At 53.6% G+C, this 68199-nt stretch overlaps 4 protein-coding genes across 10 annotated transcripts; all 4 read left to right on the forward strand.

Annotated features, from left to right (window-relative positions):
• Positions 1 to 2134: 2134 nt before the first annotated feature.
• Positions 2135 to 23446, forward strand: LOC138076972 (probable hydrolase PNKD). Its single transcript, XM_068969324.1, has 9 exons — positions 2135 to 2295; positions 17294 to 17409; positions 17528 to 17640; positions 18240 to 18298; positions 18905 to 18997; positions 19361 to 19524; positions 20209 to 20295; positions 21168 to 21283; positions 21509 to 23446. The coding sequence occupies exons 1-9, from the start codon at positions 2135 to 2137 to the stop codon at positions 21680 to 21682; spliced, it is 1083 nt and encodes a 360-aa protein (XP_068825425.1). The 3' UTR covers positions 21683 to 23446.
• A 7489-nt stretch (positions 23447 to 30935) lies between these two features.
• On the forward strand, positions 30936 to 36760 carry CATIP (ciliogenesis associated TTC17 interacting protein). Its single transcript, XM_068966893.1, has 10 exons — positions 30936 to 30961; positions 31103 to 31227; positions 31640 to 31840; positions 32126 to 32181; positions 32326 to 32412; positions 32601 to 32768; positions 34375 to 34499; positions 35405 to 35481; positions 36212 to 36300; positions 36530 to 36760. Exons 1-10 carry the CDS (start codon positions 30936 to 30938, stop codon positions 36758 to 36760), a joined length of 1185 nt encoding a protein of 394 aa, XP_068822994.1.
• An 8677-nt stretch (positions 36761 to 45437) lies between these two features.
• SLC11A1 (solute carrier family 11 member 1) lies at positions 45438 to 56454 on the forward strand. 2 transcript variants are annotated; one of them, XM_068966871.1, is made up of 15 exons: positions 45438 to 45641; positions 46183 to 46316; positions 47334 to 47456; positions 47768 to 47887; positions 48973 to 49079; positions 49483 to 49553; positions 49891 to 49958; positions 50357 to 50512; positions 51132 to 51290; positions 52633 to 52722; positions 52830 to 52949; positions 53361 to 53510; positions 55241 to 55314; positions 55666 to 55819; positions 55951 to 56454. In XM_068966871.1, the coding sequence occupies exons 1-15, from the start codon at positions 45566 to 45568 to the stop codon at positions 56062 to 56064; spliced, it is 1716 nt and encodes a 571-aa protein (XP_068822972.1). In that variant the 5' UTR covers positions 45438 to 45565; the 3' UTR covers positions 56065 to 56454. The 2 variants fall into 2 exon arrangements, with proteins under 2 accessions (XP_068822972.1, XP_068822973.1); XM_068966872.1 differs by lacking the exon at positions 46183 to 46316 and having other exon boundaries at positions 45564 to 45641.
• A 4769-nt stretch (positions 56455 to 61223) lies between these two features.
• CTDSP1 (CTD small phosphatase 1) lies at positions 61224 to 67173 on the forward strand. Of its 6 annotated transcripts, none has more exons than XM_068967228.1 (7): positions 61224 to 61336; positions 62724 to 62872; positions 63306 to 63410; positions 63601 to 63657; positions 64286 to 64402; positions 64540 to 64725; positions 65412 to 67173. In XM_068967228.1, exons 1-7 carry the CDS (start codon positions 61270 to 61272, stop codon positions 65538 to 65540), a joined length of 810 nt encoding a protein of 269 aa, XP_068823329.1. In that variant the 5' UTR covers positions 61224 to 61269; the 3' UTR covers positions 65541 to 67173. The 6 variants fall into 6 exon arrangements, with proteins under 6 accessions (XP_068823329.1, XP_068823331.1, XP_068823330.1 ...); XM_068967230.1 differs by having other exon boundaries at positions 63309 to 63410; positions 64310 to 64402; positions 65412 to 67171; XM_068967229.1 differs by having other exon boundaries at positions 64310 to 64402; positions 65412 to 67170.
• Positions 67174 to 68199: the final 1026 nt, after the last annotated feature.

Genomic DNA, 68199 nt, shown 5'->3' on the forward strand with positions numbered 1-68199 from the left:
ACCCAGAGAGTGAACCCATGTCTTTAGTCTCCTGCATTAGCAGGTGGGTTCTTTACCCTAGTGCCACCTGAGGTGAAACCAAAGCGGATTTGGAGTGAATATTGAACATCTTCCAGAATAGTTCAAGAGGGGAGGATAGTTTCCTGGCCCTGTGTGAATTCTCCAAAACACCCACTCTCACTCCTTATCCCCACCCTTGTCCAGCTCCCTTCATTTCATAAAATGTATGTTGGATGATTAGCTATAATCTTGTAAATGTGTGTGTAGCATGAGATTAGATTTAGCCTTCAATCATTTCCATATCTGCAAGCTCATGTTTGAGCCTGCATTTCCTGTTTCAGATGTCAGGGACTGTGTTTTGATTTCTCAATATCATGCCTGGCACAGCCATACCTGGAGAAAGGTGTGTTCACAGTGACTTTTGACCAGGCTCCATAATTCTTCACTTTGCATGTATAGACACGGACTTAGAGACATACAAGTTCCCTTGGCCCAGAAGGGCCTTCTACAAACTAGCTTGTTAGTGTTCTCAGCCCTGCCTCTTTTGCAGCATACACAGGGGTTTAATTCATTTCTATCTGATTCTTGTTTATTGGGAGCCCTTAATGTGCCAGGCACTGAGAAGAAGCTGAATTGTGGGTATGGAGACAGGAAGGGAGCAGGCTATAGTTCTGACCTTTAAGATAAGAGAAACTTCACTGTCTGGAGTTACAGAATGAAACCCAGGATTGGGTGTTGGGATTACAATTCAGTTTGGGGATAATTTAACATGTATCTTGGCTTTTTCTTCAGAGGTGGGTGAGGAGTGAGGCCTCCAATTCATTGTGCATAATGAGCCTATACCTGGATGCTCTCCACTCTGAGAACTCAATCTTTAGATCCAATGATCTACTCAGAGTACATCAGAGGGAAAGAGAAAATGTGTGGTTTGGGGGTCAGGTTATTCAGCCTCTCTCAGGCCAGAGCACAGGCGGAAGCAAAGAAACAGAAGAAAACAAGAGTCATGCCTCCCTCGCTCCCCTCCCCAACCATCTTCCTGCAGGAGAGATCACTGCCTTCACTGTTTGCAGATTTCCTTCCCTCCCTGTGCAGGGCTAAGGCTAGGGTTGCAGCCGGAAGGAGCCCAGCCCCAGTTCCAGTTTGCCCAAATTTATAGAGATCACCATGCCTGTCTTTACATTTTCTTCCAACCCACTGATCTTAACCTCTGGAAGGCAATTTGGTGGGGGTGGACGGGTCAGTGATGTGGAAATCCCACCGGCTTGGGCTATTTTGGGTCCTATTCCTGTTTCTGCCATCATTTTTGTATAATCTTGGTGGAATCACTCCCTCTCAGCCCCTGTGACTTCTTATCATTCGGGGCATGGCTTACATTTCACTTGCTCAGGGAGGCCCTCCCACATCTAAATTGGTCCTCTCTGACCTCCATAGAACCACAATGTTATAATCACACAGCAGGTAGGTATGTATGTGTATATATACACACATGTGTATATGTTAAGTATAGTAAGTGCATAGATAATTGTTCGCTTATTTGGTTTGTTTCTCCGAGAGATTCTAGGCTCCAGGAATGCTGAGAATGTATGTCTTTGACCCTTGCATCCTCAGATCCTGGCACGGAGCCTGGCACAAAGGAGGACACAGAAAATTCATTTAGTTAATGAATAAATGAATGAATGGCAGCTGACCTACGTTATCTCCCAGGTTCCTTCCAGCTGAAAATGTTTATGAGGCAAGGTTTCCCGCCAAGAAGACCTTCTCCCAGAGCTCCCTAATGGGGCAAGGTGGGGTGTAGGGCCGAGCCTGGGCTCTGGCAATTGTACACCGGGATTAGCGAAGGTCGGATGCGGTCTCCGGCCAGGCCCCGCCTCCCGGCCGGCCAGCCGGGGGCGGGGCCAGGCCGCCTCCAGCCGGGTGGCATTCGGGGCGTCGACAGTACCCAGGGTGGCGAGTGGGCGGGTTCGAACGCGAGTCAATGGCGGGGCGGGGCCAGAACGCCCCCAGTCTCCCCGCTGGCTGGTGCAGGGGGCGGGGCCCCAAGCCCTCAGGTTCCCCACGTGGGGGCCTGGGCTGAGCTGTCGCCTAGCAACGCCGCGCCCCGCCCCCTGAACCGCCGCGGGCGCCTGCCCCCAGCATGGCCTGGCGAGGCTGGCCTGCGTCGTGGCTGTGGGTCGCCAGCTGCGGGTTGCTGCTCCTCGTCTTCGTCCTGCTCTTGAGCCCCCGCAGCTGCCGAGCGCGGCGGACCCTCCGGGGCCTGTTCATGGCGCGTAGCAAGCAGCTGCTCTTCCGAATCGGGTTCGTGCCGGGCTCCGGCGGGCTGCGGGGATCGGGAAAGCTGGCCTGCTGGAAAGGGGACTAGAGGAGGGGTGCCGGGGCAGGGCTTAGGGGTTCTGACAGGGCTAGGGCTGGGAGATTTAGGGCCGGAGCTAAGAACGATCGAAGAAGCATGCTAGAGAAGCTACTGATTTGGGGGGTGGGGGAGCGTGGGCTGACGAAGTGAAGAAATTGGGGGTGGGTGGAAAATTGGGTTGGGCTGGGGAAAGCGGTTTGCTGGGGGGAGCAAGCCAGGGTAGCCAGAGAAGGGGCCTTTGAGAGGACCTCTAGAGAAAAGAGCCAGATGAGGGGTTGGAGACAAGGGAGCTGGAAAAAGAGGACGGGTGCAGGATCCCGGGTTCCTCCGGTGGGCAGGTGCTGGAGAGAAGGAATGTCAGACGACTGAGCCTCACCTGAAACCTCTAACTCTTTACGTGTGTCCCTGGTCCTCTCCCCATCACTCGGCTTCCCACCGCTCAATGCAAGCACTGCTGTCCCAAGTGGGGTTTCCCACTCCCCACTCTGTAGGTCAGTCTGTTCCTTTCCTTCGACATCCCTGTCTCCCCCACCGCCCTTGTCATAAGCCCCAGGCTGTGAAATCCGACTCTAATCACTCAGCCTGACTTGTTGAAGGTTCACTGACCTCCAATGACTTTTTCCTTTCTGACCCCCCCTTACCCCAGTCTTCATTCTTCTCTTACCCCCACTTCTCCTGACAGGACGGAGTAAGGATGGTAAGCAGCCCTGTTCTGCCTTATAGGCAGGAAGAGTCAGGATAGGAGTCACAAGAGGAAGGCTTCCTAGGGCCTCTATCCCCCTCCCAGGACCAGCAGGGCCAGGGGGCAGGCCCTCAGGCCACACTTGGAGGCCAGTGATGTTGGCCTGGGAACTTTGGGAGCCCTGGCCCAAGGCCAGGTTCAGGCGAGGGCCGAAGCTATGGAATTTCCTGAGTTTCAGAGAAGAGGTTGTACAGTTCACCCCTCCTCTCGTGATCACCCCAGATAGCCCAGAAACTTTATCCATAGGATTATCCTCACCCAGTCTCACAGAGATGTAAGGGACTGAAAAAACAAGGGGTGAGGAGGAATCCTGGGCATGTGCCTTATGGGGGCATTCCCATCTCTGATAACCCACACAATGGTCACATTCTCAATAATGCTCCAGCTAAGTCACCATTGCTCTTCAAACAGCATTAAAATAATAAAATTCACAAATATTTAAATATCTCCATATGTGAGGTTAAAAAAATATATTGCTCCTCACAAAATTTCTGAGAATTTTATAGCTCTATTTGGGGAAAGATTTTTAAATCTACTTCTAGCTTTCAACATCGGTAAAATTGAAGTCATACAAATAGCCTGAGGAAGTGAAAAAGTCTCCACAAGGGACTGGAATCAGAAGTCCTGAGGTCAAAATTTCCAAGATTGCCCACTCAGAATCCGGAAAGTTTGGGTATTCCTAGAACTTGGGATCTGGGTGTTTCCAAATCCTCAAACCTGGAATTGTCTGAGAGCTTCTCAGGAATCCAGTAATCCATGAGCTTTCCTGTGGCTGAACTTCAAAGTTGCCTTGGAATCAGCTCCCCAAATTTGCAGAGCAGGAGGGCGTGCCTGGAATCAGAGTCCCAGGTCCTGCCTGTCCAGGATCTGGGAAACAATCAGTCCAGTCCCTCGGGGGAGAGGCTGCTGGCTGCTGGGAGGGACTGGGGGTGTCAGCAGGAAACTGGTCTGAGGGAAGTGGGCAGGTGTTGATACTGGGAGGGTGCCTCCAGAAAGGATGGAGAGGGAGGGGCCGGGATGGGGCCTGACGTGAGGGGAGGGGCAGAGCAGAGCGCATGGACACACTCCACCCTGAACGTGTGGCTGAGAGGACCACAAGTAGAGGGCTGTACCGGGGGGCTGGAAAGTAGACAGTGGAGATGGGAAGCTGTCCTGGGAGAGGAGTCCTTGTTGATATTATCAGTAATAACAGTACTCACTGGTATTTGACAGTGTTATAAAGGGCTTTCTTCAAACATAACCACTATTGTCTTGGGATGGCGATAACGGCACAGCAGAGGGTCGATCTGGGCTAACCTGAGGTGGACACACGCATTCACGACTCTGCAGGGCCTGGGAAGCAATGTGTGGTAGTTAAGCACGTGGCATTGGGGTCAGATAAATCTGCTTTTGAATCCCAGCTTTATTGCTCAGTGGCCATGTGACCTTGGACAAATAAGTCAGCCTCTCTGTGCCTCAGTTGTTGGCATCTGTAAAATGGGCCTGGTGATCGTGCCTACCTCAGAGGGCTCCTGTGGAGATCAAATGAAATTGTACACAGGGTCTGGCTTGTAGTAAGTGCTTAGGAAATGTTAGCAATTATTCTTTCTATAGTATGGGGAATGTGGGGAGGGAAGATACATGGCGTTAGGCCAGCCGTGGCTCCTTCTAGAGTTTCCTTTATTTTTTGGCCACACCACGCGGCATGTGGGATCTTAGTTCTCTGAGCAGGGCTTGAACCCATGCCCTCCTGCAGTGGAGGCACAGTCTTAATCACTGGACTGAGGAAGTCCCTCAACCCTTTTTTTTTTTTTTGAAGCTTCCTTACGTGCTTCTTCCCAGGTGGCTCAGTGATAAAGAATCCACCTGCCAACGCAGGAGATGCAAGTTCAATCCCTGGGTCGGGAAGATCCCCTAGAGGTGGAAATGGCAACCCACTCCAGGATTCTTCCCCAGAAAATCCCATGGAGAGGGGGTTCCAAAGAGTCGGATACAACCGAGTGACTGAGCGCACATACATGCTTCTATTGTCTTCCAAGTGTATCCTGCTCACTTACTCTCAGGAAACCCCACATCCCTTCATTCATTCAGTGACCCCCACTCCTCCTTACTGCCCTGGGTCAGGATTGCGGGGTCACTGATAGGAGCTGTTCTCAAGGAGTCAGTGAGAGGAACAGGGACCCTAACTGGCAGGAGGCACAGGGCATGATAGATTCCTAGATTCCCCAAGAGTGACAGAGTGTGCCTGCGGAGGCTAGGATTGGGAGTGTGTGCTCCCCTCTGCGTGCCCCCTGCCTCAGTTTCCCTTTTGCCCCTTTGCCTTCTCAGTGGTAGTTGAGGAGGTTTGCTTAGAGAACAGGACCCTGAACAGGGCCTGTCTGCAGAGGGAGCAGTGAATGGGAAATTAAGCTGGGTTCCTGCGTGCAGGGATGGGAACCGTCTTTCAGAGCTGAGAAAGTGGAAGGCAGCCAGCCTCTGCAAATGGACAGTCCGGAAGACAAAACCCTCCCACCCTTCCTGACCAAGTCCCCTCTTCATTCCTAGGCATAGAGGATCTTTCTTGAATCTCCTGACCCAAGTGAAACCAGCTGTCCCAGGACAAACCTTGCTTGCTCCTCTTCTGCAAGAGAAAAGCCCTTCTCTGGGGCCAGTGAAGACCAATGGCTTGCTTGATTTCAAAGAGGGGGCAGGAGTCCTGAGCTGAGGACCCTAGAGTGAATGGCCCACCTGCTTGTGGCCGGAGTAAAAGCCACACAGAGGCAGTGGACTGGGCCATCCACAACACAGCCTTCAGGAGGGAAGCAGGGAGGGCCCTTTTCTTTTCTGCAGGCCTTAGAACCCTGGAGAGCCACAGCAACAGCACCCACAGTGTCTCCTCTGCTGTGTGTCCCCGTAGGTGTGCCCTTCCCCAGGCCGTGCTGCCTACAGAATGGAGTCCACACCCCTCACCCAGGCCTTTGGGGCCCTCTCACACCCGCTCCTGGAGAAGGCAATGGCACCCCACTCCAGTACTCTTGCCTGGAGAATCCCAGGGACGGGGGAGCCTGGTGGGCTGCCTGCCGTCTATGGGGTCGCCCAGAGTCAGACACGACTGAAGTGACAGAGCAGCACACCCCCTCCAGAGCTGCCCAATCCCATCTTCCCCAGGCCCTGTGCTCTTGCCATACTTCTCTCTGGGGTCTGCCAGACCTTCCTACATCAAGTACTATCTCCTCAAACTATGCCCAAAATCTGAACACTCACCCCATTTCCACTGCTACGACCCTGGGCCAACCCCAGGTCGCCTCTCACCAGATCTCCTAAATTGACAGCTCCCTTCAGGCTTTGTTCCCACAAGAGCACTCTCAGCAAGGCAACCAGAATCAAACCTTTAAGATTTAAGTCAGAAACGTGCCACTCCTCTGCTTAGAACTCTCCAGAATGGCTCCCTCTGGACCTGCCCATCCCCCACCTCACTTTGGTGGTTTTTTGTATGCCCTTCACCTTGCTCGTTGGATTTCGGCCACAGGCCACTTTGCGGTTCCTCAAGCACTCTAAGATAGTCTCACTTCCAAGCTCTTTTGTCGCTGTTCTCTCTCACTAGACCCTTCTTCCCCCAGATGGCCACGTGGCTGTGCCTGGCTTCCTTTAGGTCTCTGCTCAGATTTCACTGTATTAAAGAGGCCTACCCTGACCACCCTGTGAAAAACAACAGGGCCCCAGTGCCTGCAGTCTTACTCCATGGTGAGCTCGTGTGTGAGCTCACTTGCTCAGTCACGTCTGATTCTTTGCAATCCCGTGGACTGCAGCCTGCCAGGCTCCTCCGTCCATGGGATTCTCTAGGCAAGAACACTGGAGTGGGTTGCTGTTCCTCCTCCAGGATCTTCCCGACCCAGGGATTGAACCTGGGTCTCCTGCATTTCCTGCACTGGTGGGCAGATTCTTTATCTCTGAACCACCTGGGAAGCCCATTCTCCACAGTACATATCACCATATGACATCCTATATATCGACTTGCCTGTTGTTTACTGGCTTTCTCCCTCAACCAGAATATGAGCCATATGAGGGAAGGAACTTCTTTCACTACTGTATCCCAGCTTCCAGAACAGTGGCTGGCACAGAGCTGGTCCTCATTAAAGGGCTTTGGAATTAATAAAAAGCTTGGCCCAAATGTTATCTCCTCCACAAGGCTTGTCCAGCCTGTCCAGTCAAAATTCATCTCTGCCTCCAGACTGACCCCTGGCACTGTCTCCCCTCCTAGAGCTTTCATTGTGTATTCTTGCTTGTTCCTGCATCAAGTGTTCATGGGTGTGATTTCCTCACTGGACTCCCACAGGCCAAGCCCAGGGAACAGGGCTGAATCAGGAGCGCCTGGCATTGGGGTGAGGAGGGGAGGGATGGAGGCGGGAGGGAGGGCCAAGAAACAGACCCACACCAAATAAAACCCTAGGGCCTTGGCTGGGCAGGTGGCCTGGGATTTCAGGCAAGGAGACGCAAATAGTCCAGGCCTCCTGCCCAGGACTGAGATTTGACTGTACCTCTGGTCCTCCCTAGGATCCCTTAGGAGCCATTCATCCTCCTCTTGGGAAAGATGCTGAAGGCTGGAGAGGGCTGCAAAGTCAGCAGAGGACCAAACCGGATGAGGGGATGGGTGCGGAGACGGGGTCTGTGGTCTCCCAGCCGGGCCTGTGTCTTGACCTGTTGCAGGCACTGCCCCTCTTCTAGTCATGGAGAAGTTGTGCCCCGACCCCTCAAGGCCTTGCTGGCAGCTTCAGGAAACTCTTCAACCTCTAGGGCCTTTTTCACTGTCTCGTTATCTTCTTCAGTTTCCTCAATTTGGGGAAAGTGCAAAACATCTCGTGGCTCAGTTTGTTCCTGAGGGGCCTCCGAGCAGGCTGTGCTCCAGCAGGACTCTGTGTCCTGGTGGAGTCCAGGTCCCTAGGCCCTCAGACAGGCATTTCCGGTTTGCTTTCATAAAGATTGCCTGTTGCTGGTCAGATGAAAAGCCTGGGAAAAGCTGGGGCCCGGGTGAAGGCGGGTAGGGGAGGCGGGCAGGAGAGGAGTAGCCAAAAGCACCCCCGAACCAGAGTCCTCTCAGCCTGAGCTTGTTGTCCAGCTGGTAGAGTCTGGGGCCAGGGCCAAGCTGGGACAGGCAGCCCCCAGGCCTGTCTCAGGGCTGCCCAGGATGGCGAGACTGCTCGCGGGAGGAGGCGGGGAGAAGAAGAGTTTCATTGTGTGTTCTCCACTGCGAGCCAAGAGAAGGGGGTGGGGGGAGGGCTGTGTGTCACTGTCCCCAGCTGTCCCATGGGGCCTCCCATGGGGCCGGAGGCTCAAACTCAGATACCAGAGAAGCCACGCTCTGGTTCAGTGAGGCGAGGAGTGAAAGGTATGCCTGTGGCCCCCCAACCGGGGATGGCAGGTGCTTCATCCTGCAACCCTGACCCCAGGGGGAGGGCCCCTCAGGCCCCTACAAGGCTGCCCCCACCCTAGCCCCACCGGGTGGAGTGGTTTTTCTGTCTCCCACCTGGGTCCCAGAGGACCAATTAGGAAACTTGCTTTTCTTTTTGGTGAGGTGATGGTGGGTAGTTCCGGGCCCCAGAACTGCTGAATCAGAGTCCACGAGTGGGTGGTAAACAGAAGAGGAGAAGGTCAGCATCTTTGGGTTTCACCAGCACCCTCAGATCATACTGGTGCATTCTGGCACATTCTCACGCTGCAGGGAGTTTGAATCCAACATCAGGCCCTGCAGAGGTCCACATCATTGTGTAAGTCACCTGAACTTTCGGGGCTCAACTGCTCATTCAGAGAGGAAGGGCACTTGGTTTTACAGAGCGGGAAACTGAGGCTTGGGGAGTGAGTTTCTGCTTCTTACCTCGGGCAACAGAAGAAAGGGAGCTGTGAGCCCCATTACAGGGGACGGCGACATCCCAGCAAGATGGGGGACTAGGAGATGGGAGGCAGGTTCTTCCCAGGGACTCATTCACTTTTGCATCTTCCCATCTTTTTTCCCTAAATTCTCTTGTCCATCTGCTTGTGCTGCTCCTGGTGGAACCATCCACCCAGTCATGGTTCAGGGAAGAGAGCGGCAGAGCCTGGACTGAAAGAAGTCTCCAGGATTCTCCACTCAAGGCACCTTCTCCTGAGAGCTGCTGGGGTCTTGGACCCTCTGCGGTCCTCAGGAAAACTGCGCGTGTGAGGAGGTGGTCTGGGGAGAGAGTTCACAGGGTTCAAAGGCTTGTGTCTCATAGAGACTGGAGGTTCCAGGGGCCAGATGCCCGGCTATGTCTGGAACACTGTAATTACCCCGACAAATGTTTTCCCAGCAAAGGCCCTCAAAGGAATTGAGGCTGACCCCAAATAGTTCAGGCCCACTCATCTCATCCTACCTGCTTATTAGGGGTTTGCAACGGTTAAAAGTGTGAATGAACTCCAGGGACTTACCTGGCCATCCAGTGATGAAAACTCCATGCTTTCACTGCAGAGGGCATGGGTTTGATCCCTGGTCAGGGAACCACATGCCATTAAAAAAAAAAAAAAAAAAAGGAAGAGTGTGGACTCTGGGGTCAGGCTGCCAGGGTGAGTCTCTGCCCAACCACTCACTGCTCTGTGATCTTGAGCAAATCCCTTTCCACCTCTCTGGGCTCCGTCAGCTTTGTCTGTAAAATGGAGGAAATAATGATACCTGACTCGGGATTGCTTGGAAGGATGATAGGAGATAACCAATGGGAGGCATTGAGCCCACTGGTGGGGTCTGGGAAAGCTGAGGGAGAGGTCATTCTTATTAAAGATGAGGCCAGTGGGCTCCGGAGAGATGTTCTAACCTGTGGGGCAAAGTCAGGACTGCGGACCCTTCTTCAGACCCCCTTTCCTCTGCTCCCCATCTCCTCCACTTTAGAGGCCCGGGGTCCAGACCCCAGGCCGGGGAAGTTGAGATTTTGTGCCCCAGTGATACAGCCTCACCCAGGCCCTTGGGTCTAGATGACCTGCTTATCAGAGCACCCTGCTCCACCTTTTGGGTCCCACCAGGAGAGGCGAGGGACTTGGAACCAGGTGGGTGAGGTGGGAAGGGAAGAGCCAGGGCAGGGGTGGCTGTAATTTGGGCCTCCGATACCCTCACGGGGCATCACAGCCTGGCCTGGGGCCAGCTAGGTGGAGCCCCAGTCAATGCTGACAGTCGCTTTCTATGCCCATCACTTTTATACTTACATGCCTAGCCCTGCGCTGCCTTTCCTGGTCACTTAGCCAGCGTTTTGTGAGTCCCGGTTCTGTGCTGGGCCAGTGCTAGGGGGCTGCAGAGGAGCCACGAGAAACAGACTGGTGACTGCCCACCCCCTGCATGGCGCTGATTAGGGCACCAGGTAGAAGCTGATAAGGCCCAGCTGCTGCCCCGGGGCTCAGCTGCTTCTGAGTGCCCCAGATGGAGCAGAGGAAGGCGGCTTTCTGCCAGGATAATCAGGTCCTGGGGTTGAGCCCAGCCCTGAAAAATGCTTGTATGTGTGTGTTAGTCACTCAGTCATGTCCAACTCTTGGTGTCTGCATGGACTGTAGCCCTCCAGGCTCCTCTGTTCATGGAATTTCCCAGGCAAGAATATTGGAGTGGGGTGTCATTCCCTTCTCCAGGGCATTTTCCCAACTCAGGGATAGAACCTGTGTCTCCTGCTTGGCAGGCAGATTCTTTACCCTCTGAGCCACCAGGGAAGCCGTGAAGGATGCTTGGGGTTTCTGCCTGGCGCTGATTAGGGACTGGGTAGGGTTCCAGTAAGTTAGAAAGGCCTGGAGGCTATTCCAGCCTGAGACCTGTGGGAGCCAGGCAGGACTGTAGTTCTGAAATTTTAATGAACTATTTCAGGCATTCAGAAGACAGATAAAATAATAATCCTCCCAGCTTAAGAAAGACAATGTTACAGACCCTGTGAAGCTCGGCGCCCACCTCCCCAGCCCACCTTCCCCCTCTCCCAGAGGAAACCCTACTAACCATGCTGACCATGCCTTCCCCTCGGCTGCCTTTATTCTTTTACTATTTACGTCTGCATAATGATGGTTTTGCTTGCTTTGGCCTTTTTTTTTCTCCTAGCCACACCACGCGACATGTGGGATCTTGGTTCCCTCACCAGGGGTTGACCTGCACCCACTCCTTTGGAAGTGCAGTGTCTTAACCACTGAACCACCAGGAAGTCCTTCTTTGGCATGTTAGGGAAATATTGTCAGGTTGTCTGTTCTCTGTGGCCCGTCTGTTAGCTCAGTGTTACGTTTGAGCTCTGTGCAGGCTGAGAGCTAGTACCCTAAATCATTCACTCCCAATGTGTAGTTTCCCATGGTCGGAACACGTTGTCTGTCATTTATTTGTCTATTGTTCTGTCGATGGACATTTGGGGATGTCCACTTGTTCACTCCTGGGACACGGGGTTTCCACGGGGCCGTATTGGGGAGAGGACAGAGGCTTGCCTCCTCCCAGTCCATGGAGGGCCTGCCTGCGGGTTGGACACTCTCCCACCAGCCCTGGGGAGCCACTGAAGGCTGTTGAGCAAGAACAGGATGCAGTCGGAAGTGGTGCTTTGGGAGCATGAGCTCTGCCAGTGGTTTGCAGTTTGGTTCAGGGAGTCAGAGAGCTGACTAGAGGAGGCTTTCGTTAGGGCCTCTCCAGCAGTTTCTCTTTGCAGAGGTGAGCCCATGAAGGGAAATGAGAAATGGAGAGGAATTCTGTCTGAGTCACCGGGGGAAAGGGTTAAACGGATGTTCGAGTTGTGAAACTAGGAGGGTGACAGGGCCTTTCCCAGAAAGAGAGGCAGCTAGGGGAAGAGCTGACAGGCACCATTACAGACCCTGGTGATGCAGCCAGCCCGCCAGTGGAGGGGGAACTGAGCGCAGGGACTGGAGAGAAGCACGAGGAATCCTTTGTCTGCAAAGAACCAGGCCCCATGCAACCCAGTCCTCAGGCCCCTTCCCCCTGCTCTGTGCAGCGATCCAGACCTCAGGGCCACAGGGGCCACCCTGGCCAGCACAGATCTTGAGTCTGACAGCCACCCCCCTACCACCTTTCTCCATCTGCAGCACCTCCTCTAGTCCAGGCCCTCGTCGTGTCCCTCACTGCGTGACTCCCCAGCCCCCTTCCCCTCCACTCCAGTTCATTCTACCCTCCACACAGCAGCTGAGCAAGCTCTTATAAAGGAAGTTAGAACATACGCTTCCCCACTTTCAAACCCACCAGCAGTTTTCCACCCCCTCTCCATGGCCTGACCCCTGCGCACCTCGCTGACCCTTTCTCTGCCTACAGACTTCGAGGCCTCTTGGCAGCTCCTCGAATGTGCCCCATTTGTGCCTGTATAGGGGCGTTGGTGCTGCGCCCCCCACAGTCAGCACTGCTGGCTCCCCCAACTGTCCGTTCCCTGCACAAGGGTCGCCCTCAGAGAAGGGGCCTTTCCTGACCACCCAGTCTACCGGGAAACCATCTTCCTTTCCCACCACAGTTAACCGGTTGCTTGTTGATTGTTTTGTTTTCCGGTTCAGTGTCTGTTGGCTGCTCCTCTCATTATGTTGGCAGGGAGCCATCTGCCTTGTTCTCTGCCTTCTGTTCTGTACCCGGTCCAGCACGTGCAGTAAATATTTGCTGGTTAAAGCCAGTGGAAGAGCAGAGCCTTGTTTACTGCAGCTTCTTACTGCATAGCCCCTGCCCTTGTACATCTTGATCTTTGTTGAAGGACAAAGTACGTGTACTAAGTATCCAATAAGGGAAGACGGGGAATGTTTACCAGTCCCTCCCAGATTGTGCACGGCCTTGTTCTTGCAGCTGTGAAGGCTGTCCGGCTGAATTTGGGAGGGAAAAAGCAGTTGCTAAACACCTTCCACCCTTCAGGCCCTGGAGAATGTTAACATTTGTCATCTTGTTTTATGTCACTTAATCCTTACACAGTCCTGCCAGGGGTAAGTCGTGGTATCGCCATTTTATAGATGAGAAGTCTGATCTGTGAGCCCATTGACTAGCTCACGGTCTCAGACCAAGGATGGCCCAAGCCATGATGAGAACCCAGAGCTTCCTGTTGCCAGAGGTCCTGCACTTCCCGTAAGCCTAAATAGGAAGAAATGAAGTCAGGAACAGGGCCTAGATGCCAGGAGGCATCTGGGCACAGAGGCAAGGGTGATTTTCTTTTCTTCTTTATTATTTTTAAATTTTTCATTTTACAATCATCTCAGATTTGCAAAATTTGTGCAAAGAATTCCCATATACCCCCTCACCCAGTTCCCCGGAATATTAACATCTTCCATAACCATGGTATAGTCATCAAAACCAAGAAGTTAACATCCATCCAAACCGTTACCACTCTCCAGACTCCAGTGAAATTCCGTGCATTGTCTCCCTAGCATTCCTTTTCTGGTCTACAGTCCAGTCCAGGATATTTAGCTTGATCCAGCCAGTCCCATCTGTGCTGTGCTGAGTATTGTCCCAACGGCACAGCAGGGAGAAAGGCAAGAATCAGCAGCTCCCGCTAGCGCTCACCCAGGCTTGGTGCGCCTTCCCCAGATTCTCACATGTCCTGTCCCCTTTCCTTCTTGGAAACGTCACCTCCTCAAAGAGGCCTTCCATGACTGACCATCAGATCTAGAATAGCAGCTCTTGTCCTCATTCTCTGTCCTTTTGCCTTGTTCATTTTGTCATCTTCTCTTGACAGTGAAAGTGAAAATGAAAGTTGCTCAGTCAAGTCCAACTCTTTGCAACCCCATGGATTATACAGTCCATGGAATTCTCCAGGCCAGAATACTGAAATGGGTAGCCTTTCCCTTTTCCAGGGGATCTTCCCAACCCAGGGATCGAACCCAGGTCTCCTGCATTGCAGGCAGATTCTTTACCAGCTGAGCCACAAGGGAAGCCCCAAGAATACTGGAGTGGGTAGCCTATCCCTTCTCTAGCAGGTCTTCCCGACCCAGAAATTGAACCAGGGTCTCCTGCATTGCAGGTGGATTCTTTACCAGCTGAGCTACCAGGGAACAATATGTTTATTTGTTTATTTATTTGGCTGCCTTGGGTCTTAGTTGTGTTGCACGAGGGCTTCATTGTATCTTGTGGGATCTTTCACTGCCGTGCAAGGGCTCAGTGGTTGTGGCCCGAGGGCTCAGTGGCTGTGGCCCATGGGCCTAGTTGCTCCATAGCCTGTGGGATCTTAGTTCCCCAACCAGGGATCAAACCAGAGTCCCCTGCTTTGCAAGGCGGATTCTTAACCACTGGACCACAGGGAAGTCCCTTGACAGTGTGTTTACTGTCTCGTCTGTCCCACTAGAGTAGAAGCTGCAAGAAGGCCAGGACTCTGCCTTACCCTCTGGGTGCCCGGAGCAGGCTAATAGCAAGGCCTCACTAAACATTGTGGAATGAGGGGAAATAGGGAGTGGTCGAAATTAATTTTAAAATAAAACAAAAACAGGACCCATAAAAAATAGTCATGAAGACTCCTAAAGGATGGTAGAACCCCTCCACAGCGCATCCAATTTCCCAACTGAAACAAGTGCTCAGGCACACAGAGCTAGGACAGCAGTGATTCACCTTCACCAAATTGTTATGGAAACATGCTTGCTGCTGCTGCTAAGTCGCTTCAGTCGTGTCCAACTCTGTGCGATCCCATAGACGGCAGCCCACCAGGCTCCCCCGTCCCTGGGATTCTCCAGGCAAGAACACTGGAGTGGGTTGCCATTTCCTTCTCCAATGCAGGAAAGTGAAAAGTGAAAGTGAAGTCGCTCAGTTGTGTCCGACTCTTAGTGACCCCAAGGACCGCAGCCTACCAGGCTCCTCCGTCCATGGGGTTTTCCAGGCAAGAGTACTGGAATGGGGTGCTATTGCCTTCTCTGTGGAAACATGCTTGGTTTTGATCAAATTGCTTGCAGACACATCAGCTTGCCCTTCCCAAAGGGCCCTCCCCCTGCCCCCCACAGACACAGTAAACCTCTGTAGGGATTTGAGGTCCTTCATCCAGCATCCCAACTTCAACTTTTCTGTCTCAGACTTGATCAGCCAGAATCCCACCCCCATTACCGCCTGCCTTGCTGTGTAAACCTAAACACTGACCAAACCCACCCACAGCCTAGCCTGTCACTTTCCTGTGAGCCCAGGGCCTGAGATGGCTCATTCTTCACAGGGCCCAGTATAAAATGGCATTTGGAGCCTCTTGCTCAAAAAGCAAGAAAGAGGTGCCACATCCAATATGAAATTATGAAGCCTTTCCTTTGTTCTACAATCTCTCTCTCTTGACTTGCCGTGATGTTTTTAATTTGCTACTTAATGTCATTTGAGTAGGGGAATATTTAAAATGTTAATTATTAGCATGGATTGTGCCATTCATTATATATCATGCAATGTCAATTTTAAATGCAAATAGAAGAACACTTGGGGCTTCCCAGGTGGCTCAGTGGCAAATGAATCCACCTGCCACGCAGGAGACGAGAGTTCAATCCCTGGGTCAGGAAGATCCCCTGAAGGAAATGGCTACCCACTCCAGTATTCTTGCCTGGGAGATCCCATGGACAGAGGAACCTGGCGGGCTACAGTCCATGGGATCACAAAAGAGCTGGACCTGGCTTAGTGACTAAACAACACCAACAGCAACAATAAGAACATTTAACTTATACGTGGGATCACTGAAACTACATAACTCACATTTCTTAGCTTGTACACAGAAATGTGTTATGTTCTTACCAGAACAGTGGGAGTGTGGCAACAGACCTAACTCAGCTGTTTTTGTTTCACTTCTTGATGCATAGCACACTCTACCAGCTCTCTCTGCTTTCAGCTTTCTGATGAATGAGGAAGAGCTGGAAGGAAAAGCACAGATCCATCGCCTCTTTCCCTTCCTTTCTGAAACAGCATCATCTGCAGCCTTAATGGTGGGATTATACATAAGAAAGGATGTGGTAGGGTTCCTTGTGTCTCTTAGAACACCATTGCCTCTTGATGCATTTTAAGCAAATTCCTTTTTTTTATAAGATTTTTTTTTAATGTGGACCATTTTAAAAGTCTTTATTGAGTTTGTTACAATATTGCTTCTATTTTGTGATTTGATATTTTGGCCATGAGGTGCATGGGATCTTTGCTTCCCAACCAGGAATTGAACTCACAACCCCTGCATTAGAAAGCAAAAATTTAACCACTGGACCACCAGGGACATCCCACAAGCAAATTCTAGTTTGAACCCAAAGTGTGGCTCACAGGTCAGCTAGTACCCTCCGGCCCTTTACTCATAGAGGTACACTCACTGGTCTTCACCTTGGGGCTTGAATTCCCACACAAAGAGGGTCCACCAGAATTCTGTGCTCATGGCCATGGCGAACACGGTGTGTGTGGCAGGGTCAGGGCAGCAGGGACCGAGCGGACACATGTGATATGACATGATGATATGTGCATCACCTCTGCTCACGTGCATGTTCCGTTGTCCCATCAGACTTCACTTACAAGACACAAGTTCAAAGAGAAAATCATTAAGGGTTTCAGGATGGTGACAGCAGAGCGTCATGCTCAGTGTGGGGCCCTATGCGACTGCCGGGTTGCACACCTGTGAAGCCGCCCTGTGTGCCAGAATCCTGTGTTGGGGACTCTGTCACTCACGAGTCCCCTCTGTTCCACGTGCCCCCTTTTCACTGTGTAGCCTGGAATGTGGCAGGTGGGAGGGAGTGTGGTCAAACCATCCAGCCTCACTTCTGCTGGCTTCCTCCATCAAAGAGCCAAGCAGAGCTTTCTACAATTTCCCTAAGTGAACCCTGCTGTCTGCTGTCTCTGGGCCTGCGCCTCTTGTTTCCTCTACCCTAGGGGTTCTCAGTCTTATTGTCTCTGGGCCAGTAACATCAACATCACTCAGAGCTTCTTAGAAATGCAGATTCCTGGGCCCCACTCAAACTGTCTAAGACTCAAAACGCTGGGATGGGGCTGAGGAATCTGGCCTTCAGTAGGTCCCATGCGTGACTGCGACGCGCCACTGCTCTGCCTGAAATAGGGTTCCCACCTCCTTCCGGCTTCCTAACTCCTGTACTGCCTTCACTGAATAAGGCCCTCATCCTCAGATCTCTTCTGTGAATTCCTCAGTTCACATCTGGCCTGATCAGCTTTGAGCTTGGGGTCTGTCTGTTTCATTTTGCATCTTGTCCTGAGTCCCGAGCAAGGCAGACAGTCAGCACGTGACAAGTGGCGGTCGAGTTGCACTGGCGCAGGGGGTGACCGAGGGAGCGGAGACGTGGGGCCTGGGCTGAGCAGACGTCCCGCCCCGCAGGTACAGCCTCTACACGCGCACCCGGCTCGGGTACCTCTTCTACCGCCAGCAGCTGCGCAGGGCTCGGAATCGCTACCCCAAAGGCCACTCCAGAACCCAGCCCCGCCTCTTCAACGGTGAGCTCTGGCCGCCCCAGGCCAGCAACCGCCCCAGGCTGTGCCCACCCACCCCATCTCTCTCCCCCAGTGGATGGGCTCCCTGCCCTGCTCCCCCACCCGCATCTCTATTCCCCAGGAGTGAAGGTGCTCCCCATCCCCGTCCTCTCGGACAACTACAGCTACCTCATCATTGACACCCAGGCCCGGCTGGCTGTGGCTGTGGACCCGTCAGACCCTCAGGCTGTCCAGGTGAGGGGAGGACGAGGGCAGTGGGACCTGGGCTCACTTTGGGGGCTGGCAGCTTCTCGCTAGAGAGGCTGACCCTGCTCTCTGCCCATGGGAGGTGCCCCCTCCATGTGCACTCACACAGCACACCCGGGCGCTGCAAACACACGTGACCCACTGGGGAAGGGTCAGTGTGCCGGGTGTGGCCGGGGGAGGAGGGGAGGAGGACAGAGGGAGAATCAGAGCTGGAGGAAGAGCAGTGCTGACCCAGGGCTGTGACCCAGGGCTGTGGGTCTAGCCGGCTTCCTTCTGCCTCTTCCTCTCTGTAGCCCCCTCTCTGAGCCTTGCTTTTTTCACCTCTGTCTGTTGTGTTTGGGTCTCTTCATCATTCTCTCCATTTCTTACGTCTCTGTGTACATGCACCTGTGTGTCCACCTGCTCTGCCAGTCTCCCTCCACCCTGTGCCCGTGCTGGGGCTCAGGTGCCCCCCTTTAGCCAACCCCCTCTTCCCTACCCCCTTCCCATTCTCTGCCTCCATCGCCTCCCTCCCCCCCCATCTCTCCCTGCTCTCCTCTCCACCCAGCATCCCAATCCCCAGTCTGACTGCCTCCTTTCTCCCCCAGGCTTCCATTGAAAAGGAAGGTGTTAACTTGGTTGCCATTCTCTGCACCCACAAACACTGGTAAGGGGCTGAGGTGGGAGGTCTGAGCGCAGATCATCTTCTGTTGGCCGGCCCTGGCTCCGCTGGGCTTTCCAGGACTGGGACCCGTGAGAACAGACTGGGCTGCGGGTCAGGGATCAGGCTTGGGGGGGGCACCATCCTCATGAAGTCACTAGGGCACCAGGGGAGAGGGGAAGAGGGAGGGACAGGTCTCCCCCTCTTCTACTTACCACGCTCCTGAACCACCAGGGGAGGGCAGGGCAGGCATTTATCTTTCATTCCATGGGCATGTCCGCTGGGCAAACGTGATCTCTTTCATCCAGGGAGGTTTTAGTCCAATAGGGGACACAGCCCTGTGTGAAAGTATACAAACAATAACAACTGTGGCAGCCAGCGCGGGGTTTGGGGGGCAGGGGCAGCGGGTGGGTATGATCAGATCCACGTGGAGGAATTAGAGGGCAGGACGACAGGTTGAACAAAGGTCTGAAGCAGAGCGGATGGCTTAGTTCAGTCCAGAAGCCAGGAGTCGCAGGGCTCAAAGCCCTGGAGATGCTTTGGGAAGAAGGAGGCTAGGAGGCCCAGTGCAGTTGCCCCTTAAAGCCCCTGCCTGTCTGTGCCATCCTACAGGGACCACAGCGGAGGGAACCGCGACCTCAGTCGGCGGCACCAGGACTGTCGGGTGTACGGGAGCCCTCAGGACAACATTCCCTACCTCACCCAGTAAGTCCCTGACCCGGGGGTAGGATGGCCCTGTCCTTCACACTCATCCTTCAGTTACGTGTTTCAGGGCTATCAGCAGTTGGATCTTTGCTGACACCCTTCCTGGCCCTTCGAGGGCAGATCACAGCTCATCTGAAGCCTAGCACTGTCCACCCCGCAACTGATCCAGCCATAGTCCCCCAAAGAGGAAGCAGGAGGGCTTGAATCTGAAGCCCTGGGCACTGAGGGGGCCTGTCTGTCTCTGGTGGGGAAGCCCTGCTCCTGCACATCACCCATCCCCTTGGGCCTGGGCGGGGTGGGGGAGGGAGGAGGAGCGTGGCCCAAGCTCTAGTGCCTTCTCTCCACTGTTGCCTCCCTCCTCAGTCCCCTGTGTCATCAAGATGTGGTTAGCGTGGGACGACTTCAGATCCGGGCTCTGGCCACCCCGGGCCACACACAAGGCCATCTGGTCTACCTGCTGGACGGGGAGCCCTATGAGGGTCCCTCCTGCCTCTTCTCAGGGGATCTACTCTTCCTCTCTGGCTGTGGTGAGTCCCTCAAAAGGGAAGGGAGGATGCGGGGATGAGAGGGAGGGAGAGAGGCCAGGGCAGGGGCCCGAGGACAGCCGCAGCCCCACGCAATGCACGGAAACGTTGGTTTCAGCAAACATGTTGCCTCAGCAGTTACTCACACCTCTGTTACCTTGATTTTTCTTTCATATCCTCATGACATCCTAAAGGGGATGGATGGAATGAGGCGAACCCTATAACTGAGCACCGACCTCAAAGAGCATTTGTTTCCGTTGGGTGGAGCCAGGTTCTTTGATAGAGTGACTGGCAAGACCAGTTACAAAAACCTGAGAACCCCTGAGTGATAGGGTGATCCTGTAGGTGGGGGATCACCGGTCCCAGGCTGCATGGAGTCCCAGAGGCAGTGCAGGCAAAGAAGGAGGTGCTGTGTGGAAAAGCACAACCCTGCCTGGAGCGGGCCTGGGGTCACAGAACTCAGCCTGAAGGTTCCATACCCCTTCTCCCACCACGTGTCAGTCTGTGCCTTCAGACGGGCCCAGCTAGGGCTGAATGGGTCCAGCTCCCAGGGGGAGGGAGGGAGTCGATGCCAGGTGAGTGGGCATGGCAGGGGCATGGGTGAGGGCTGGTGGCCAGCCCCAGCTATACAGGGGGGTCCCTGCTGTGTGATCCTTGTTCCTCGCACATACCCGCTGACCCTACCAGGACGGACCTTTGAGGGTACTGCCGAGACCATGCTGAGCTCACTGGACACCGTGCTCGGGCTGGGAGACGACACTCTTCTGTGGCCTGGTGAGGTTCCCCTCCCTCTCTTCCCAGCCCCTCACACATCCAGTTCCTGGCCCAGAGGTGACGCAGCTCCACCTCCAGTGGCTCCTGGGAGCCATCTCCAGCAGTGGGGGCAGACTCCCTTCTTTCTGGAGCACTGGCTGTATAAGGCCTCTTATGTCAGCTGCCCCTGGCAGCCAACCCACAGCCCCTGGGGAGCCCTGTAAGCCCCAGAGTGTCCCTGTGGGATGGCTGATTTCTCATAGCCAGAGCCTAGAACAGAAAATAGCCTTTACTTAATGAGGCGCCTTAAATCCACTCTGCATGGATCATTACCTGCGTCCATCACACCCACACTGCCCACCCATCATCCATATGCATGTACGTGGAATATCCATACATACGTGCATGGGTACATTGCATATCTGTAGTTTCTAAAACACATCCACTAATATCTCAGTCAATCCTCAGAACACATATTCATCCATTCACTCCATTCAACAAATACTTAACATGCACCAGGTCCTGTTCCCAGCCCCAGGGACACAAAACGTTCTAGTGGCATTATTATTTTCCCCACTTGCCAAAGGAGAAAACGTTGGCTCACAGAGGGGCCATGACCTGACTGAGGTTGCACGGCTGGGCAGAACCAGCAACGCTAGAATGCAGGTCTTCTGGCTCCAGGTCTGCGGTTTGCCCCGTGCTTCTGCTGCGTCACTTGTGGCTGACTTGTGCACACGTTTACAGAAGCGGCTCCTTGTGGTTGGGCTTTTTCTGGAAGCACTGTCCCTCCTCCTCAGTTGTTAGGTACCCATCGGCCTGGGGATGGGAGGACTTTTCCTGACCATAACCCATCTCACTCTGCCCTGTGTCTCGGCCCCCATGGCCATCCTTAGGCCACGAGTATGCAGAGGAGAACCTGGGCTTTGCAGGCGTGGTGGAGCCCGAGAACCTGGCCCGGGAGAGGAAGATGCAGTGGGTGCAGAGGCAGCGGATGGAACGCAAGAGCACGGTGCGGGGCTGGGGTCCAGGAGGGGCCGGGGGCACTCCCCAGAGGCATCCCATCTCTGCCGAGCCGGGCCCTGCAGGCCCCTCCCCAGAGCTCTGGCCTGTTTGGCACAAGGGCCTTCCAGTGAGAACTCCTGAACCCAGGATGGTGCAGGGGGTGGGGAGGTTTCCCTGGTCAGATCCGTTTTCCGGATCCTCCCCACCAAACCCCGTGTCTCTCCTCCCACAGTGCCCGTCCACCCTGGGGGAGGAGCGCTCCTATAACCCGTTCCTAAGGACACACTGCCTGGTGCTCCAGGAGGCTCTGGGGCCAAGCCCCGGCCCCACAGGCGACGATGGCTGCTCCCGGGCCCAGCTCCTGGAGAGGCTCCGCCAGCTGAAGGACCTGCACAAGAGCAAGTGACCCCACCCCGGCCCGGCCCAGCCCACACGCTGCGGTGGGGAGACCGCCCATCATCGCCCACACCACACCATCCCTCTCTCTGCTACCACCTCACCTCCATCAGCTCGTCAGCAGGCACCACCCGGACACTGGTCAGGGGCAGAGGAGGGACAGGCGAGGAGACCCTGAGACCGAGAGGAGGCCAGCTGATGGAAGGCTTGGGGACTCCACAGGGTGAGGCTGAGTCACCGAGGGCAGAGCTAACACGGGGAGTTAGCTCCCCCTGTTCCTGCCACGGCAGTGAGGATGCAGAGCCCTTGCTCTCGCTGCAGCCTCTGAACTCAGGGCAGCAGGAGTCCTGAACAGGGTGAGTCCATCTTCCCCTTCCTACGATCCACGGCTGGGAAAGAAACTTGCTCCCCCAGGCTGGCCTGAGGTGAGGTGCTTTGGAAAAGCAGTCACTCAGGGGGGCACCTGGGGTCTGGTTTGCTGAGCCTCTGCCCCTCCTCTCCCAGGCATTTTTGCACAAGAGCAAAGCACCCACAAGAGCAAGGCCAGCCCCGCCCCTACAAGGGCATTTTTTAAAACAGAGCCATTTCTGAGAAAGAGGAAAGGGCTGGAAGCCTGGCTGTTGACAATCTCTGCCTCTGTGACTCCCCTGCTGCCTGGACGGGGGAGAGTCCTGGTTGCCAAGGAAACCTGACCTCAGGCTAAGGAGACACCAGGAGGCTGGGACTGGAGGCCCACAGTCATGTAGGTCACATGCTCCTGCACAGCTGGCCTGGTCCTGCCCGCTGGCCTGGTCCTGCCCGCTGGCCTCTGCCTCTGCCCTGGGCCAGCAGGGCCCCCCCTTCCCGGGGGACCAGAGAGCCATTGTCCACCAGGTCCACTGTGGTTTTCTCATTGTGGCCCTTATTCTTAGAAACTCCTGCTTCATCCTCAACCCTTGCCCCTTTCAGTTAGTAAAGCCATTCATCTGGCCCTTTGCAGTTGGCCAACGACATCGCCTTGTCATTTCTCATTTGCCCTTGGCCCCATCCTGGCAGGAGCAGGGGGTCTACACAGCAGAGAGCAGAAATCAGAAGTCCAGGAGTGGACAGCTCTCGAGTGAGTGGCAGCTTCTAGGACCCCGGGTCCGGGCCCTTCCCCTCTGCTCAGCCCTCCCTCAGCTCACCTCCTCCTCTGGCCTTGGGTCCAGATCCCTTTGGGGCCACAGTGAGGACAACAATGGTCCTCAAGCAGGTGTACCTGGGGTCAGCCAGGAGCCTTCTCTTCCTGGGTGGAAGCCTTCCCTCAGGCTCTGCTCCCCACTGGGGAGCCCCTGAGATGCCGCTGCCCTCAGTTTCCCTCATCATCCTGCCTCTGCCTCCCTCTCCGGCCACAGCCTCTGGTACCAGCTCTAGCAATACCGCCAGAATAGTCAGAGCTCCCCGCCCCTCCAGACCTGCAGTTCCTGCCTCTGTGCCTTCACTCCTGCTGTTCTTCAGAGTGGAATGCCTTTCCCTTGCTCCTCCTGCCTTGTCTGCCTGGCAAACACCTAGTCATCTCACCAATCCCCTTCAAGGTCCCCTTCCTCCAGGAAGTCCCCCCGCCTCCTCCCATGCCCCTCCCCCTCCAGGCTACCTCTGCTCTTGTCAATGCTTCTCCTGTGGCACTTATCACACTGTACTTTACTTGTTTACACGTTTGTCTCCCCCTCCTCGACTGTGAACCCTTCAGGGCATGGACTGTATCTTATGCATCTCTGTATTTTCGCGCCTAGCACGGTGCCTGGCACACAGTAGGCGCTCAATAAATGTTGACTGGATGAATGATTTAACCGAGGCTTGGTCCCTCAGTGGGCTTGTCTTTATTGCTGGTTCTGTTTTCCTCTCTGGGTTACAGTTCTTGCTTACTCAGAAGGACTGCACTTCTAGAACTCTGGGCAAAAACAAAGCTATAAATATATCCTTCCATGGCTCGTGAGAATTTGTTCAGGGTTTATGATTTGCTTACCTTGGTGTTTTCCAAAGCTTGAGATGCACAGATGCACCGGTAGCTGCAGGGGAAGTGGTTTTACATGGTCACCACCCAGCCGTGAATATGCTTCAAGGACAAGGCCTTGGCGCTGACCCCTCTTTAAGGCCCTTTAAGGCCTCTGCAATTAACAGCCGGACTCGTCTGTTAATTGTTAAACAGGTCGGCTGTCAAGCCTGGCAGCTATCTTGAGTTAAACTTTAACAACATAATTTTCTGTTCCTTATATTTATCCTCAGGGTCAATATTTTTGACAAGTGACACCAGTTTTCAATTCATGCAGGTGATTAAAGGTGCAGGCATATCTCATTTTACTGTGCTTCACTTTAGGGTGCTTTTCTGATCACTGCATTTTTTTTTTTACAAATTGAAGGTTTGTGACAACCCTGCATTGTCAGATGATGGTTAGTATTTTGATCAATACAATATTTTTAATTGTATACTTTTAATTAAGGTATATACCATTTTTTAGACATAATGCTGTTGCACACTTAACAGACTACAGTATAGTGTAACATGTGCTTCCCTGGAGGCTCAGATGGTAAAGAATCCGCTTGCAATGAGGGAGACCTTTGTTCAGTCCCTGGGTTGGGAAAATTCCCCTGAAGGAGGACATGGCAAGCCACTCCAGTATTCTTTTCTGGAGAATCCCCATGGTCAAAGGAGCCTGGTGGGCCACAGTCCATGGAGTCACAAAGAGTCAGACACGACTGAATGACTAAGCAGAGTGTGATAAAACTGTTGTGTGCACTGGGAAAAACATTTTTTATGTGACTCTTTATTGTGACATTCATTTTATCTTGGTGGTCTAGAGCTGAATCTGCAATATCTCAGAGGTATGCTTGCGTTATTGAAACAGGAAAATATGAAATAAAGGTAACACTTGGGTATAGCAGAATTCTTGAAGGTGACCTTGGTGTGGCTGAAGACTGGGAAGCACTGGCTTAGCTCCACATTTCCTTGGGCCCAAGTCAGAGTTTTCCCACTCCTGGTAATACCTCGGCCTCCCATCTTGGTGTCCCTCACCCTGAGCCAAGGAGCTTGGCACTGGCTCCCGACCCCATCCTGGCTCAGGGTGGCCCAGGGGTGGGATTGAGGGAAGAAGCGGTAGTCCTTACCTTTCTGAAGAAGGGTGAGTCTCTGCTCTGTAACTGTCTCTTGATGGGCCAGCCCCAGGGCCGGGTCACTCTGGGTGTGCCCAGTTTTGAGGGACAGATGGTGACGGTTCTCTAGGGCTTAGTGAAGCATTTTCCCACAGCCTTGGCCAGTCCTCCCACTGGGGCACCCGTCCTGAATGACGGCACGTGCTTCAGCTGGAACCAGCACTGACAGCAACAACTAGGACACCTGCTCTTTGTCTGCAGAACAGCAACAGTGACAACTAGTGTTAAGAGATCTGATTTCTAGTCCCAGCTCTATCATCTCAGTTTCTTCATCTTCCAATGGAGACAACTTTGAAAGAGACAGAACCTTTACTGTGTATGTACTTTCAAGTGCAAGTGACAAATGCTCAATAGAAAGGGGCTCAAACCAAAAGGGAAATTTACCAGCTCATGAAGTTGAGAAGTGTGGGATTACATCATGGTAACTTCAGGCATGGCTGGATCCAGGGACTCAAAGGCAGTTTCGTCATTCAGCTCTGCTTTCTTCTACATTGATACCATTCTTTATCAGTCTTTTCCCCTGTAATGGGAAGATTTTCTCTAGAAGTTCCAGGTTTGCAGGCTACTAGTTCATCAACTAGGTTTACAAGTTAATAGCAGAACCTCTAATAGTTCCAGGGACTGAGTTTCATTGGTTCAGTTTGGATTGTGTGCCCAACCCTAACCTATCATAGGAGTTAGAGAAATGGGCTTCTCTGACTGGCCAGGTTCAATGACATGACCACATCTGGAAAGGCAATGTCAGACTCAATTGAAACACAGTGTACTGGGAGTGGGGAAAGAGTTCCTCAGAGGTATAGGGGGTCTGATATCAGAAATGATGCAAAGCAGCAAAATCATAAACAATCACCAACAAGTCCACTTATTTGGAGGCTATTAGGAGAGTTAGATGAAAAAGGCATATAAAGTCACTTTGGAAAATGCTACGTCTGATTTCTGGTGCTGTAATTCATTATATGAGAAGAAATTGAGGTAGACATGTGGCTTCACAGGTATTTGAATACTGCATAATTTAAAAAATAACCTATAAGAACTTCCATCTTTTTTCCCCTGAATCATAGTCTCTTTCTTTCTAAATCACAAAAAAAGAAAAAGGGAGGGCTATGTTAAGTGGGCAGCCTTAGAAGTTCCAGGGAAGGACAGAGAACAGGATAAGTTGTAGATGTGAACTTAAAAAACCCTGTGTGTACACTTGTGTGTATTGGGGGAAGGGGTCATCCTAGTCCTCCAAAGCCCTGGCCACAAATGGCAGCTTTGGAAGCAGGAGGAAAGCTAACCCTGATGGTCAGTAAACCCTAGGCTTGGGCCAAAGCAGGGACAATGTGGGAGAGAGAGGACTTGGACTGGTCTGGATTTGAATACAGACTCTGACCAACCATAGGTAGCACCAGACAGGGGACTTCTGTCTCTTAGCCTTCTTCTGGAGGGGCTGGGGAGCCAAATGAAATGCACGTAGGTGTTCCATGAACACTAGTCTCTTCTTCCTCTTACTGTTCTTAGTAAACTTAGGGCTAGTCTATCAGGGACAAGAGGACTTCCCAGGTGATGCTAGTGGTAAAGAACCTGCCTGCCAACGCAGGAGACCTCAGAGACATGGGCTTGATCCCTCAGTCGGGAAGATCCCCTGGAGGAGGGCATAGTAAGCCTCTCCAGTATTCTTGCCTGGAGAATCTCATGGAAGAGTAGCCTGGCGGGGGGTCACAGAGTCAGACACTACTGAAGCAACTTAGCACACACCAGAGATGGGAATACCAGACCACCTGACCTGCCTCTTGAGAAACCTATATGTAGGTCAGGAAGCAACAGTTAGAACTGGACATGGAACAACAGACTGGTTCCAAATAGGAAAAGGAGTGTGTCAAGGCTGTATATTGTCACCCTGCTTATTTAACTTCTATCCAGAGTACATCATGAGAAACGCTGGACTGGAAGAAACACAAGCTGGAATCAAGATTGCTGGGAGAAATATCAATAACCTCAGATATGCAGATGACACCACCCTTATGGCAGAAACTGAAGAGTAACTAAAAAGCCTCTTGATGAAAGTGAAAGAGGAGAGTGAAAAAGTTGACTTAAAGCTCAACATTCATAAAACGAAGATCATGGCATCCAGTCCCATCACTTCATGGGAAATAGATGGGGAAACAGTGGAAACAGTGTCACACTTTATTTTGGGGGGCTCCAAAATCACTGCAGATGGTGACTGTAGCCATGAAATTAAAACACGCTTACTCCTTGGAAGGAAAGTTATGACTAACCTAGATAGCATATTCAAAAGCAGAGACATTACTTTGCTGACTAAGGTCTGTCTAGTCAAGGCTATGGTTTTTTCCTGTGGTCATGTATGGATGTGAAAGTTGGACTGTGAAGAAGGCTGAGCACCAAAGAATTGATGCTTTTAAACTGTGGTGTTGGAGAAGACTCTTGAGAGTCCCTTGGACTGCAAGGAGATCCAACAAGTCCATTCTAAAGGAGATCAGCCCTGGCATTTCTTTGGAAGGAATGATGCTAAAGCTGAAACTCCTGTACTTTGGGCACCTCATGCGAAGAGTTGACTCATTAGAAAAGACTCTGATGCTGGGAGGGATTGGGGGCAGGAGGAGAAGGGGATGACAGAGGATGAGATGGCTGGATGGCATCACTGACTCGATGGATGTCAGTCTGAGTAAACTCTGGGAGTTGGTGATGGACAGGGAGGCCTGGTGTGCTGCAATTCATGGGATCACAAAGAGTTGGACACGACTGAGTGAAATGAACTGAACTGAACTGACAGTCTATCAGGGACAATAGGGCAAAGTGATTAAGAACATGGACTCAACCCCGCCCATCTGGGGTGGAGTCCACACCTTCCATTTATTAACTGGGTGACCTTGGACAAGTTACTTAACCTTTCTGTGCCTCCACTTCTCATCTGTCCAATGGGGTTGATGCTCACACCACCTGAGAAGCGGATTGGAAGGATTAAATGAGTTACACCCTGCAGAGCTGGGCACTTAGGGCACCCTCTCTGCAGCAGTGGCTGTTGTTCAGTAGATGCCCACCCCAGCCACTGGGAGGGCACTGGCGGTCCATGCTACAGGCTCAGAGAGGCCAACCTGTCCAACACAGCTGCACAGCTAGTACATCAACTTCTCCAGAGCATCCTTCCACTGGTCTATCAGGCCCTAAGCAGCAGTGGTAACAAGGGTCCTTAACAGATGACTAAGAAAATAGACAAGAAACTGGATGTTGATCCTTCTGTGATCCACCCTGGCAACTTGCTCTTTCCCCTAAGTGACTAGGAGGAAACAGCCAGCACCAAGGGGAAGGGAACTGGGGGAAGTGAGAGAGTTGAGAACATGGGCTCCCAGGAGGCGGGAGCCTGTCAGGACAGGTAACTGGAGGGTTCTGTGCAACTGGAGAGCCTGAGCAAGGGGAGGTGAAGGAGAGCGGCAGTGACAGGAGAAAAACTCTAAGGGGCAGAGGGCTCAGGGAGCAAATTTTCCCTCAGGCCAAGAGTCCAGAACAGCAGGGATACAAGGATGCAATAAGGAGGGGGACTGTGTTCAGTTCAGTTCAGTTCAGTGAGCATCCCCTAAGGAACAAAAAATAGCAGTTTGCCCTTTTTTTGACCTCGCTGCGTGGCATGTGGAACCTTAGTTCCTGGACCAGAAAGTGAACCCATGCCCCTTGCAGTGGAGTCTTAACTACTGAACTGTTGTGGAAGTCCCTGCTTCTTCTTTTTTTAAAAAAGTCTGCCTAATAGAAAAGATTTTGTCAAACTTTATGTAATTCACACATGAAAGCAATAGGTTTGTTTTAAATAATCTTTGTATTAATTTTATTGAGATACAATTTATATCATACAAATGACACCCTTTTAAAATATACAGTTCAGTGGGTTTTAATATATGTGCAGTTTTGCAGCTACTGCCACAATCTAATTTTAGAACATTTTCAACACTCCCAGAAGAAACCCTGGGACCCTCTGTTGTCAGGTGCCTGCCTGCCTCCACACCCCACCCTTCCCCTACACCAAGCAACCACTGATTTATTTTCCATCTCTATAGATTTGCCTGTTCTGGGCATTTAATCATATAAATGGAATCATACAATATGTGGCCTTTTGTGACTGGCTTCTTTCACTCAACATGTTTTCAAGGTTCAGCATATTATGGCACGTGTCAGTACTTCCCTCCTTTTTACAGCTGGAAAATATTCCATTATATCTATCTATCTATCTCACATTTTGTTTATGCATTCACCAGTTGATGAGCAATTGGGTTGTTTCCACTTTTTTGTGTATTCTGCATAATGATGCTATGAATATCGTGTGTACGTTTTTATGTGGACAGATGTTTTCAGCTCTCTTGCGTATACACCTCAGAGTGGAACTGTCATACAGCAACTTCACATTTAATATTTTGAGGAACTAACAAACCACTTCCCAAAGCAGTTGTGAATTTTCTTAATGCCACTGGTGGTGACTCACGTGCAGAGAAAGACTTATTCAGAATTCACTTGGGCTTTCAAAAATTAGTGCTCGATTTTTTTTAATGCAAATTTTAAAACATATTTTTAAAACTTCTAAGTTCAATTTTGTCACGCCATTCTAATTATAAACCTAGCTAATGCTTTTTACAGTTATTTATTTATTTACTTTTGGCTGTGCGGGGTCTTTGTTGGTGCTCAGGCTTTCTCTAGTTGCAGTGAGCGGTGGCTCTTTGCTGTGTGCATGGTCTTATCATTGCAGTGGTGTCTTTTGTCGCAGAGCACAGGCTCTAGGTGCTCAGGTGTCAGCAGTCGCAACTCGTGGGCTCTAAAGCTTGGGCTCAGTACTTCTGGGGTATGGGCTGAGCTGCTCCTCAGCGTGTGGAATCTTCCTGGACCAGGGATCAAACCCATGTTCCATGCGTTGGATTCCTAGTCACTGTACCACCAAGGACATCCTAGCTAATATTAACTTTTAAGGGGACTTCAATTAACAATTTGTCCTCTTTACAAAATTAAAACTGCTTTAGGCAGTTTATGCCTTATTTATTCATTCCATTTATTTTACTACTTTTTTAAAAGCAATTGATTGTTATATGCCAGTTATAAAAAGTAGAGACATCACTTTGCTGACAAAGGTCTGTAGAGTCAAAGCTATGGTTTTTCCAGTAGTCATGTATGGATGTGAGAGTTGGACCATAAGGAAGGCTGAGCATCAAAGAATTGATGCTTTTGAACCATGGTGCTAGAGAAGACTCTTGAGAGTCCCTTGGACTGCAAGGAGACCAAACCAGTTGATACTAAAGGAAATCAACCCTGAATATTCATTGGAAGGACTGCTGCTGAAGCTGAAGCTCCAATACTTTGGTCACCTGATGCGAAGAGCTGACTCATTGGAAAAGACCCTGATACTGGGAAAGATGGAGGGCAGGAGGAGAAGGGAGCAACAGAGATGGCTGAGTGGCATCATCAACTCAAAGGACAGTGAAGGACAGGGAAGTCTGGCATGCTGCAGTCTGTAGGGTTGCAAAGAGTCAGACACAACTAAGCAACTGAACAACATATCCCAGTAACATTGGAAAAAATAAAGGAAAAATAATTCTCTAATTTTTTTTAAACAAATTGATAAACCAGCTTCCCAAGTACTTTTAATGCAATCTAATAAAAGTAAACATATAAATATAGTAAAATTTAAAGTTTTTTTTAAGTAAGTAAGTAAGTAAAGTTACTCAGTCGTGTCTGACTCTTTGTGACCCCGTGGACTGCAGCCCACCAGGCTCCTCAGTCCATGAGATTCTCCAGGCAAGAATACTGGAGTGGGTTGCCATTTCCTTCTCCAATTTACAATCCCAGTAAGAACTGAACTCCAAAGTACAGTTGTATGTTACAGCTTCCAAGGTCATTGTAAATACTCCTGTCATCCCTTCTGCCGCCTAAGAATGTCAAATACTCCCTCTGCTGGACAGTATCTCAAGTTTGGGCTTAGCCCCAGAAGTCACAGTTCCAACCAGCTACTCGAAGTTCTGGGTGTTTAGTGAAATGGGTTAATGGCCCTTTAAGAGGCAGTAGGGAGCTCCCAGTTGCCATGGAGACATCTGGAAACAAAGAGGGTAGCAGCAGGCAGCATGTCCTCTAAAGTTCAATCCAAAGGTGAGAAGAGGGCTGAGGAGTTGGGAGGTGGGGGCCTGGAAAGTGAGGGGGGCATCTCTCCCTCATCATCCACCTTGGGGTGGCCTTGAAAGATTCTGCTCTTGAGACTCCGGCCCCATGGCTGTCCTCCTCAGGGCCCGCCATCTGCCATGTCAGCCTCTCCTCTCTCCATAGTCTCCAAAGCCAAGGACCACCAACCCTCAACCCAGGAGAATCTGCCACCCCCAGAGGCCAACGCTGAGGCCATCCACTTCCTCAACTCCCTTCGTGAGCCTGGGCGGTGAGGGTGGAGGGGGTGGACAAAACTGTGGACAGGAGGAAGAGAGAAAGCCCAGACATGGCCACCCCTCTCTCAGCCTTGAATCTCCTGGGACTCAGAAAGGGCCTGAAGCATATTGGTTGATAGTCTTCAACTAATGGAAGACCCCAGGGACACAGCGGGGGTGGGGATCGCTGTGTGTGTGTGTGTGTGTGTGTGTGTGTGTGTGTAGAGGGGTGGGGGGTATCTTCACCTCTGACTGCTGCAGAGGCCAATGGAGGGGAGGCAGGGGCTGCCTGGGAGATGTGAGATGAGGAGAGGGTGGGTGGAGACCATGGGGGCACTGGTGGCCAGGGGGTCAGAGAGTTGAGGACTAGGAGCTGGGGCTTTAACTGTTCCCACGGGACCCTCACTCCGCAGGGCAGGAGGAGCTGCTGCTGCTGTTCTTCTCAGAGACTCTGGTCATGGTCTCGGACACAGGGGAGCCTCAGGGAGAGCTGACCATTGAGGTGCAGAGAGGGAAATACAAAGACCAATCTGGTGTCATAACGTACTTCCCCTTCGTGCACGCCTCCAGCCGAGGCTTCGTGGACAAAACACTCTGCGGAAGCTCCCTTCTGGGTAGAGCACCTGACCAACCCCCACCCCCCAACCCCGACTGTCCTACTCTGCCCCCCACCCCCAGCCCCTAACTCCCAGGACGTTCACTCCGTACCAACCCTTTGATTTCACCTTGGGACTAGAACGAGGCAGAGAGAAAGCGTGGGATGTGGGGTGACAAGAAGATCATCACAGCCTTAGTTTTGACCTGTGGCCACCCTACCCCTGAGTTGTCCAGCCCAGGCCACCACCTGCCCTTCCCACAGTCTCCAGCCCTGTCTCCTGTGTTCACCTCCCTCCCCCCAGCCTATCTCTCGTGGAAACTGGAGGTTGTGGAACAACAGAGTCAGGAGTTCATCAAGGTACCTGCTGGGCCCCCAGCCTTGACCACAGATAGAAGGTTTTCTATCCACATCTCTCCTCGGTTTTCTCATTTATGGAGGATGGACAAGGTGGCCTCCGGGGGATCTCACTCCCTGATTCTCCCCTCCTGCTCTGGCCCCTAGTTCCACATTCTCCCCATGGAACAGAAGACGAATTTGCTGAAGCAGGATGATCAGCTGGCCATGACCAGAATGGTCAAGGAGGGTGAGGTAAGGTGAGAGCCAGGTGGGAGCCATACTCAACATCCTCTTTGAAACCACAAACTGGGGACAGATGGTGTCAGGCCAGGAGCCGGCCTGGGGACCCTATGGACTGGACCGTATGCTCAACACCTGGCTTGCCCAACCTCCCCCTACTTCCCAGCTCAAGGTCCCTGACCCAGATTTCTCCTGGACAGGAAGTGAAGACCGAAGTGACTTTCTTCCCTAGGCCCTCCATTGAGGGCTTCGTCTCCCAGGCCGCTAACCTGGTGTTGCTGAGGGTGATGGCCTGGCGTCACACGGTGCCCAGCAATGCTCGTTTCCTGGCCTTGGACACTGAAGGCAAACTCTGCTATTCTACCTACGTGAGCCATCTCCCTGGGCGGGAACTTGGTCTGCAGGCAAACTAGAAGGTGCAGGGAGGATGCTGATTTGGGAGAAAAAGCAGCTGTGGAGTGGAAGAGCGGGTGGGGTGGGGATAAACCCTGGCGTGTGGGGGTGAAACTTCCAAAGGCAGGAGAAAACAAGATTGCATTTGTTAGAGAGAAGACCAAGGTAAGTGGTGTGAGGAAGATAGGGACTAAAAAGGTGGGAGCAACAGAAGAAAGCGATGCTTTTTGCACAAAAGCCAGTTCAGGGAAAAAAACAGGGTGGGGCCACTTTTAGAGACTTTTTTTAAACATCAGGAAATTTAAATATCCTAATTCACTTGAATTTTATTTTATCTCAACCCTGAAGGGTGCTTCTTTATTTTGGCTAAACTTTCATCACCAACCTACCTAGGACTTCCTGCAATATGTGATTTTGAAGCTGTGTCTGTGGACATACACTTTGGGGGCTGATTTGACCAGCTTTGTAAATGACACTGCAGTCTCTTCTGTCACAAACATGACAAACAGCAATGAGTTTGACACAAACAGGCACACACCATTTCCCCCCAATTTTCTCTGAAATGTTTTTATGTTAGCACTTTTCCCCTCGCAGCCATAGCTGTAATAGGGATTTAAGTTTTAATTACAACAGGTAGCTTGCATGGGCCTGAGACAGCCCCAAATCTCAGTCTCAATTCTTGCTCCTTGGAAGAAAAGCTATGACTAACCTAGACCACATATTAAAAAGCAGAGATAGCACTTTGCCAACAAATCTCCATATAGTTAAAGCTGTGGTTTTTCCAGTAGTCATGTACAGATGTGAGAGTTGGAGCATAAAAAAAGGCTGAGCGTGGAAGAATTGATGCTTTCGAACTATGGTGCTAGAGAAGACTCTTGAGAGTCCCTCGGACAGCAAGATCAAACCAGTCAATCCTAAAAGAAATCAATCTTGAATATTCATTGGAAGTACTGCTGCTGAAGCTGAAGCTCCATACTTTGGCCACCTGATGTGAAGAGCCTCCAAAACATTGGAAAAGACCCTGATGCTGGGAAAGATTGAAGGCAGGAGAAGGGGGCAACAGAGGATGAGATGCTTGGATGGCATCACTGATTCAATGGACATGAATTTGAGCAAACTCTGGGAGATATTGAAGGACAGGGAAGCCTGGCATGTTGCAGTCCATAAAGTTGCAAAGCATCAGACACGACTTAGAAACTGAATAATAAAAAAGTCCCTCTCCAGAGCCTCACCACCCTCTCTCCCCCCAGTAACCCAACCCCTGCCCTCTCCCACACTCACATCTAGTTGGTGATCTGTGTTACAGAATCTGCCAGCTAGAAGCAGTTGGTCATGGAGATGGCATGGAGAGGGGTTGAGGCAGGAGCAGGGTGGAGCTGGCTCTCTATGAGAGGACCTCAACTTAACCTGGGGCTGCAACCCAAATCTTGTGGAGCCTAAGGGTCTGGACAGCCAAGTGTTGCTTATCACCAGTGAACAAGCAGTGAATCTACAAGATGGAGAGAGGGGCAGGTGAGATGTAGGGGGAGGTCCTGGTGGGCATCCGCCTCACCTCGCTCCCTTCATTTTGGTTGCTTCCAGCAAGCCCTGGGCTCCCAGACAATCCAGGTGGGCCATCAGCAGGTGGAAGTGTTCATTGTGGAGCAGACGGTACACTCAGAACAAGGCATCCCCATGTCCTGCCAGTTTTACCTGCTCTCTGATGGGTGAGCTACTGTCGGTGAGGCCAAGGGGGCAGTACTGAGCACAACCATGGGAGCTCAACCACCTGGGTGGAGATGGGCTGTCTTCCTTCTCTACCAGGGAGACTTGTTGAGATCGGAGTGCCCCTGGCTTTACCCATTCATTCACCTTTTTCCATATATTCACTCATTTTCTTGATCTTCACAATGCCTCCCAAATCTCACCAAAGAGCCCTGAACAGCTGAGGGAGTCAAGGTCAACTTCACAGGGCATAGCTAAAGTAGCTGCCACAGGTGTGGGTGTAATATTGAAAAACACAAAAGTTTGAACAACTTAGCACTCGATAAGATCATCAGGTTAGAGGAAGCGTCTTAATACACTGCCAAGCTGTCACCAGCAAAGCGCAGGCACCGAAATCCTGAGAAAATTCGGAAGGGAGAGGAGCATTTGTTTCTTGAAATTTTCACAGGGGTACTGACAGAATCACCAACTGGGAAAAGCAAAGTAACAAACGAGAACTTTGTTGGCTTTCCTTATTTCATAATTTGGCTTGCCATTTCTTCTTCTTTTTTTTTTGGCTGCACTTCATGGCTTGTGGGATCTTAGTTCCCCAACAAGGGACTGAACCCAGGCCCCTGGCAGTGAAAGTGTGGAGTCCCACTGGCATGCCAGGGAACTCTTTTGTGGTTCTTTCAGCACTCACACCTGTAAAGGTTTTGCACATGTGCACACATCTTCAAAGTAGACACAGTCCCCAATTTGAAAAGCAGGGGCCATTATCTGGGGATCTAGATATGAACAGCACCCTGGAACTCAAAGACAAGTGGGGGAGAGGGAGAGGATGGCAGTAAAGGGAGGCCCCCAGGATACCCTTCAAAGGAGCCGGCTGGTCTAGGAAGACTCACATCTTTTCCGTGTTGCACTCCAGGCACCTGGCCAAGAGGATCCAGGTGGGCTCCCCCGGGTGCTGCATGATCACCAAGGTGCCCGTATTGAGGGAAGAGGGTGAGTGAAGCCGCCGAGCCTCCCAGGGTGCAGCGGCTGCCTTGAGTGCGCCACTTCTGGGGTGGGAGGCCAAATGAGACACAGAGGCTTTGCTTTCCAGGAAGTGCTTATTAGTCCCTCAGTCATGTCTCTTTGCGACCCTATGGACTGTAGCCCGCCAGGCTCCTCTGTCCATGGGGATTCTCCAGGCAAGAATACTGGAGTGGGTTGCCATTTCCTTCTCCAGGGGATCTTCTCGACCCAGGGATGGAGCTCAGGTCTCCTGCATTACAGGCAGATTCGTTACCATCTGAGCCACTAGGGAAGCCCTTGTTTTCCAGTTCCTGTTCCTAATTAGGAGAGGATCACTTTGCTGGGAACTCTGCCCATATGGGCGGCCAGAACCCTGAGGTTTTCCCTGAGCCTGCCTAGAACAGGTGTCCTCCAATCATCCCTCTATATCTGAGGAAGGTTCTGGAGTCAGAATAGGCATGCAGCCTTCCTCCCACCCAGGGGCTTCCCTGGTGGCTCAGTGAGTAAAGAATCTTCCTGCAACACAGGAGACGCAGGTCCTATCCCTGGGTTGGGATGATCCCCTGGAGAAGGCAATGGCAACCCACTCCATTATTCTTGCCTGGAGAATCCCATGGACAGAGGAGCCTGGTGGGCTACAGTCCATGGGAGTCGCAAAGAGTCGGACACGACTGAGCGACTAAACCACCACCACCTTCCTCCCACCGGACTCCTTCAGATGATATTGAGCCTCGCCCAGCATTTAAGAAGAAGCCCCTGGTGTGGGAGGAGGACCTGGAGCTCTACTCGCGGTTCCTGGACCGCAAGGTGAGGAGCGGCTGCAGGAAGCCTGAGGTCCCCACTCCCTTAACCCCCTACCCCCACCCTGGGCATATATTCCACCCTTTGTCATCACTTTTCCTGTCCGGTTGAAATACTGCACCCCGAGGGGTTGGGGACCCCAGCGTTCCTAATCCCTCCATGGGTCAAAGGAGGGGGGTGCGCCCCTGGGGAGCGGGGGTCCGGGTCCGGCTTAGGCTCGCCACGGCACCACCAGGAGGAGCTCCGTATCAGCCACAACAGCTATCTACGGCAGCACCCCGAGGCCCAGGCTCTCATCTCCGACTTCCTGCTCTTCCTGCTGCTGCGCCAGCCGGTCGACGTGGTCACCTTCGCCGCCGAGTACTTCGGCCCCTTCGCCAAGAGACGCCCGCCCACCCCAGCCTTGCGCTCCTCCAACCGGCCCAGCCCTTTCCGCGAGCTGGAGCCGGAGCGCAGCGAGGCCTAGGCGGGCAGCAAGGCGGGCCCGGGGCCTCCCTGGCGGTGACTGGACGGGAAGCGGGGGCGTCAGGGCTGGGCTGAGACCGGACGCGGGCGGGACGCACCCCGGAGGCACGATTTCCTGCCTGCGGTTTCTAATGGGAATAAACGGGGCGCTCTCCAGCCTCTGCTGTGACCTGGATCCTTCTTTGGCCAGCGTCTGGGGCTAAACATAGGAAACGTGAACAGGGTTTATCGAGCGATTTTCAGCCCTTCTTCCTAGATTTTAATTATGATCAATATCCCTATTTTGGGCTTCCCTGGGGGCTCAGTCACTAAAGAATCTGGAATGCAGGAGACTCAGGTTCAGTCCCTGGGTCGGGAAGATCCCCTGGAGAAGGAAGTGTCAACCCACTTCAGTTTTCTTGCCTGGAGAATTACATGGACAGGCGAGCCTGGCGCTACAGTCCATGGGGTTGCAAAAGTCCGACATGACTGAGCGGCTACACCACCACCATCCCTATTTTACAAATAAGAAAATAGAGTCATGAAAATGTTAACAGACTTAACATGTGGGAAATAGGATTCAAACCTGGACGTTGGATCCCCAAAACGGACATTTTAGGAATTTCTCTGGTGGCCCATTGCCTAAGATTCCAAGCTCCCATTGTAAGAAATCCGGTTGGATCCCTGCTGAGGGAACTAGGTCCGACTCTGTGTGTCTGTGTTCAATATAGCTCAGTCATGTGGGACTCTTTTCAACTGGAAATCTTTGCCATCTCATGGAGTACCAGGCTCCTCTGTCCATGGAATTTTCCAGGCAAGAATGCTGGAGCCGGTTGCCATTCTCTTCACCAGGGGATCTTCCCAACCCAGGGATATAACCAGCATCTGGGGCTCCTGCATTGGTAGAGGGATATTCTTTATCGCTTAGCCTCCAGGAAAGCCCTTAAGATTCCCCTAACCCTAACCCAATTAACAATTTGCATGCTGCAAATAAAGATCCCACAGGCTGCAACTAAGACCTGGTGCAGCGAAATAAATAAAAAGAAAACCCCACATTTTTAGTCCCTAGGTTAGTCTGGGTAGAGGGGCGGGGCTTTTGGCAAACAGAATAATTAATAGAGCCCACTCAGCATAATTTCCCGCTGCCATCAAAGAAAAAAAGAAGTCAATGTGTTCACCAGTAGCCTTGCTCAACAACACTCCAGAAGCTTTCCAACCCTCCCTCCCTCCCCATGCCACCAGCATACCTTCTTCCTCCCAGTCTCCACTACACGTAGGAACCCCTAAACTGCATGGAGGATCCCCAGTTACAAAGGATAGGCAGGTGATCACCACCTCCTTTTGGCGCCTTGGTTAATGACAGTTCTGGCCAGTGGCTTGTTTCTGCCCAATACAGCTCAGTAACAAATAGGGGGCCACCCCCAATGTGGCAGCTGGTAATTGGTACGTAGGCTCCATCCTTCCATCTGTTCATTCTTCCCACCAGCTAAGAGACAAGGTCCCAGAGCTTTGCACTCCAGTGGACAAGAGGGGCCAATATCTACAAGACTGTAATGATAGAAATATTCTCTATCTGCCAATGTACAGTATGGTAGCCACAGTCACATGTGGCCACTGAGTACTAGAAATGTGATTAATATGACTGAGGAACTGAAGTTCTACTTTAATTTTAATTAATTTCCATTTAAATAGCCACACTTGGCTAGCGGCTATCAGCCTGGATAGCAACAGCTATAGGGGATGAGGTCTTTTCGTTCAGTCAGGCAATCAGCTCAACAAATTTCAGGTTCCTTCCATGCGCCAGGATTGTTCTGAACACTCGGAGATCAGCAGGGACAAGACAAAGCTTCTATCCTCATGGCACTTGCAGATAGCATGAGGAGACAGACGGAAAACACAAAAGATCATTCATTATGTGAAATTTCAGATATTTTTATGAAAACAATGATGGCCAAGTCATGGACAGAAAGGGATTCATGGGTGGAGGCTTAAGGGAGAGTCTCTCTGATGTCTCAGCTGAGTTGGGATCCGAATGATCAGGAGTCAGACCTGTGAAGAGCTGTGGGAATAGCAAGCCAGAGGAATGGCAAGTGCAAAGGCTCTGAGCATGGCAGGCTGGTGTCAGAGGTCCAGCAAGGCTGATGCACAATGGGGGTGGGGCAGGAGGGAAAAGCTGGCGTGAAAGTGCTCAGTCATGGTGAGGTAGGGACGGCCGGGTCTTAAAGAGCCTCCTAAGCACTGCGAGTTCCCATCCGTGGAGAACTGAAACCAAGGTTGACCCAGCCCAGTGCACCCAGAATGTTCCTGCAGAGACCTTGAGGGCTCCCTCAAGTGCCTGATGCTTTGCTGTGGTGAGGGGGAAGGGAAGGCAGTAACATCCAGCCACAGACATCCTTCCTCTGCAGAGCATCAGGAGACTTGGGAAGGGTCTGCCACTTCTCTGCCTTCTCTCCCACTCCAAGACCAGTTTGTTTTTAGATTGTATCATTTGTCCCCAGAACATCTGTGACTTCCTCTTCTTACTCCATACTCCTAAGCTATATATATCTCTGAACGTATGGAAAACTATAATACAATATGGAACTTCCCTGGTGGTCCAGTGGTTAGGAATCCACCTGTCAATGCAGGGAACACAGGTTCGATCCCTGATCCAGAAAGATCTCACATGCAGCAACTAAGCCCACATGCCACAATTACTGAGCCTGAGCTCTAGAGAACCGTGCTCCACAACAAGAGAAGCCACCGCAGGGAGAAGCCCAAGCACCACAAGGAAGAGTAGCCACAGTCACCGCACCTAGAGAAAGGCTGCATGCAGCAGCAAAAACCCAGCGCAACCAAAAACAGTTAAAAAACTAAAAGACAATATCACAACCAGGATTTTTTCCACATTTTTTTTTTTTTTTGGTGGTAATATATACATAAAGGGGCTTCCCTCTGACTCAGCTGGTAAAGAATCCACCAGCATTGCGGGAGACCTGGGTTCGATTCCTGGGTTGGAAAGATCCCCTGGAGAAGGGAAAGGTACCCATTCCAGTATTCTGGCTTGGAGAATTCCATAAAGTGAAAGTGATAGTCACTCAGTTGTGTCTGGCTCTTTGTGACCCGCATGGACTGTAACTTGCCAGGCTCCTCTGTCCATGGAATTCTCCACTTTAGATATAGCACTGTATTCCTCTTGATAGATATTTGAATTATTTCCTCTTTATGGCTACTGTGAAAAACGTTGCTCTGAACACAAGTGTACAAGTATCTGTTTGAATCTCTGCTTTCAATCAACCAGGATATTGTCCTTGACACAACCCATAGCTCTTTTTCAGATGTCCCTAGTTTTACTCTTGCTGCTAAGTCGCTTCAGTAGTGTCCGACTCTGCGCGACCCCATAGACGGCAGCCCACCAGGCTCCGCCATCCCTGGGATTCTCCAGGCAAGAACATTGGAGTGGGTTGCCATTTCCTTCTCCAGTGCATGAAAGTGAAAAGCAAAAGTGAAGTCGCTTAGTCGTGCCTGACTCCCAGCGACCCCATGGACTGCAGCCCACCAGGCTCCGCCATCCATGGGACTCTCCAGGCAAGAGTACTGGAGTGGGGTGCCATTGCCTTCTCCGAGTTTTACTCTTACTTACGTACAAATGTTACATAATGAAAGAGTAAAACATGAAAACTTTACAAATTGATTTTTTTTCATTTAGCATGATTTCTTGGAGAGTCTTTCAAGTTACTGTGTGTATCCGTAGTTCGTTCCTTTCACAGCTAAATAGTAATCAATGGTTTGTACTGCACTTAGTTTAACCATTCTCCTGTTGAATGACAGCTAGGCTAATTTTAGTTTTGGGCTATTAGAGATAAAGCTGTTATCAACATCTGTATACAAGTTTTAGTATGAATGTAAGTTTTAGCCTCTCTGGGATACATGTATACCATAGTATACAGTATGAATAGCACAGGATAGTCAATGGTATGGATGTACTGTACTTTGGTTAACCATTCACCTGTTGAAGAATGGTATGGATTGTTTCCAGCTTGAGTTCTTATAATTAAAGCTGCTATAAAAATTTGTGTACAGATTTCTGTGTGAACATAAATTATCATTTCTCCAGTTTAAAAAAAAATGCCTAGGAGTGCAGTTGCTAAATCATATAGTAGTTGCATTTTTAACTTTTGCGGGGGTTATAGTTTATTTTTGGCTGTGCTGGTCTTTATTGTTGTGCCTGGGCCCTCTCCAGCTGTGGCAAGTGGGGGCTTCTCGTTGCAGTGGCTTCTCTGCCCCTGAGCATGGGCTTCAGAAGGTGCGGTATGCAGGCTGCCAGGCTCCAGAGCACAGGCTCAATAGTTGTGGAGCTCCAGCTTAGCTGCTCCACCACACTGGGATCCTCTAGGATCAGGGATCGAACTCATGTCTCCTACATTGGCAGGCAGATTCTTTACCACTGAGTCACCAGGGAAGACCACATCTTTAATTTTTAAAGAAATTTTCAAACTATCTCCAGAGTGGTTATACCATTTTATATTCCCACAAGCAATACATGAGTGATTGACCTAGTTTCTCCATATCCTCATCAATATTTGATATTGTGACTACTTTTTATTTTAGCCACTCTGATTGGGATGTAGTCATATCTCATTATGATTTCATTTGGATTTCCCTAATGGCTCCTTGAGAAACCTATATGCAGTTCAGGAAGCAACAGTTAGAACTGGACGTGGAACAACAGACTGGTTCCAAATAGGAAAAGGAGTACATCAAGGCTGTATATTGTCACCCTGCTTATTTAACTTCAATGCAGAGTACATCATGAGAAACGCTGGGCTGGAAGAAGCACAAGCTGAAATCAAGACTGCCGGGAGAAATATCAATAACCTCAGATATGCAGATGACACCACCCTTATGGCAGAAAGTGCAGAGGAGCTAAAAGCCTTGATGAAAGTGAAAGAGGAGAGTGAAAAAATTGGCTTAAAGCTCAACATTCAGAAAACGAAGATCATGGCATCTGGTCTCATCACTTCATGGCAAGTAGATGGGGAAACAGTGGAAACAGTGTCAGACTTTATTTTTGGAGGGCTCCAAAATCACTGCAGATGATGACTGTAGCCATGAAATTAAAAGATGCTTACTCCTTGGAAGAAAAGTTATGACCAACCTAGATAGCATGTTCAAAAACAGAGACATTACTTTGCCAACAAAGGTCCATCTAGTCAAAGCTATGGTTTTTCCAGTAGTCATGTATGGATGTGAGAGTTGAACTGTGAAGAAAGCTGAGCACCGAAGAACTGATGCTTTTGAACTGTGGTGTTGGAGAAGACTCTTGAGAGTCCCTTGGACTGCAAGGAGATCCAACCAGTCCATTCTGAAGGAGATCAGCCCTGGGATTTCTTTGGAAGGAATGATGCTAAAGCTGAAACTCCAGTACTTTGGCCACCTCATACGAACAGTTGACTCATTAGAAAAGACTCTGATGCTGGAAGGGATTGGGGGTGGGAGGAGAAGGGGACGACAGAGGATGAGATGGCTGGATGGCGTCACCAACTCGATAGACATGAGTTTGAATGAACTCCAGGAGTTGGTGATGGACAGGGAGGCCTGGCGTGCTGCAATTCATGGGTTCGCAAAGAGTCGGACACGAATGAGCGACTGAATTGAACTGAACTGAACTGAATGGCTAACTACGCTAAACATCTTTTCATATATTTGTTTGCCATCTGTATGTCCTGTTTGGTGAAGTGTGTGTTCATGACTTTCTGCCCATTTCGTTTTCGTTTTTTGTTTTATTTTATTTTTTTGGCCACATCACGAGACTTGTGGGATCTCAGTTCCCCAACCAGGGATTGAATCCCTGGTCACAGTGAAAGCACCGAAGTGCAACCACTGGACCACCAGGGAACTCCCTGCCCATTTCTAACTGGACTGCTTGTGTTTTCACTCTCGAGTGTTAAGAGAGTTCCCTATTTCTAGATACTGGTGTTTTGTCAGATATGTGGTTTGTAAATATTTTCTCTGAATTTTTAGCTTTTCTCTTCATTCTCTTAACTTCACAGAGCAAAAGTTTTCATTTTGATAAGGTCCAATTCATCCTTTTCCCCTTTATCAGTCATGCTTTTAGTGTCAAGTCTGACAAGTCTTCGTCTAGTCCTAGATCCTGAAGATTTTCTCCTACCTTTTTTTTTTCTTTTTTGTTTTGGGCCATGCTCTGTGGCTTACAGATCTTAAGTCCCTCCACCAGGGATGGAACCCGAGTTACAGCAGTGAAAATGCAGAATCCTAACCACTGGACTGCCAAGGAATTCCCTCCCTTACTTTTTTTCTAAAAGTTTTATAGTTTTAAATTTATATTTAAGTCTGTGATCCATTTTGATTGAATTGGGCTTCATGCAATTTCACTCTATGCATGTAGGGCTTGGTATTCGGCAACAACTCCAGATCTGAGGGGACCACTATGCAGATTTCCAGAGCTCTGGCTCATGGAGACACTGGCCAGAAAGCCCTGCTCTTAACCATTACACATACTGCCTCTTGTGTAAGGCAGAGTTTGTGCTGGGTTTGATCAGTCATTAATCAGTTACACTCACCAAGTACCTAACTATAGCGAAGGCCTCACAAAAAAGGCAAAGAGGAAGACCTCTGTCTTAGTCAGGGTCTCCAGAGAAACAGAACCAACAGAAAATAGAAATAAATAGGCAGATAGATAATAAGGACCTGGCCCATGAGAGTATAGAGGGCAAGAAGTCCCAAGATTTGCAAGCTGAAGACCCTGGAGTCAATGGCATATATAATTCCAATCTGAGTCTGAAGGTCTGAGAAACAGGAGGGCTGATGATATAAGTTCTAGTCCAAACTAAGCCTGAAGACCAGAGAACTAGTGTTCCCGTTCAAAGGCACTCATCGAGAGAGAGAATTCTCCCTTTCTCAGCCTTGTGTTCTTGTCAGATTCACTGGATGATACCCACATTAGGGAGAGAAATCTGATTTACCCAGGCTAGCAATTCAAATCTTAATGTCCTCCAAAAACACCCTCACAGACACACTTAGAATGTTTGACCAAATTACTGGGCTCCCCATGGCTCAAACTGACACACAAAAATTAAACCATCACAGCCTCCTACTCCAGCCCTATCCCCCAGCCTCCCCACATGAATCCAAAGTAGTGATTGCAAACCTGTGTAAGCCCTAGAGATCAAGGCTGGTGACTTGAGCAATGGGATTGCACAGTGACAAACCACAGTGCTGCTCTCTCACCCATGACTCAACCACTCACCCCTCAACCCCTGTCTCTCCTGTCCCTCCAGCCTCCCTCATCAACGAGGAGTCAGGAAATCGGCTGCCTCCCCCAACCCTTGGTTTCCAAGCTTTGGCTCAAGTTTTTGACTCAACCTGGGGAGACATCGTATCCCAGATCAAGCCTGGGCTTGAGAACAAGCCCTGATTTTCTCTGTGTCTGGAGGTCCAGACTTTGGAGTTGGAAACCCCACGACAATTCAAGTTTTGAATCTTCTTGGCAGAAAAGAAAGGTTATAGGATAGAGGACATGAGTGGACATGGCAGGGAGAAGACTCTGAGGGAGGTAAGTGGGGGGATAAAGGAGCTGGCAGCTGGCAAGGAGAAGAGATTGGGAGCTGGAACGGCCTAGAGCTAACAGATTGATCATCCTAAAGCGGAATCCGGCCCATAGAAATCCTTGCTTAAGTCACCCAATATTTGCAAAACATTTGAGCCCAGTATTCAAACAGCATATGTTGCATAAAATTTCCAGCATCCTTGACAAAACAGACGACATAGTGACAGTGGACCCACATCCTCACATGACAACTGGCTGGAACTCTGTGAGCACTGCCCTCTCCAGACATATTTTATGACCTTTGTCTCCATCATTCCCTCCTTCCCTCATAGCTCAGTTGGTAAAGAATCTGCCCGCAATGCAGGAGACCTGGGTTTGATTCCTGGATTGGGAAGATCCCCTGGAGGAGGAAATGGCATTCCACTCCAGTATTCTTGCCTGGAAAATCCCATGGACAGAGGAGCCTGGCGGGCTACGTCCATGGGGTCACAAGAGTCAGACACAACTTAGTGACTAAACCACGACCACTCCCTATTACTTCCCCCTGATACTGAGGCCGAGCATCACTTGTCATTGAGCACTGAGCCAGCACTGTTCTCATTCCCAACCTGTCTCATAGTTTATTTTACCTGCCTGGCCTCCTCGGGCACCTTTTGACCTTTTAGCTAGACTGAACTCTTCATTTAACAGAAGCAACAAGCTCAGAGACAAGACGTGATCTGGTGACAATGTCAAGTGGATTGGTGGCAGAACCAAGACCAGAATTCCAGTGCCTCTTTCTTCTGGGGATCTCTTTGGCCTGAATCTTCAATGTATGTCCCCGTGGCAGTGGCCAGAAGATCTTTCCCTCTGAGGCACTCAGAGGGACACTGAGACCTAGACAGCCATCAGAACTCCCTTCCTTCTAGTGGCCATGGGACCCAAGAGTAAAAAGGAGAAGGACCTGACTGCTTGCACAGGGTGAGGGTGGGCTGGCGGGCAGTCATGTGATCTAGATATGCATGCCCAAGTGGCAGGAAGTTGTCCAAAATCAGAGCTAAGTTGGGAGAGGTGCAGAACTCGGGGTGCCTGGAAGGGAGCCAGAGGTATTGCGGGGCTCAGGCCAGGAGGGGAACAAATGTCCTTACTGCGGCCACCCAGACCCTTCCTCCAGAACTGGCCACTTCTGCCTTTGGAAAGTGTTTCACAACGTGCCTGTGTGTTAGAACAGCTGAGGATGGGTAAGAGGGCGTGGACCCGCACAATTGCCACTGCCTAGAGAGGAAGCACGGGCTTGCCATGCCCGTGAGGGGCTGCCCGGCACGCCAGCCACTGAGTGCACAGAGAGTGCCCGAGTCTGCGGTCCTCATGTCAGGTGAGCGGATCCCTCCAGGGACAGAGCCTGAGTGGGGGTGTGATGGGGAGAGCCAGGGTGGGCAAGGGAAGTCCCTGCTGCACCGTGGGAGTCTGGATCTCAACCACAGTTCCATACACCAGCCTGGGGCTGGGCTCTTCACACCTCCAAGGGCAGAGCCTCATCTCTGTGAACCCGGAGCCCTTGCAGCTTCCTTGGCTCCTGCAGGCAACAGGGATACGGCACGCGGTGGTGTCAGTATCGCCTCCTCGGAACCCATGTCCCTCTCCACATCCTCCATGGAGAGAGAACTAGATCTGGGACTCTCTGCCCTCCCATGGAAGGAGGGAACCCTGAAGGCTCCACTTCTCACATGTCTACTGAGTGTCTGGTCCATAGGTGGAGGTGATGGACCCAAGATGGGAATGAAGGGCTCTTATTCGGTGGGGCCTTCATTTCTCTTCTCTGCCAGGAGGAGGTGGGGGAAGAGGACAGATGGCTTTAACCCTGGGCCAGCAGAAAGAAGCAGGTCACTCACCAAGGCTCATGGGGCCCTTCGCAGGTGACACGGGTACCCCAAACCAGGGAGGGACCAGATATGGCTCCATCTCCAGCCCACCCAGTCTAGGGCCACAGCAAGCACCTCCCGGAGGGACCTACCTAAGTGAGAAGATCCCCATTCCGGATACAGAATCGGTGAGAACGCTGGAGACTTCCTGGGGTCTTTCAGGATGTACCGGATCATGCCGGATCTCACCAGCCTGGGGAGGGAGGTCTCCTGAAGATCAGCGCCAGTCCCTCCCGGCTCTAAGCAGCTGTGACAGACGATGGGAACTGGCGCCCTCCTGCTTCTGTCCCCAAGTGCTTAGCTCCGGCGCTTAATATTTGTCTAAAAATTACCAAGTGGCTTTTTAAATGAATCTCAGCTCTCCTAGGAAGGGGAAAGGACCTGGGATGAGTTTGGGTTGCAGCCTCCAGGATCTGTTGTAATATTTAAGTAAAGGAAGCAAGACAAGGGCATGGGGAGAGGTGAAGCCGGCGGGCTGGGACAGCGCGTGTGTTACTTGCTCAGTTGTCGGACTCTCAGCGACCCCATGGACTGTAGCCCACCAGGCTCCTCTGTCCATGGGATTCTCCGGGCAAGAATACTGGAATGGATAGCCATTCCCTTCTCCAGGGGATCTTCCTGACCCAGGCATCGAACCCAGGTCTCCTGCCCTGCAGACAGATTCTTTCCAGTCTGAGCCACCAGGGAAGCCTAGGACACATCATCCTGCATTTCCAGAATCTTCAGAGAGACTCAGGCTCCCCGGAATGGGGGTGGGGAGACCCTCAGCTTGGTGGACTCCAGAGAGGAGGCCCTGTGGTCTGAGAAGGGGCTGTGAAGGGAGGAGTTAGACCGGGGAGGTCTGACCCAGGAAAGCTCCCCTTTGGGCTCTGAGGATCTGCTGAGTCAGGGCCTGCAGGAGGCGGGTCAATCAGGTGCAGACTGCAGAACCGACCCATCCAGACAGCTGATCTGCCGTGACTCAGCAAATCCTAAGTCCTTCCCACCCCATGTGCTCCACTAACCCTCTAGGTAATAGCTCCAGGAATGGGGAATCGAGGGCAGGGCTGGCCAGCCTGGGCCCCTGAGCCTGGAAAGGTGTCACTGGAGGCTGACCAAGGCCAGCTGGGCCCACCTAAGACCCCTCATTCCACTCCCCCTCACAGGGTGCATTCAGCCTGCGGAAGCTGTGGGCCTTCACAGGGCCTGGATTCCTCATGAGCATAGCATTCCTGGACCCAGGAAACATCGAGTCGGATCTTCAGGCTGGGGCTGTGGCTGGATTCAAAGTGACGGAGTCGGGGCACCATGGGGAGGGTGGTGACCAGGCTAAGCGGGTGAAGACCCCCAGCTATGCCACAACTCCCCAGAGTGGCCTGCCCGGCCAGTGTTGCTGGGAACAGGTGTTAAGTTCAAATGAGCCAGAAAAGGGTCTCCAAGGCAGCCGTGCCAGAATATGGGGGTGTAGGGGGCGTTGTCTTCCAGCTTTGTCTCCCCAATCCTCTCCCCAGTGAGTGTCCTAGGTTAGAAGGTCCCAGCAATTTGGGGGTTATCAGAAACTAGCCCCTCTGGCTGACGGCCTCTCCCTACCTTCTCGCAGCTGCTCTGGGTGCTGCTGTGGGCCACAGTGTTGGGCTTGCTCTGCCAGCGACTGGCTGCCCGGCTGGGCGTGGTGACAGGGAAGGACTTGGGCGAGATCTGCCATCTCTACTACCCTAAGGTGAGCTTGGTGCCCCTGGACAGGAAGCATCTGTAGCCTCAAAATCCCAAACAGCCATCGAAAGCTTCGATGATCAAATAAAAATATCATCTCAAGTGGAGCATTGCAAGTCCACACGATAGATCAAGCTGAGGCTCAAACGAATAGAATGCAGAATGAGAGGGACGCTAGAGGTATCTTGCTCTTCTTACCGAAGAGGACATTGAAACCTGGGAAAGTGACTTGCCAAAGAGGAAAAACAGGGAGGGGGGCGGGGCAGAATTGGTGTGGAATAACCATTGGCTGGGGTGGACGCTGGGGACTTGGCTGTTGTCAGCGTCCAGGCAAGCAAACAGAAATTATACCACTGGATCGGTCAAAAGCGTCGAATACAGGATGTAGTCCCAAAGGTGTTGACAGAGCTGAAGGAGCAAGAGAAGGAGGTGTTACCCAGAGGCCAGAAAGCTCCTGGACAGAAACCCGAGGAACATCATTTGCTATCGAGCTTCTAGAAACACTGCCACCACTGCTGATTGGAGCCCAGACTACATGGTGCCCTTGCTGGGGCCAGCTCCAGAAACAGGGGGAAAAGATCTCTACCTGTTTTTTAATTTTCCTTAAATATTTCTTACTGTTGACCTAAAACAGATATTTTAAGTCAGATATTTCTCCAGCAAAGATGGATTTATTCAGGATCAGCAGAGAATGATAATTCAGGGTCTGTAGCCATGGGGAGCCACCTGCAAGGTCTCTACACAGCAAGGGAAGAACACTTTTATGGAGGGAAAAGGGAAGTTGGGAGGCTGATAGCAAACAAAGAGTCCATGACTTTTCAGCGCCTAAGTCCTTTCCAGGAAAGAAGAGTCTTCTTTCTCTTGGGCTCTGCTATCTTTGAAGGGTGTGGAAGCTTCCCCTTCTTATCTCCCGACTCTATTTAATTGAAGTTTCTGTTAACTAATTTTACATGTGAAACCACCATGGCACCATGAAGCCAACTGGCAAGGCCAACTTGCAAATATAGTTTGCAGGCTTCCAGCCCAGGTATATAGTGAGTGCAGGACTGAGACAAGAGACAGCCTTGCTGACGGGATCACGTCCTCCCCTAGGTGCCCCGCACTCTCCTCTGGCTGACCATCGAGCTAGCCATCGTGGGCTCAGACATGCAGGAAGTCATTGGCACAGCTATTGCATTCAGTCTGCTCTCAGCCGGACGGTACTCCAGAGGGGCCCCAGTTCTCCAGCCCAGGGCTGGGAACAACTGCCGCTTTCTCCCCAGGCCTTCTATTTCCCCCTGACCACTTCATCCTGCAGTCATCTCTAACTCAGTTATTGCCCAGTCTGCCAGATGGGGAAACAGAGACCCAGATATGTAAAGCGACTTGCTGCAAATCAGAGGCTTCAGTACTCAGCCCCAAGCTCCCTACCACGCTGGTCCCCTGCCCAGCATGGAGGTGCCATTTTAGGTCTCCAGCACCCCGGCTCCCCTCTCCCTCAGCCGTCTGGGGCCCCTTGAGTGCCTGCTCCCCGGAGGCCCCATTCCACAGTCTCCAGCCCTGAGGGTGGGAGATCCAGACTCCTGAACCGGGCTAGGCTGACCCAGGCCGCTCTGGTTTCAGAATCCCACTCTGGGGTGGTGTCCTCATCACCATCGTGGACACTTTCTTCTTCCTCTTCCTCGATAACTACGGTGGGTGTGTGCCCCTCATCCCCAGCGGGACTTGGGCGAGGAGGGGGCTGGCAATGAATGTAATGGTGCTCTGGTGAACTGGGAGAAGGGCTGTGAGCAACCTCGCTCTGCACGGCCTTGAGCAACTCAGACTAGTGTTTCTTCATCTACAACACGCAGATACTAGCACAGAGGTCACAGGGCTGTGGGGAGGATTCAGTGCGATAACACTGGTCAAGCCCGGTGCACAGTGCTGGAACAAAGTGCTCAGGATATCAGCCATTAATAATTGCTTAAGTTAGTTTTGGTTTGGGGTGGTTTTTGTTGTTGTTGTTCAGCCCCTTTGCTCTCACCCTAGGGTTGCGGAAGCTGGAAGCCTTTTTTGGATTTCTTATTACCATAATGGCCTTGACCTTCGGCTATGAGGTGGGAAGCCAGAGCCAAAACAGGGCCCTGCACCAGAGCCACCCTACTCTGCCCCGAGCAGAGCCCGACGGGACATGGGAGAGGACCTTAGCCATTCCCTACCCCGGCCCCACCTCAGCCCCCATCCCCCCACCCCACCCCACCCCACCCCATTTCCGCACCCCCCACCCCCTCTCCCCAACTCCAGCCTCCGGAAGCGGAAGCAGACTGGAGGGTAAGAACCGAGGCTCAGGGGTGGAGCCGGGCCGAAGGAGGCTCCTCCCCACAGCATGGGAAGATCCCCTGGAGAAGGGAAAGGCTACCCACTCCAGTATTCTGGCCTGGAGAATTCCATGGACTACAGTCCATGGGGTCACAAAGAATTGGATACGACTGAGCGACTTTCACTCACCCCACAGTACGTGGTGGCTCGGCCTGCTCAGGGAGCACTGCTTCAGGGCCTGTTCCTGCCCTCGTGCCCAGGCTGTGGCCAGCCCGAGCTGCTGCAGGCCGTGGGCATCGTTGGCGCCATCATCATGCCCCACAACATCTACCTGCATTCCTCCCTAGTCAAGGTGAGCAGACTGGAGGGGAGGGAGACATGCTCTCTCCCTTACAGCCACGCTGGCCCCACCCTCAAGGCTGAAGCCACGACCCTTCGACTCCTGCCTCTGAATTTAGGAGGGAAGTGAAACACTCTTTATTCAAAATATAATAATAGAGAGAGTCTACTGTGTGCTGGGAGCTGAGGATCAGTGAGGGAAAAGATAAGTCTTCTGACTTCTTAGAGCATGCATTTCTAGTAGGGGAGGCAGACCATAAGCAAGTCAACAGTAAAGGAAAGAAATGGATTGTGAAAGATGCTCTGCAGGAAACGAAACAGGGGAGCTGAGTCTTGGATGGAGGATGACTGAGGAGGGGGCTCCCCTAGAAAAGGTAGCCAGCAAAGGCCTTTCTACGGCAGTGACTTTTGAAACATGAAGGATGGGAAGGAAGATTAGGGGAGAAGATATTCTAAGCAGAAGGACCGGCAAGTGCAAAGGTCCTGAGACAGAAACAAAGGACTATCCCAGACTAACATACAAGGGGGCTTTAGAGAGAACGGGGTTTGGGGGACGTAAGCAGACTGTGAGGGTAGAGAGTTCTGGGACAACTCTAAGGGGCTTCGATGCTTCCGTCCTTTTACCTTCGCAGTCTCGAGAGGTAGACCGGTCCCGGCGGGCGGACATCCGAGAAGCCAACATGTACTTCCTGATTGAAGCCACCATCGCCCTGTCTGTCTCCTTCTTCATCAACCTCTTTGTCATGGCTGTCTTTGGGCAAGCCTTCTACAAGCAAACCAACCAGGCTGCGGTGAGGCACACCCCATATATGCATGCCCCTCAAGTTCTGCAGGGGACTCCAAAGAGTGCAGCTAAGCCCTCTGAGTCTCTGTCTTGCACTACAGGCACTGGTAGGGGAGGGAGTCTTGACACTGGCCTCTGTTTGGGATCCCCTTTCCCACCCCACTGGGGAGACACAGCTGCCCCCTGTAGGCTTGCAGAGGGTCAGCCCCCACACCAAGGGTTCCAAGGCACACACATCCAGGGGAGGTGATGGCGGGGGGCGGGGGGCTGAGTCTTGGAGGACTCAGCATTCCAGCTGCACCTGAAGAATGGGCAGGATTTGCCCACCCAGCTGTGGGGAGAACCTTCTGGGAGGGGGTGCCTGCCTAAGGATGAGCGTGGGGTTGGGAATATGCAAGCAGTTTCTTCTCCTGAGTTTCTAGTGATAGTCTTCATTACTAGCAGATAAACTGTCATTCATTCAGCAAATATTTATTGAGCATTTGTTAAGTATCAGCCAGTGTATTAGACCATGGGAATACGGCAGCCAATGATACAAAGGCCTTGCCCTGTAGATTAACTTTGAAGGCAGTGAGCAAACTGGAAAAAAATCAACCAATCAGTTGACTGATTTCAAAGGAAAATGTGAACAATGTTGTAAAGAAAATAAAGGGGGTGATGAAACATAATTGGGGGTGTGGGGCGGGAGGGGCTTCTATATTAGCCCAGGTGGCCAGTAGAGGCCTCTTGGACGAGATGGCATTTGAGTGGACTCTGAAGGAGAAGGAACCAACCAGCTCCTCCCTGGCTTTCTGGGATTTGGGACCTGGGTCTGTCTGTTTTTGGGTAGATCTCTATCCAGAGGCACTAAAGGGGGTTGATGGGGTCGGAACAAACTAGCCAGGACTCAGGGCACACAGGTACTGTTGGGTGCCTTGCTGTGGGACCTTGTGAGGTCATGCCTCTCTGTGAGTCTCTGCTCCGTAGCACAAGGAGAGAGATCTAAACAGGATGGCAAACTATAGTCACACGTTGTCTTTGAGACCAACCAAGTCACAGGGCTGTGGGAAGTGGGTCCCAGGTAAGGGAGACAGGCCTGTGAGTTTGCTTGAGTCACTGCCAACCAATTGTGTCTCTGTGGTAATGCCAGCTCTCACCATCAAAGAGAAGCTAGAAACCAGGCTTGTAAATTGTAAATGTTGTCAACAAATTCACATTAAAGAAAAAAATTTGTTGGCCAAGCAAAATATGTCGGGCTGGATTCAGACTGTGGGCCACCAGTTTTCAACCCTTGGTCAAGGCTTGGAGGTCTGATTTTCCAGTATTGAGTGTGTGCCTCACATCTCCTTCCTACTGCCCGGTGCCCGCAGTTCAACATCTGTGCCAACAGCAGCCTCCACGACTACGCGACGATCTTTCCCAGGGACAACCTGACAGTGGCCGTGGACATTTACCAAGGAGTAAGCAAGCCAATGGCAGGGCTGGGGTGGGCGAGGAAGGGCTCCATCCAGCGGAGCCTGCGTGAGAAGGGGGCGGGTCCATGGTCTGACCACACCCCTCCTTCCAGGGCGTGATCCTGGGCTGCCTCTTTGGCCCTGCAGCCCTGTACATCTGGGCCGTGGGTCTCCTGGCTGCTGGGCAGAGCTCCACCATGACCGGCACCTACGCGGGACAGTTTGTGATGGAGGTGTGGCTGGGCCGGGCCGGTGTCTGAGCACAAGGCAGACCACTCAGGACTTAAACGTGGGCCTCCTTAATCCTTAAGGCAGCCCAATGGGTACCCTTAGAAGCCCCACTACACAGATGAGAGAACTGAGATTTAGGGAGGTGAGGCCTGAGACTCACCCAGGACTAATAGGAGCCTTTTCTCCAAAACCATTTAGGCTTCAGTAATCACCTGTAGGGGGGAAAAACCTTGCCCCCAATTTGTCCCCATCTATCCCCTCACCACCAACTATAGGCAGAGCTTTCCCCATTTCAATGATGGAAAAAACAGAGGGTTCCTGCAGGTATCAGATGGGCTGAGGGAAGATGGAGGATTCCTCCCCTGGAACCCCAGTCCTGCATCCCGCCACCAAGTTCTCTCTGCATCCCCCAGGGCTTTCTGAAGCTGCGGTGGTCACGCTTCGCCCGAGTCCTGCTCACTCGCTCCTGTGCCATCCTGCCCACTGTGCTCCTGGCTGTCTTCAGGGACCTGCAGGACCTGTCAGGCCTCAACGACCTGCTCAACGTGCTGCAGAGCCTGCTGGTGAGCCTGCGGGCCCTACCACCTCCTCCGCCCTGTGGGGCCAAACAGGAACCACAGCAATCCCCTACGTCCCCAGACTCCCCCACCTCCCAGGCACTATTCTAAACACACTTTACCTACAAGGTTCTGGTACTACCCATAGCTGCCCCAGGGTGTAGGAACTGCCATTATCCCCATTTTGCAGATGGAAAAACTGCTGCACGCAATTAAGTGACCAATGGCACCCCACTCCAGTACTCTTGCCTGGAAAATCCCATGGACGGAGGAGCCTGGAAGGCTGCAGTCCATGGGGTCACTGAGGGTCAGACACGACTGAGCGACTTCACTTTCACTTTTCACTTTGATGCACTGGAGAAAGAGATGGCAACCCACTCCAGTGTTCTTCCCTGGAGAATCCCAGGGACGGGGGAGCCTGGTGGGCTGCCGTCTGTGGGGTCGCACAGAGTTAGACACGACTGAAGTGACTTAGCAGTAGCAGCAGAGCCAGGGGGCTTCCCTGGTGTCTCAGATGGGAAAGAATCTGCCTGCAATGCAGGAGATCTGGGTTCGATCTCTGGGTTGGGAAGATCCCTTGGAGGAGGGCATGGCAACCCACTCCAGTATTCTTGCCTGGACAATCCCCATGGACAGAGGAGCCTGGTGGGCTACATTTTATGGGGTCACAAAGAGTTGGACACAACTGAGTGACTAAGCACAGAACAGCAGAGCTAGGATGCACTCAGATAGCCTGGGGCCAGAGCCTCCAAATACTTTCTCCTGTTTTGGAGCCCCCACAACCTTGAGGCTTCCTTGGTGGCTCAGATGGTAAAGAATCTGTCTGCAGTGGGAGATCTGGCTTCGATCCCTGGGCTGGGAAGTTCCCCTGGAGAAGGAAATGGCAATCCACTCCAGTATTCCTCCAAAATCACTGCAGATGGTGACCGCAGCCATGAATTAAAAGATGCTTGCTCCTTGGAAGAAAAGCTATGACCAACCAAGATAGCATACTAAAAAGCAGAGACGTTACTTTGCCAACAAAGGTCCGTCTAGTCAAAGCTATGGTTTTTCCGGTAGTCATATATGGATGTGAGAGCTGGACTATAAAGCTCAGCGCTAAAGAATTGATGCTTTTGAACTGCATGATTTTGGAGAAGACTCTTGAGAGTTCCTTGGGCTGCAAGGAGATCCAACCAGTGCATCCTAAAAGAAATCAGTCCTGAATATTCATTGGAAGGCCTACTGCTGGAGCTGAAGCTCCAATACTTTGGCCACCTGATTCGAAGAACTGACTGACTGGAAAAGACTCTGATGCTGGGAAAGGTTGAAGGCAGGAGAAGGGGATGACAGAGGATGAGATGGTTGGATGGCATCACCAAGTCGATGGACATGAGTTTGAGTAAGCTCCGGGAGTTGGTGATGGACAGGGAAGCCTGGCGTGCTGCAGTCCATGGGGTCACAAAGAGTCGGACACGACTGACTGACTGAACTGAATTGATTTTTGCCTGGGAAATCCCATGGACAGAGAAGCCTGGTAGGCTATCGTTTGTGGGGTTCCAAAGAGTCAGACACAACTGAGAGACTAGCACACACAATGGAAGCAATGGATGTGGAGAAACAGGTTCAGAGTGGTTAGGGGACTTTCCCAAGGTTGCACAGTGAAGCAGAGGTGACCGGAGCCCTGGCCTGCTCCTCCCCTCCTCACTGTGCTCTGACGCAGGGCCCTTCAGCCCCTTCCTTCTGACTCTCCCCAGCTTCCGTTCGCTGTGTTGCCCATCCTCACCTTCACCAGCATGCCCGCCCTGATGCAGGAGTTTGCCAACGGCCTGTGAGTACTCCCCAACCCCAGCACTGGGCTTATCGCACTTGATCCTCACAACTGCCAAGAGGTAGGAATTTTCACTATTCCAGATAAGGAACATCTGATAGCTAGCAAGGGGAGGAGCCAGGACTGGAATCCTGAGCCAGGGGCTATTTCTAGAGCTTGAGCTCCTGCCCCTCACCTCAGCCCCTACTCTTGCCAAATCGTGCCCGTGTAGTGCCCGGCCGGCCCAGGAGGCAGAAGATGGCCAGGGGTCTACACCAGACCCACAGCCCTGGGAAGCCCTAGTTACCTCCAGGCTGACTGTGGGCCCTGGGGGAGATGCAGCCGATCCTGAATCTCCCTCTCATTCCCAAGGGTGAGCAAAATTACCACTTCCTCCATCATGGTGCTGGTCTGTGCCGTCAACCTTTACTTCGTGATCAGCTACGTGCCCAGCCTCCCCCACCCTGCCTACTTCAGCCTTGTAGCACTGCTGGCCGCAGCCTACCTGGGCCTCACCACTTACCTGGTACTGCTGGGTCGGCGGGTGCCTGGGGGATTGGGGAGGCAAGGAGAGGACACCACGGATGGAGGGCGTAGCGGGGATGCACTGGGGGCTTCCTCGTAGGTCTTCTCCCCTCATAGCCGCCCCTCCCTCAGGTCTGGACCTGTCTCATCACCCAGGGAGCCACTCGTCTGGCCCACAGTTCCCACCACCGCTTTCTGTATGGGCTTCCTGGAGAGGATCAGGAGGTGGGGAGGACCTCGGGATGAACTCCCACCAGGGCCTGGCCACGGGTGGGATGAGTGAGCACAGTGGCCTGCCAGGCAAGGGTGTGTGTGTGTGTGTGTGTGTGTGTGTGTGTGTGTGTGTGTGCGCGCGCACACACGTACAGCAAGATGGAGAGGGAGTTCTGGAAGCCGGCCAAGCCATAGGGACCTGCTATTTCCTAGCTCAGATCTTGGTGTTCTTGAGTATTAAATGGGGACACCTACCTTGCAATGGTTGTAAATAAGACACTTGAACGCAGAGCCTAGCACTTCAGATTTAAAAACAAAAGAACCATAATTCCAAAAGTTGCTGAGCACTATCACAGGAGTGACCTGACAGACCCACCTCATCCAGAGTGGGACCCAGGCTCCAAACTGACTTAAAGTAAGAATCTGAAAATGCTAAATAAACGCTGTTGTGCTTAGCCTCTTCAGTCATGTCAGACTCTTTGCATCCCCATGAACCGCAGCCCACCAGGCTCCTCTGTCCATGAGATTCTCTAGACAATACTGGAGTGGGTTGTCATGCCCTCCTCCAGGGGATCTTCCCCACTCAGGGAACCACTATCTCCTGCATCTCCTACAATGCAGGCAGATTCTTTACCACTGAGCTACTGGGGAAGCCCAAATAAATTTAAGTGAAGTAAGTGAAGTAGCTCAGTCGTGTCTGACTCTTTGCAACCCCGTGGACTGTAGCAACCCCGTGGACTGTAGCCTACCAGACTCCTCCCTCCATGGGATTGAGTGGGTTGCCATTTCCTTCTCCAGGGGATCTTCCCAACCCAAGGATCGAACCCAGGTCTCCCGCATTGCAGGGAGATGCTTTAACCTCTAAGCCACCAGAGAACCCCATCAAATAAGTGCGAATTCACCGCTTAATCCAAAAGAGAAGGGAAATGGAGACAGGCAAGCACAAAATCCCTGAACCATCAAGTGTCCCCCGTCCTAGAATGTCTGCCTCTCGCTCCTACTCTCACTGGAGTGGCCTCAGCCTTTCGGTTGCACCCGAAACCCACTTTTCAGGCAGTAAAACGGAAGTGTGGTTCTCCTCCCTTCGGGCTCCAGGGTCACAAAGAACCCAAGAGTCCATGCCTCCGAGGCCCAATTCATTTGCCATCTCCCCAGGGGACCAGGAGGCCGAGACTCCCACGCCGCGCGGTAGACGCCCCCAGGGCGCTGTCTCCCAGCTCCCCCTAGGGGCAAGGGACGGTCCCGAGCGCCGGTACTCCCCGCCTCCAAAGAGGAGGCGGTCACTCCGGCCTCGCGCCCGGAGGCCTCGGAATCCGCCCAGGCTGGAGGGTAGGGGTGAGCTTCGTGGGCGGGGAACCCCCTCGGCCGCAGGGAGCGGCCCGGCGCCCCTTCGCCCCTTGCAGGGACTGCACTTTACAGACGTTCCCTGAGCTGTTTCTAGGCTCCCCCAAGTCCCTCCTCCGGCCTCTTCCAGTCTCTGGGACCACCCCCCCCACGCCGCCCGCCCTCAACCCCGGTGGCGAGCAGCGGCGAGTAAGGGCCGCCAGTCTTTCCCCCTAGATTGAGCTTGGAGTGGGCGGTGTGCCTGGAAGCACCCCTGATTTCCCGGGGATGCGGCGGGCAGGCAGTCGGTCTCCGCGCTCAGGTTGAGGCGCTTGTTTATGAAAAGAATTTCCTTTTTCTTAAAAGGGCAACAAAACAAGTGGGGCCCTCTGAGAGGACCGGGATGGGACAGGTCTGGCTCACCCTACACAACCGTGGAGAGGTACTCAGACTAGAAAGCTGCCCAATCCTCTTCTGGCTTGGTCCTGGAGAAGATGGGGCCCATGGAAGAGGGGATGAATGGGAGCCAGGTAGCCGAGAAAGGGGAGACCCTTTTTCTTACTTCCCGGAGGTGCCCCCAGCTGTACCCCCTGTCCACCTCTTTAAACAATTCTCTAGGCAATAGTTGGGCACTAGGCCTGTGCTGGACATGGGGGAGGGAGGCACAGTCTCTAAATAAAGACTACCTGGAGGAGTTGGGACGGGGGTAAGTAAACCACAACAAACCAATAACAGTGTCAGCACACCTGCAAAAAGTGAGGCAAGGTCCAGAGATCAAGTACTAGACAGTATTTCGAAAACTGAATAGATGGAGGGGGAGCCCTCAAGAGGGGGGTGAGCATGCCAGGAGTTGGGGTTGTGTATCGGTGTGTGCAGAAGCTAGAGACATGCAACCTTGTTGGGATTTCCCCAGAGAAACAGGCCGGCTGGTCACATGAGTAGTCAAGCTTGGAACTTAGAACTTGGGGGAAAGGAAGGGGGAGGAGCCTCGGTAAGGGGTTAGCCATGAGGTCAGGCCAAGGCCATTCATTCCCCTGCCTGCATCCCTCCCTACCCAAAAGGCTACCCCTTCCCCAGTAGCTCTGGTCCTCCCAGCTTCCCCCCACCCCGCTTGTCAAGTTCAGATCTAACTAGAGAATCCTCCAGCCCCTCCAGCTGGGAGTGGCCTGACGTCTTAACTCTCCCCCAAAACTTCCACCCACAACTCTTACCACTACACACCCCCAGACCTCCTGACTCACTCGGCATCCACCCTGCCCTGTGGGAAGGTGCACCAGGTGTGCCTCGGGGCAGTGTGTCCAATCTTTGTCTCCGCCTGCCGCCTACCCACTTGCCCGGGTGGGACTCCAGCTGTCAGATGGGGGAAGCTGAGATGCTGGATAGTGTCCCGAGTTGCCAGACCGAGCCTGGGTGAGTCCTAGTGTTTCTCGACTCACAGTCTCCATGACTTGATTTCTCCTGGAGTGCAAACCAACGAAACATTAAACTAAACTGCACGGCGACCCCCACCTGTTGTAGCAGAGAGAGTAGGGGAGACAGCAGCTGGGTGTGGGTTTCCTTTCCCGGGGAAACCCGAAGAACCCGCCCCACCCTCCAGAACGCTTCCACCGGCAACTCACTCCCCACAGACCCCTAGAGCCCGCACTGCCTGGGTGTCAGGACTGTCTGCATCCTCGCCGCCCGCGCGGAAGGGGCACCTCGGCGCGCCCCGTAGCCGGGGGATGGGCGGGGGGGGGGGGTGGCTGGGCGGAGTAAGCGAGGTAGGGCAGGTCTCCTGGGAGGAGTCAACAACCTCGAAGTCTTGGAGGGGGCGATGGGGGTGTGTCTTAGAGGCCAGAAGTGAAGGGAATAGCGACTGGGCGGGCGGCGGGGGCGCGGTCCTGCCCGCCCCATCCCCGCTCCTCTGACCGTCGAAGGGACAGCCGGCCAGGTTCCAGCCTCCAGAGAGGGGGAGGGGAGGGGAAGGAAGGCGAACTGCTCAGACTAGAGACAAGGCCAGGGGTTCGCTCAGCCCTCCGCCGCCCATTTCCTTTTGGGGTCAGCACCGGCTGGGCATCCGGAGATAAAGCCGAGGCGCCGCCCCGGAGCCGGACCGTAGGGGAGGGGGGCCGCCCTGCGGCCGGAATCCCACCCCTGTTCCTGCCGCAGGGCGGGCCGAATCGCTCACTAGTCGGGACTCAGTTTCTTTATCGGTAAAACGGGTTTTTAAAGAAGTCGTTCATTGAGATGAGGGGCGCAGCCACAGCCGGACCCAGACGTAAGTGCTCGCAGCACGTTGGCGATTATTCTAACTAAAAGCAGAAGGCAAGTCGTGCTGTCCAGAGGATCCACAGCCCCCGACCACCTCCCCACCCCGCCCTGGACCCCAGGCCCAAAGCGAACGCGCCTTGGGGCCAGCTCTGCTCGCGACCCGCCGCCCGCGCGGGGCCTCTCCCTCCCGGGCCCCCTCTCCGCCTGGCCGGGAGAAAGCGCGCCGCGCTCTCACCGGGCTGCCGGATGGGACACGACGCGCCCGCCCCGCCCGCGGGGAAGGAAGTGCTGGGGCGCGTTTATCAAGCCTTGGCGTTATTAATATTTTAAAAATGTGAACACAAAACAGTAACGACAAGTATAAGGAACTTCATAGACAGGAAAACAAACAAACCCCGCCCGCAAACCTCACCGCGCAGCACACGGGAGTTTTGCTCGCGAAGAATCCGCGTGGAAATGCGAGCCCCGCGCCCGGGGGACGTCTGTACGGACCCGAGTGGAGCGGGTGTGCCAGTGGATGTCCGTGTTCCCCATGGTCCGGCATCGAGTCCCACTGTGTGGGGCCGCGGCCTGATTTCCCCTCCCCACAGAGGGGCCGGCGGGTGGGAAGCAGAGGAGGGGGCCTGGGAAAAAGGAGGGCTTCATTTCTTCGAGGTCGGTGGGATTTATCTATGCGAAGCCGTAGGAAGCCTATTCAGGCAGAACGAACAGCACGTATAAGGGCCCTGAGGCGTGGAGGCCCTCGGCTTCAGGCAAGAAAACCAGGTGGCTGGGGTGGGCATGGGGAGTGGACGTGGCCGGGCGCCCGGTGAGGAGAGGTCGGCAGGGGCAGCCCGGGGCGGACAGCTGGAACTTCTGCACCCTACAGCTCCGGGTTTAGGGGAAAGGGGCCGAGACTGCGGGCAGGTCACGGTCCGGTTAGGGACCTAATTGTGTGGATCGGCACAGTCGTTTGGAAGTGCAGCAGAGGCTTTGCACGCTCACGACTTCCCCTGCGACCACTGGAGAGAAGACCCACTTTTCAGACCAGATGGTGTTATCCCCATTTCCCAAATGAGAAGACCGAGAAGCTGCCAGTCCCCGACCTTTGGAATGTTCAGAGGTGGAGTCGCGCTGCCTCGGGGCACTCCCGGGCGCGGGCGCGGGCGCCCCGAGCGGGCCCTAGTCCCGGGCCGCTCAGCGCGGAGAACCGTGGGCCGGGGTGCCGGCCCTGCCACGCAGCCGCAGAGGCTTGGCCTCGCTGGCGGGCTGGCTGGCTGGCGGGCGGCGGGAAAGGAGGCGGCGCCCCCGGGAGCGCGGCAGGAACCTGGCCGGGCCCGCCTCCCTGGCCGCCGAGCAGCGCCGGCCCCTCAAGTGATGAAAGCCCCGGCCGAGTCCAGGTCACGCTGAAGCCGTTGCCCTTTTAAGGGGGAGCCTTGAAACGGCGCCCGGGTTCCATGTTTGCATCCGCCTCGCGGGGAGGAAACTCCATGTTGTAACAAAGTTTCCTCCGCGCCCCCTCCCTCCCCCTCCCCCTTAGAACCTGGCTCCCCTCCCCTCCGAAGCTCGCGGGGATCCCTCCCTCCCACCCCTCCCCTCCCCCCCGCGCCCCGATTCCGGCCCGAGCCGGGGGGGAGGCCGGGCTCCCGGGCCAGAGTCCGGCCGGAGCGGAGCGCGCCCGGCCCCATGGACAGCTCGGCAGTCATTACTCAGATCAGCAAGGAGGAAGCGCGGAGCCCGCTACGGAGCAAAGGTACTGGGGCGCACGGAGGGCGCTTAGACCCGGCGCCGCAAAGAGGAGGGGGCCGGGACCCTCTCGAGGGCGACAGTTGCCGCCGCCGCCCGGGGCGCCCGCCTTGGCGGGACCCGAAGCTTCCAACCGGAGGGGGAGCTGGGTGAGAGTTTGAACTTGCAGAAACTCGGAGACCCGGGGCGGGGCCTGGCGCTTTTTGGGGCGCTTCGGTCTGCTCGAGGTGGGGAAACTGAGGCAGGGGTGGAGCACGGGGCGCCCTCCAGGTTTCCCAGACTGGGTGTGCGCGAGGCCGAAGAGTCGTACCCCCCCCCTACTCCCCCATTGGCGCCAAGGGGGCTGGGAGATGGGGGGGCTGAAGAGGGCGCCTTCAGGCCACCAGCTGAGACTCCGCCCCCTCCGGGCCGCGGTCTGGCTGGGTCGCGGGAGGGGGCGCAGAGGTGACAGCGGGCTGGGGAGGGTTGGAAAGATCTCCCGCTAACGCAGGGCCACGTTCCCCACAAACTTCCGCGTCCCGCGTGGAGGCGCGGAGAGAGACAACCACTTCTAAGGATCGCCCGCGCGCCCGCAGGAGACGCGTGATCTGACCGCGCACTTGGCTCCTCGAGCCGGTGGGCGCCGTGTCTGTGCATACACGCAGCGCCCCGAGATGCTGCCACCCTGGGCCGGGCACGCCGGGACTGATGGTTCTGGTCTAGGGGGTCTGCCCCTCCCTGTCCTCGTGTGGGCTTAAGAGGCTAGGAAGTTCCTCCAGGTCTGTCCACTTGTGACCGGGACCTAGCTCCGTCCGGCGTCGGGGGTGGGGGGTTGGATAGGGGGTCGGGTGGAGGGTGGGCCAGTCTATTAGCGGGATCTAGGTTGGAGGTCCGGGTGGGGGCGGAGGAGGAGGGGCCAGTAGATGGCCGCAGGACACTAGATTCAAGCCCCCGCCCCCTGTGTCTGGGCCCAGCTTCAGGGAGGACTTTGGACCTCTGGAGGTGGAGAGTGGAAGGAGGGCGGGAGTGGGCCCCAGGGCCCCAAGCCCCAGCCTCTTTTGTAGGGGCCCCACTGACCAGGGCCTGCTCAGGTCCGGTGGGTGTCAGGAAGTGCCCCTATGCACTGCTCCCCCAGCAGAGATGGAAACTGTTGGGAAGAGAAAACACCTCCTGTCCCAGCCTCCAACCAGCCCACTCCCTAATGTGGGTGACGTTGTACCCACATTAAAAGAACTTGTGGGGAGTGGAGGGGTGGCCTGGAGCCAAGACTGTCAGGCTGCCACCTGAGTGTGTCTCCCTCAATGAAGGAAGCATGGCCAGACCCTCTCATCCCAGGGATTGGCAGCTGGGCATATAGGCACAGCCCTGCAGGCCAGGCAGTGTTCACGCCTCCACCTTGGGCCTCCCTGCTTCAGGTGACCAGAAGTCAGCAGCCTCTCAGAAGCCCCGGAGCCGGGGCATCCTCCACTCGCTCTTCTGCTGTGTCTGCCGGGATGACGGGGAGGCCCTGCCCGCCCACAGTGGGGCACCCCTGCTCGTGGAGGAGAATGGTGCCGTCCCCAAGGTGCGTGCTGGCCAAGTGGGGGCTATGGGGGCACCTGGACTCAGCCCTTCGGGGGGTGTAGGGGAAGGGGGCTCTTCAGGACGTGCTGCTAGGCCCTGTGGAAGAGGGTGAAGCCCGCTACCCCCCACTAAGCCCTCCACCCTCTCGGGCCTTCCCAACCCTGACTGCCTCCTGAGGGCCCCCAGCCCCGAGGCTTCTGAATTTCCCCTTCAGAAGTGGAGGCTATCCTCTGCATTGGTTTCCCAAGTCAGGAAGTGAAGCCCTGAGAGCCAGGCAGCCTACCCTCAGGCTCCAGGGTTGGCAGGGGCAAAATTGGGAAGGGGCTGGTGTTTCCACTCTGTCCTTGGGGCTCTCCAGGAAGAGGGCTGGGGGAGGAGAAATGACTGGGGCTTGAGAGAGGTGGCAGCAACCAGCTCCCTGCTTGTCCCCATAGCAGGCCCCAGTCCAGTACCTGCTCCCTGAGGCCAAAGCCCAGGACTCGGACAAGATCTGCGTGGTCATCGACCTGGACGAGACCCTGGTGCACAGTTCCTTCAAGGTGGGCCCCTGCCCAGCAGCCCTCAGGCCCCCGGTCTCTGAGCCCTAGATGGGATTTTGATAAATGTAGAATTGTCAGAAGTCCAGAGAGGGTGTGAGACTTGGCTGAGATCACACAGACCCTGGCCTGGCCTGGGAGGGTGGTCCTGGTGGGCCTTGCCCCAATTCCAGCAGCTCTTTTCCTCCTGCAGCCAGTGAACAATGCTGACTTCATCATTCCTGTGGAGATTGATGGGGTGGTCCACCAGGTGAGGGGCTGGGGGTGGGGGGGAGGTGGTAGGGTTGGCATCTGTCTTCCAGACCCCAGGTTCCTCCCACCAGTCCTGAGAGCCCTAGGTGGGATTTTGATAAATGTGGAATGTCCAGGGCCCAGAGAGGGTGTGAGACTTGCCTGAGGTCACACAGACCCTCAGGGACTTGGCCCAGCTCCAGGGCCTGCAGGGAGTGGGGTGGGGGGTCTTCCTCGGTGCCCCCTCGCCCCTACCCTGCCCGGGACCCAGTTCAAGTAATTCAGGATAGGTTGTGTGCTGTCCAGCCTGTTCTCCATTACTTGGCTCGGGGGCCGGTGCCCTGCAGCCTTGGGGTGAGGGGGTTGCCCCAGGCCCCCACATCCGGCCGAGGCCCTGGCGGAGGAAGGGGTGGGAATTAGTGATTCCCTCTGAGGTAGGGCCCGAAGACAGGAGTCGGAGGTTATTTGATCCTCTTCGGGACGGTGGGTGGTTTACCCGGCGGTGGTGGGGGTGGCTGGCCGAGTGGAGCCCACGGGCCCTGGGACCAGCTGCCCTCCTGCGCTCCTCTGCCTCCTGCACCTAACTCCTGCGCAGTCCCTCGGCCATCCCACCCGGCCCCACCCCGCCCAGGCCCATGGGCTGGCAGTCCCCTCACTGGCCCACCCCCCAGGTCTACGTGCTGAAGCGGCCCCACGTCGATGAGTTCCTGCAGCGGATGGGTGAGCTCTTCGAATGCGTGCTGTTCACCGCCAGCCTGGCCAAGGTGAGCCCTCCACCCTCCGCAGGGCTCCCTGGGCACCTCTGCTTCCTGTCTGCCTCCGACACACGACCTCTGGGCAGAAGTCTCTGGGTCCCTCTTGGCGCCCTCCCCAACCCCGATGACCCACCTCCCACCCCCAGTACGCAGACCCCGTAGCTGACCTGTTGGACAAGTGGGGGGCCTTCCGGGCGCGGCTGTTTCGGGAGTCGTGTGTCTTCCACCGGGGGAACTACGTGAAGGACCTAAGCCGACTGGGCCGAGACCTGCGTCGGGTGCTCATCCTGGACAACTCGCCCGCCTCCTATGTCTTCCATCCAGATAATGCCGTGAGTGCCCGGCAGGATGGGGGTTGGGGACCTGCAGGGGTCTGGTCCCTTCCGTTCCTCCCTCTTTTCTCTCCTCGGTGGCCCCTGCCTGCTGCCTGCTCGCCTTGTCCATCCACAGCTGCCCCAGGTCTCTTAGTCACTCAGCCCATTCTGCCTGCATGGACAAGGGGCCTGCTGTGGATTTGGGTCCCTTGCTGGGCACTAGAGCAGTTTCCACTTCATCCTAACAGTTGTGAACTGTTAGTGGATCCCAGAATTAGCTTTAAAAAAATGAACCAAAACTGTCCAACTGCTTAGCACACAATAGGGTAAGGGCTTCCCAAGTGGCGCTAGTGGTAAAGAACCCGCCTGCCAACGCGGGAAACATAAGAGACGTGGGTTGGATCCCTGAGTCGGGAAGATCCTCTGGAGAAGGGAATGGCAACCCACTCCAGTATTCTTGCCTGGAGAGTCCCATGGACAGAGGAGCCTGGCGGGCTACAGTCCACGGGCTCCCTAAAAGTCGGACACGACTGAAGAGACAGCTCAAACATGCTAGGTTGAGTATGTTTCCCTAAAACTCTGCTCTGACTTGTGTGGTCAGTGCGACTTACTGGGAAACTGTGGGTGAGGGTGCTCGGGGCTGATCTGGACCCTCTGTGCCCAGGGCCCCCTGCCCCCCTCATTGCCCCGCACCCGTCTTCCAGGTACCGGTGGCCTCGTGGTTCGACAACATGAGTGACACGGAGCTCCACGACCTCCTGCCCTTCTTCGAGCAGCTCAGCCGTGTGGACGACGTGTACTCAGTGCTCAGGCAGCCTCGGCCGGGCAGCTAGTGAGGCGCCACGGGGCTCAGACCTGCCCCTGACCACACCTGCCTCCCACTCACTCGGACTCTGCCTTAAGAAAACTCAGCGCCACGGGGAAGCGGGGTCTCCCCGCCCCCCTGCCCCCCACCAGCCTGGCCAGGCTCTGGAGGGGGCAGCAGGCTGCACGGAGGGCGATGAGCCCCTGGGTCCCTGAGTCAGTGCCTTAGAACCTTCTCCTTGGGGGACCCGTGGGGCTCTGCATGCCTCTCCCCCTTCCTTCCTTTCTCTCTGCACCGCCATGTTTCTCTGCTGCCAAACTGGGCCCCTCGGGCCCTTCCAGTTCTGCTTGGGGGAGGGGCAGGGTTTGAGCTGCCCTCTGCCTTGGACCCGCCCTCCCCCCCCCCCAAATCTGGGAACAGAGGACACCAAGTGCCTTGCATAGAGCCCTCTTCCCAGCCGATTTTCCCAGGGCCACAATCCAGGTCAGCTCTGCCAGGAACAGCCTTCAGGTTGCTGCAATCTAGGCTGGTGGGGGAGGACTCAGTCTCCCCACCTCTTCCCTGGGGACTGCTGCAGGCCCCCTCACCCTACCTCTGCCTAGGGCGGGGAGGGTTGAGGGTTGATCTGTTTCCACTTGTGAAGGGAGCAAGGGTCTATTCAGGACCCCAGAATCCAGCTACTCTGGGCTCACCAGCTGCTGAGGGCTACTTCCCACACTGCCCTAAGTTCCAACCTCTCACCTCTGCCTTGGCCGGCCTGGAGGCCCTGGGGCTTGGTGCCCCCAGCTCCGTGTGGGGGCCCAGGCAGTATCCTGCGGTGCCGTATAAATATGTATATGTGTATATAGACTTTTAGGGGAGGGGGAGAGGGAAAAGTCCAGGTAGAGACACCCTTCCCTCGCCCTTCCCTGAGCCCATAAACTAGGGGAGGGGGGGAGGAGGGAAAGGATTTTTACATTTTTTAAACTACTATTTTCTGAATGAAACAGGCTGGCCCAAGGGGCCCCAGGCCCTGTCCTTTGTCCCTCACACCCTCTCTGCTCCGTTCATTCATTCATTCAAGAAACATTTATTGAGCACCTTTTCTGTGCCCAGTGCTGTGCAGGTCCACCAGCCGAGTTTGTGTGTGGGTCTCTCGAGACCACCTAACTGGTGCCTCCCCCCCCACCCCATACTTCACTGGTGCCTTTAGGGGATCTGTAGGAGGTGGGACCTTTCTTGTGGGGTTTGGGGGTCTCCAGGAAACCTGGCCAAGCTGTTCCCCCACCCCTGTGCCAACCCCACCCCTGCAGCCCCTCTGCTTTGCCCCCTGCTGGCTGGGGGCAGCTCCCAGGATGTCCTGCCTTCCAGCTCTGAGTCCTTTATCTGGAATCCCTCCCCCAAATGCTGAGTCTGGAAGCCAGGGCCTTGGGCTCTCCCAAAGGCCTAACGGTTAAGGGGACCCACATACCAGTGCCAAGGGGGATGTCGGGTGGACATGTCATTACCCTCCCCACCAGAGAGCTGGGGGTGGGAGGGAGGACAAAGTTGCTCTGACTCGGGTGACCCTCCCATCTAAGTGCCTTCTCTGTAACGGAGAACCCCACAGTTTGATAAGAACTAAAGCGAAAGCCAGACCCCCCCCCCCCAATCCTGGCTCTGTGGTTATTGATGGGGAGGGGGCTGTTGAAGTTGGGGGGAGGTCCGGTGAAGCCACACCTGTTCAGCAAACCCTTTGGAGGGAAGGGCTGCCCTCACCCTTCCAGGGGCATCAAGCCTGAAAATGCAAACTTTGAATGGGTCCGAGTGCATCTCTGCTGTTTAGTCACTAACTCGTGTCCAACTCTTCTGAAGCCCCGTGGACTATAGGCCACCAGGCTCCTCTTTCCATGGGGTTTCCCAGGCGAGAATACTGGAGTGGGTTTCCATTTCCTTCTCCGGGGATCGAACCTGTGTCTTTTGCATCGTGTGCATTCGCAGGCGGATTCTTGACCGCCAAGGCACCAGGGAAGCCTGAGTTCATCTGTTATTTAATTCTGCCCCTCTTTGCAGAAGTGATTAAATAATGCCTCCATCGGGAGGACTCCACAGAGTATTAGCTCTGAGGCGAACTGAAACGCGTCCCTAGGAGAGGCCCCTGGAAGGTATTTGGAGACTGGAGGGGTGTGGTCTCCGCCCCGGAGTGGAGGGGAGGGACCCGTGAGGCCCCAGAGGGTGGAGGGGAATGGGGCGAGCTAGAGGGAAGCCAAGTTCAACTCCAAACGGAAGAACTTGGAACGCGGCTGACCCAGGCCGCCCGCGGACTGCCGAGGCGTCGCGAGCAGCGCTGCACCGCGGGACCCGGCTGCGGGGCTCCGCGGGGGATGGGTGGGGTCGCGGCCTCGGTCTGGTTCACCTCCGCGGCCCTCCCCCGCTCCCGGCCGCGGCCTCTCACTACCCGCCGGCCGCACCCTAGCGCGAGCCTCCGGCCCACTTCCTGCCTCCGCCCCTCCGGCCCTGGCAGAACTTCCTTTGCGAAACTGGGCCGCCCTGGGCCTTGGCAGGAAGTGCCCTCCCGGCTCTCCCTCGCCTGCTGGCCGCTAGAGGCCTCTCTGTCCTCGCGGACGCCCTGGCTCCCCGGCGCCGGGCCTCTCCCGCCGACCCCTTGCTTGGGCGCAGACATCCCACCCTCTCCCCGACGCGCCCGGGGCTGGAAGGATGAGGGCCGG

The sequence above is a fragment of the Capricornis sumatraensis genome, chromosome 3, assembly GCF_032405125.1.
Source record: "Capricornis sumatraensis isolate serow.1 chromosome 3, serow.2, whole genome shotgun sequence".
NCBI classification, from domain to species: domain Eukaryota; kingdom Metazoa; phylum Chordata; class Mammalia; order Artiodactyla; family Bovidae; genus Capricornis; species Capricornis sumatraensis.

Excerpts from the sequence above, each read along its gene's own strand:
- LOC138076972 (XM_068969324.1), top strand. The coding sequence starts at position 2,135 with ATGGCCTGGCGAGGCTGGCCTGCGTCGTGGCTGTGGGTCGCCAGCTGC. Across the intron at positions 18,998-19,360 it reads AACATTCCCTACCTCACCCA|TCCCCTGTGTCATCAAGATG; the intron begins GTAAGTCCCTGA and ends CTCCCTCCTCAG. Across the intron at positions 21,284-21,508 it reads GGATGGAACGCAAGAGCACG|TGCCCGTCCACCCTGGGGGA; the intron begins GTGCGGGGCTGG and ends CTCCTCCCACAG.
- CATIP (XM_068966893.1), top strand. The coding sequence starts at position 30,936 with ATGTCCTCTAAAGTTCAATCCAAAGG. Across the intron at positions 35,482-36,211 it reads GCCCGTATTGAGGGAAGAGG|ATGATATTGAGCCTCGCCCA; the intron begins GTGAGTGAAGCC and ends GGACTCCTTCAG. Across the intron at positions 36,301-36,529 it reads CGCGGTTCCTGGACCGCAAG|GAGGAGCTCCGTATCAGCCA; the intron begins GTGAGGAGCGGC and ends CGGCACCACCAG.
- SLC11A1 (XM_068966871.1), top strand. The coding sequence starts at position 45,566 with ATGCCCGTGAGGGGCTGCCCGGCACGCCAGCCACTGAGTGCACAGAGA. Across the intron at positions 52,950-53,360 it reads CGGGACAGTTTGTGATGGAG|GGCTTTCTGAAGCTGCGGTG; the intron begins GTGTGGCTGGGC and ends TGCATCCCCCAG. Across the intron at positions 55,315-55,665 it reads CAGGAGTTTGCCAACGGCCT|GGTGAGCAAAATTACCACTT; the intron begins GTGAGTACTCCC and ends CTCATTCCCAAG.
- CTDSP1 (XM_068967228.1), top strand. The coding sequence starts at position 61,270 with ATGGACAGCTCGGCAGTCATTACTCAGATCAGCAAGGAGGAAGCGCGG. Across the intron at positions 64,403-64,539 it reads TCACCGCCAGCCTGGCCAAG|TACGCAGACCCCGTAGCTGA; the intron begins GTGAGCCCTCCA and ends TCCCACCCCCAG. Across the intron at positions 64,726-65,411 it reads TCTTCCATCCAGATAATGCC|GTACCGGTGGCCTCGTGGTT; the intron begins GTGAGTGCCCGG and ends CCCGTCTTCCAG.